The sequence below is a fragment of the Anas acuta genome, chromosome 3, assembly GCF_963932015.1.
Source record: "Anas acuta chromosome 3, bAnaAcu1.1, whole genome shotgun sequence".
Classification (NCBI taxonomy): Eukaryota; Metazoa; Chordata; class Aves; order Anseriformes; family Anatidae; genus Anas; species Anas acuta.
In genome coordinates, this window is record NC_088981.1 from 65,035,347 (window position 1) to 65,107,435 (window position 72,089).

At 40.0% G+C, this 72,089-nt stretch overlaps 2 protein-coding genes across 3 annotated transcripts; one reads left to right on the top strand and one right to left on the bottom strand.

Annotated features, from left to right (window-relative positions):
• Positions 1–7,856: 7,856 nt before the first annotated feature.
• On the top strand, positions 7,857–24,284 carry SERINC1 (serine incorporator 1). The gene is made up of 10 exons (XM_068677579.1): positions 7,857–8,017; positions 12,996–13,157; positions 13,949–14,142; positions 17,023–17,102; positions 17,281–17,418; positions 19,234–19,403; positions 19,531–19,621; positions 20,637–20,778; positions 20,920–21,150; positions 22,678–24,284. The coding sequence occupies exons 1-10, from the start codon at positions 7,979–7,981 to the stop codon at positions 22,814–22,816; spliced, it is 1,386 nt and encodes a 461-aa protein (XP_068533680.1). The 5' UTR covers positions 7,857–7,978; the 3' UTR covers positions 22,817–24,284.
• A 1,082-nt stretch (positions 24,285–25,366) lies between these two features.
• HSF2 (heat shock transcription factor 2) lies at positions 25,367–40,087 on the bottom strand. 2 transcript variants are annotated; one of them, XM_068677577.1, is made up of 13 exons: positions 39,801–40,087; positions 36,954–37,062; positions 36,619–36,746; positions 35,740–35,864; positions 33,650–33,725; positions 32,430–32,491; positions 32,236–32,320; positions 31,040–31,206; positions 29,657–29,926; positions 28,998–29,103; positions 27,430–27,483; positions 26,731–26,815; positions 25,367–26,333 (listed from the first exon to the last, which is right to left on the bottom strand). In XM_068677577.1, exons 1-13 carry the CDS (start codon positions 39,939–39,941, stop codon positions 26,047–26,049), a joined length of 1,695 nt encoding a protein of 564 aa, XP_068533678.1. In that variant the 5' UTR covers positions 39,942–40,087; the 3' UTR covers positions 25,367–26,046. The 2 variants fall into 2 exon arrangements, with proteins under 2 accessions (XP_068533678.1, XP_068533679.1); XM_068677578.1 differs by lacking the exon at positions 27,430–27,483.
• Between the last annotated feature and the right edge of the window lie 32,002 nt (positions 40,088–72,089).

The window sequence follows — 72,089 nt, forward strand, 5'->3', positions numbered from 1 at the left end:
CTCCTTTTCTCCAGGCTGAACAAGCCCAGCTCCTTCAGCCGCTCCTCGTAGGACTTGTTCTCCAGGCCCCTCACCAGCTTCGTTGCCCTTCTCTGGACTCTCTCAAGCACCTCGATGTCCTTCTTGTAGTGAGGGGCCCAAAACTGAACACAGTACTCGAGGTGCGGCCTCACCAGAGCCGAGTACAGGGGGACAATCACCTCCCTAGCCCTGCTGGTCACACTGCTTCTTATGCAAGCCAGGATGCCGTTGGCCTTCTTGGCTACCTGAGCACACTGCTGGCTCATATTCAGCCGACTGTCCACCATCACTCCCAGGTCCTTCTCTGCCTGGCAGCTCTCCAACCACTCATTTCCCAGCCTGTAGCTCTGCTTGGGGTTATTGCACCCCAGGTGCAGGACCTGGCACTTGGCCTTGTTGAACTTCATGCAGTTGACCTCAGCCCATCGGTGCAGCCTATCCAGATCCTCCTGCAGAGTCTTCCTACCCTCGAGCAGATCGACACACGCACCTAACTTGGTGTCATCTAATAATAATGTGAGAAACACTCTGTAGCCAATAACTCAGGCTCAGGCAAGGATCTCAGTGAAGTAGTAATTTATTCACAATTGCAATGGCAGGCATCCCACAAGCAGGAGTGCACCTACTAGTCACACAGTACTGTTTATATACTTTATTTCTCGATGACTGGGACCCTCCCCTGTTTCCCCATTGACTGGGTAATCCAGGTTCACAACCTATCCGATGCTTCACAGACAATGCATGGCCTTCAGTTGCTGGCCTGTTAAATTTCAAATTTCTTTTGACTTTTTTACCGTTTGAAGTGGTAATGTTTCTTCACTTATCTGACTTGACTTGACACCATGATTTTCACCTGATTGTTCTAAGGAGTTTGGTTGTCTGCATTTTACAAGGTCTCCTGCTAAGTTTTCTTATCACTTCAAGCATATCTCAATACCACATTCCTTACCTTTAAACAGTGTAACTCTGCAAAAACAACATTTTTATTCCCATAATAATAATAATCTCTGAAAAAGTATCAGCTTTCTGTAACAGTTTGGCTTTTTATATTTAACTATGTATTTTATGGGTTACTGAAAAAAACTTACTGAAATAATTGACTGCTCCAGATACTGCTGTCCAGAAAAGAGATTAAGCAGATGTTGCCTAGACCACTATCCTCCTCTAGCCTAGGCCTAAACTATGAGGTATAAAAGTCTGAGGCCATTTCAAATTAAATTGTCTCATTTAAGTCTTGTCTATTAATCCTGAGCTAAAAATATCCAAATTTCTCGACTTATTTTTAGATGAGACAGTAGTTACTTGTATTTTTCAAAAGAGATGCAATTAACAAATGTTACTGCTTGAATAATTATATGTGCTGCTTACTATATATAGAAAAATAATCACCTTTTTAATTAAGATTGGGACACATATCTCCATTAAATTCAATGAAGACAGGTGACCCTGTGCCTGTTAAGGTTTTGGCCCAGATGTAGATTTCACTCACAATTTGAGAGCTATTTATAAAAAATCAGGAAAAGAATTTGCCTCCAAATTAGCCATTACTAACAGAAGAAAGTAAAAACCAAATGGATGTGTGCATATAATGTGGAAATGAAAAGTGAGGTGCCAAGAAATTCATCTGAAGTGCTGGTATGGCAGATCATTTCAGGTAATATCTTAATGCAAAAAGGTATATATGTGTATGTGTATATGTACATCGATGTGCAACATGCAGATATGTAAATGAACACATACATATATATATGCACATCTACATGGAAAATGAAAAACAACAAAAACTGCTTGTGTTCACACCTATTAGGATAATTTATACACACACACACATAGGTGGTGACAGCACAGCTTTAAGATCTTTGCTAAGATCTTATTAAATCTTCTTAGAGTAAAAGCTGAGGAAACCTAAAGGAAAAATAAAAAAGTTTCTCAGTGAAATCTCAGTGAAGAGAAACATGTTACCATCCACTCCCAAATTACTCCCCAGTTACTCAAGGATTCTGGAGACATCTACTGTTCTCCCAGTTGGCTGTAAGGTGTTTGAAGAGAACCATCAATTCTGGAACTTCACACACAGCTTCACAACAGAGGATGCACCAGTTCCTCAGCACTGTCACTACAGCTGGTGGTTGCTCACTTTCACTAAAAATCATAGACACTCAGTGTTATGGAGCATGGAGGAGCTGGTTTGGTTCCTAATTGAAAGGTCATATTTACTTTTCTGAGCCTAGGGGAAGGAGGAGGACTTGGGCAGAGTACCACTCACTGGCTGAGCACTTCCCAGCAGGGAGAGTGGACAGCATTATGGGGCAGATACAATCTGATGCTGGGGATTTGATGGGGGCAGAACAGTCTGATGCTCCACCAAAGGAGAAGCCATTGTTGCTACTCTGTGAGATATATTTCAAATAAAGCTTCCCGCTGACGGCATCTATTTGCCAAAAACAGCATCTCTTGTGATACATGAAAGATGTGAGTGGGAGCTTTCAGAGCATTTGCTCTCTCTGTTCCTGTTACGATGTTGATTAGTGTTCGTTCATAGGCGGGGAGCAGGGTACCAGAGAAACTGCAGCCTGCCAGTGTGGATTCAGGCAAGCCTAGATCCACTTTGTGCTGCAAGCTGCCTCCAGTGGATTCAGTGAGACCATGTCTCCAGTCACAGAGGCTTGAGAGCAGGGCCAGCCAAGTGTGATGCCCCTTATGTGTCCTTACATCCTCTCAGATAGTTGTTGGAGTTCTCTAGTAGACATGATAGGGTGATTTTGGACAACACAAATGGATACTGGTCTTCTGAAATCTCACTGACTGACAAAAAAATAATGGGAAAAAAATCATCGATGAATTCCACAGATTTCTTTAAATTTTTCCCCGGGATGAATAATACAAACACAAAGCTTCCCACCTTTGGACCAGCAAGAAAGATGGGAATAGACTAAGTTGTCAATATTGGGTTTTAAGGAAATTGTTATTGTCACACACTGATGAAAGGCACAATGCTAGCAGCAGTGTACAAGATGCCCATTATTTAAAAACATTGGATTGTATAAATTGAAGGTGTTTTATTACAAATGTTTCTGTCTTTTCCTGTTAAGAAGATAAAGCATTATGTCGAGATGTGGAACTGTCTTGTTATTTTACTTTTGGAGACATTTTTTTCCAAGCAGACAATAGCAGTGACAGAGGTAGAAATTAGCTTTACTCCCTCACTTACAATGTCTGTGATGAGGCTTAGCAGGAATGTTAATAACAGCCCTGACCCAACCTTCATTTTACCTTCTGTTGCCAAGAATGGACTGACAGCAGTTGCCACAATCTGATGATTTTTTTTGCTGTGTTCTTTGCTTCGTGGCAGTTAAAAAAAAAAGTCTTTTTTTATTTTTTATTTATTATTAAATTTTTACAGTACTGTAAAAAACATTTCAAATTATTCAATGTTTTCTAAGGATTGATTAAATCAATACATATTTATTTAAAAATTATGTTGCTTACCTGCTCAGCACTATATTTTTGAAGATGACAATGTAATTTTATAAAAATATATAGTAATGCTCCACCATTTGAATCCACTACATCATTTAACTTTACCAAAATAAAAGGGGTTTGTTAGAAAAAAAAACAACAAAAATCATAAGAAGGAAACCAAGAGAAATATTTATTTTGTAGTCCTATCTGTTTCTTGGAATTAGAATTAGATTTACATCTATTCAAATCCTTAAAAATCATGGCCTCTGAACTCCATTTCACTTCAGATCTCTTTCATATCAGTTTCTGTACAGTCCACCAGAAACAAGAGTTTTATGTTTTTGGATTATGTAAATTCTTTTGTGCTCGAAGTGTCTCTGACAACAGAGATGTAAGCCTTGATATCATAATCTGTTATCACAGAAATTATTGCGATATTAAATTTCATTTAAAGGATTAAGGGAAGAAAAAAAAAAAGGATTTTTATAATTTCACTTAAATATAGCTTAAAAAGAATGGCACGTAGCGGTGGACACAGATTTATTGTAGGAATAGATGCCTGTAGACTATTTTTCTGTTAACTGTTGAGACAAAAACACCCTCCACCCTTCCATTGCCGATTGCCGTGAGCCGTTTCCACTCTTGTGTTACGCTGCCCTCTAGGGGATGCTCGCCGCACGGGTGTTGCCGTGCCGTGGAACAAAAGGCTGCCCCGTTTTCCTCCTTCGGTTCTGGTCATAAGGCTTTTCCTTTCCTTTCCTTTTTTTTTTTTTTTTTTTTTTTTTTCCTTCTTAAGGTCTTGTTCTCTATACTCCCTTGGCAAAGAACAGGGGAGCAGAGGGGCAGATGCTGGATGCACTCACCACGTTCAGCATCATAAAGCTTCTGTCTGACCTGTCCTAGATTACACTTGTGCTATTATGCACCTGGGGTCCCTATATCTCCAACGCCTTTAACATAAAATTATGTATTTGTGAAAGCCTTTCCTAAAATACGCCTCTTGAGTGTATATTCTGTATAGCCTGCCCTTTCTGTCAGCAGTCTGAGGACAAGAACTCAGCAGACAAAATGGTAACCAAGACTTTCCTCCACAGGTTAAAGTGTGTGTGGTCATGGTTGTGATCCCCCCCCCCCATAAAGAAGCTCTGAACCCTTTACATAGCTGGTGCTCACTGAAACGGTAGATGGAAGTTACTTATCCAGACCATGGGATAGATTGGTGGTCTCTAGTTTGGAAAAGACAAACTCATTTTCCAATATGCACCTGACAGAAACACAGTTTCTAGCAATAAGCTCCCTAACAGAAATGAGAAAAGAGAAAAAAAAGTGACAAGCTACCTGGGTCCTGTTATTTTCTAAACATTTTCAGACAACTACTCAAATAATGGACATCTATGGTTCTCATATCTATACAAGCTCAAGAAGTTCACAGGGAAACAGCAGATCACTTTTGGAAAGCAATCTGAAGCAGATTTCTGAGCGTGAAGGGGTTCTATCCCTCTTCAAACGGAATAAAACTCAAGCACTGCAATGAGTTTTATAAAGTAACTCAATAAAGTGACTCAAATCTAGCAAAGCTACAAGAGGGTTTTCTAGTGGCAGGTGGACTGACAACAACTAGTTAAAAGAAACTCCAGTACAAAGGAAAGCATTTACCACCATTGCTGAAGGTAAACAAAGTCCTAAGTATTTCCATAGCAGAATATGAACAGCCAAAGCGGAACTTCAAATTCCTGAAGAATAATTTTGAGAAACTGTATCGACACAACCAACATTTCAGAGTATAATTAATAGTTGGCAGGCAAGCTGTATTTCACTTGAAAGTGAAATAAAATTTCAGCAGATAAATTCCTGTAGCAGATCTTCTCTCACGTAATTTCTTGGAAAATATGTGATGGAGGAGGAGGACTTGGTTCAGCGAAGTGTACATAATGCTTCAGTATCTTTCCACAGCAGATACTACAAATAAGACAGCAGAAATTATTACCTAATCAGAGAACAATGATGTGATTTAATGTGTTGAAATAAAAGAGATCAGGTTGCTCTGGGTAGAAACAGTCTGTCTTGGCTATCAGAGGTTTTTGTAACGAGAAAGAGTAGACTATGAGGATCACAAGAATACTGAAGCAGAAAATAAAACACATTAATTATTGATTCTGTGTTAGGCTTACATGGCAAGGACTTGGTAGCAGAGGTTCTGCAGGGGTGGCCTCTATGAACAGAGTCCAGAAGCTGCCCCATATCAGATCACAGCCGTCTCCAAAGGGACCTGTTGCTGGCCAGAGTTGAGCCAATAAGTGATGTTATTTGTACCACTGTGAAAGCAGATTTAAGAAAGGGGAAAACAAACAAACAAACAAACAAACAAACAACTGCTGCACAACAGCAGGTGAGAGTGAGGAGTGAGAACCAGCCCTGCAGACCCCAAGGTCAGTGCAGCAGGAGGTGCTCCAGGTACCAGAGCAGAAGTTCCCCTGTGGCCTGTGGAGAGGCCCCTGGTGGAGCAGGCTGTCCCACTGCTGCCCATGAGGGAGGATATAGAAGAGGGTGGATGGCAGGAAGGTGATTTTAGCTTGCTTTTAGTTTCTCACTGCTGTAGTCTGCTAGTGATAGGCAATAAATTATATTCATCTCCCTTTGCTGAGACTGGTTCATGACAGTAACTAATGAGTGATTTCCCTGTCCTTATCTCAACCCTTGAGCCTTTTTTCATTGTATTTTCTCCCCCTGTTCTGTTAAGGAAGGAAAGTAAACGAGCAATTGTGGAGCTGAGCTGCCCATTGTTGTGAAACCACTATAGACACACATTTGGGGACTCCAGAAAAAAAATTAAACCTTCCTGAAGGAAAGGGAAATAGTACTACCATTCTGAGAGATTAGAAGGGAAGTCAGTTCATTAGATGAAGCTAGCCACAGTGTTGTCTGTAAGGTGATGTTGGGCCTGCAGGATTGTGGTAGTACTATGTAGAAGATGAACAAAGCACACTTTACTGGCTCAAAATTGCACACAAACGAAAGTGATCATTAAGGATTACTATTGTGGCTTTACTGGCCTAGCTGAACAGGCTTTAATTTTTCTCCCCATCCCTACCCTTCCTGTGCCCCCCTGGGAGCAGATGTACGGAGGGTATAGCACCTACCTCACCTATAGGCCCCAGGCTTGGGCTCTAGTACGAGAAAAAGCAGTGCTTGCTGCCTTCGTCTCCCCATATCTTTTCTCTTCCTTGTTGCACACTACAATTTCACTTCCATTACGCTACTTAATTCAAATACAGGTCTCATTATATATATATATATATATATACACACATATATATATATATATAACAATATATCATCCCATTCTATTGTAGGGAAGATTGTTCAGGCCTCACATACACATCAGAGGTTATCTGCACCCAAATTCTTGTGTTTGTGCAGGACTAAGAGATACTTAATTGTAATAGGCTAAGGAGAGCCTGGTGGCCACTGGCAAGTAGACTTCAGTGAAGGAGCAGATGCATCCTAGCTAACAGTCCATTCTGTCCCCCACCATCAAGTGTCTCAATTTAGCAAAATTTTACTCTAGATAAATTTCAAAACCTCTTTTAACTGATTGCTTAGGACAGGAAGGTTGGATTTTATTTCAGTTCAGCATTCAGTGTCCACTAATTCTATGTGCTTACCTTTCAAATTAATAGGTATAACCACTAGGTTAATTATTCCCATTCCGTTTTTTTATTGCTGGACAACAATCACAGTCTTAAACCATCAGATCACAAAAGTTCCTTCTCAGCTTTTTCTTTTCACGTTTTATTTTGAAAATACAGCTACCTTTAAAATCAATTATAGATGATAGATTCAGCGATATTCATAGATAACATCAGGCTCAGCATGAAAGACCAGGCTGAGCAGTAGCTCAGCATGAAGCACCTGCCTTCATATGTTACGATGAAGGTAAATGTGTGAGCAGCATGAAAACATTCCTCATAAATCCTTTTCCTTAATCTGTAAGATGAAGCCATGTGTTGTCTACTCCACATGAGATGAACTGCCGTAGCGCTTAATTTTAAAATTAATTAATTATTTTTGTTACTTATTAAATAACAGCTCTTCAATATTAAAACACATGGGACAAAGGAGGTGGTCATGTTTTTGTAGGCGAAAACATATCTTTCACGCTGCCTAATTATTGAAGCGTGCATTTTCTATTCCTTGATCACCCCATTACTGTATAAGCCGCTTTTGTTTTGGGGCTGTGCAGCATTATTGTAGGAAACCGCTTTTGTTTTGGGGCTGTGAAGCATTATTGCAGGAAACCACTTTTGTTTTTGGGACCTCACCAGCAGCGGGCGGGGCGGACACCACCCCCTCCAGCCTCTCCCCGCCCCGCCCCCGGAGGTGACGGCGCCGCCGCCATCCCAGGAGCCGGAAGCTTTGGGCGAGCCGTAAACAGCCCCCGCCGGATCGCGCGGCGGCGCCGCGTCCATCTTGTGCAGCCCCTCCCGGCGCGGCCATGGGCAGCGTGCTGGGGCTCTGCTCCGTCGCCAGCTGGGTAAGGCGGCCCCCGGGCTCTCCCCTCCCCTCCCCTCGCAGGGCGTCGCCCCGCCGGGCGCCTCCGGGGCTGCGTTACCGGGTGGGAGGCGTCCAACCACCCCCCCCCCCCGTCCCCGTCCCCACCGGCCGTACCGGCTGTCGGCGCGGCTCGGTTCGGTGCCGGGCTCGGGGGAGCGGCGCTGCCGGTTCGGGGCTGCTCCTGCCTTGCCTTGCGGCTTTGTCCGGGCAGCTCCGCCATCTGTGGCAGCTTTGTCTTGCCGGTGTCTTCCTAAAGCTAGGCCCGGTGTGAATAACTCACAGTCACGCGGGTGGTGAATCCTCAGATATTTGGGATAAAAATGTTAGTGGGACTGTGGAAACCTGCATTTCCATGCCGAAAATACCGCATTCGTCGTGCTTAGATAAAATGAAGTTATATCCATTTAAGCAGGTGCTCATATAGCCTTTTATAAGGCTATATAGCCTTTTAGTAGGCACTTATAGTCTTCTAAAGCTTCATATAGATTCAAGCTCCTATCTCAATAGTATAATACACCAATAGATAAAAATTCATTTTTTCCTAGTAGAATGATATTATTGAGGGTGATGGTAACATAACTCCTCAATCTGCTGTGCAAAATTAATAGAAGGACCATAGAGACGGTAAACTACTGAGTATGAAGTAAGCTTCCAGGCTGATAGGCGCGTAAATAAGCTACCAGAGTGCTGGTGATATCCTGCTAAAGAGATACTGTCAGTGTTTGTTTTGCTTTAATCAACGTTTTAAACACCACTTAATGGATTAAGCTACTTAGGGTTTAATTGCCAGCTGAATATAGATACCTTAACATCTTTAATTGTTATCAAATACTGGGTGACAGTATAGCTAGTTGTAATGAAAATACTCAAGTTAATGCATGCTGCATTTTCGGGTGCATGAACAGCCTTTCTGGTGACTGACTGGTGTTTGCAGCACGTGAAGAATCCCCGTGTACTTGCTCCTGCTTTTGAGTGTTGTTTTCTCTAGAGACAGCTGCTTTCAAGTGCTGCTAATGGTCTTTTAAGTAAAATGACTTCTGTAGTCATGTAATCTTGGCTAAATCTGATTTACTGTGGGTAACTCCCATCCCTTCCTTTAAAGTGTCTAGGCAAAACATTTTTTTTTCTGATGGCTTTGAAGTGTTGACTTTCGTTTCACAGTTAAAACCACAGCTAATCAGCACTTACAGCCTGTGCAGCATAGGAATCGAAAGTGGCTGTGGGCCCTAAGGATGTGTCTGTGTAAATAACTCATGGCTCTGAAAGAGGAACCAGCTGTGAGGGGGAGCCAGATGTGGGGTTTGTGCTGGGGCAGGCTGTGCCACGGCCGGGATAACTGCTCCTCGTCTCTCTAGGAAGGTGCTGCTGGCATTGCTTTGTGGGGCTGTGCTTTGTGTCACACAGAGCTGTGCTGAGTAACCTTGGCATCCAACCTCGTGCCTTTATTTCTTCTCGATTTTTTTTTTTTTGTGTGTGTTTGGTGGTACTTCTGGTTATGACTGCACTCTGCAGGACGATGCTGATCTGGCAGTCTTTAAGAGCAAAGAAGAGCCTGTGAGAGACAGGGGGTGGGGAGAAGCCTTAAAGAGCATTGTCATCTCTCCAAAAGGTTTCTGATTCCAGTGGCCTGGATCAATCAGTCAGTCCTGATGGTTTTACTGGGGCTTGCTTGTATTGCAGTGCTCTCTGAAACAGCTTGTCTGCTGTTTCTAGTGCTTTAATACTCGCTGTCAAAACAAACATCTTGATTGAATTGGTTGCTTTAAGCATATGGGTAGGGATGATGTAGCTAAGACCTAACTAGGCCCAGTAGGGGCTTAGTGTTTGTGCAGACATTGAATGCAGTGCATAATCATTTAGACTTTATCCCAGTAAGAAGATTACATTTGATATCAAAAGCTTATTTGGTGCGCATCAGTAGTAGTAACGCTTGACTTTCAGTAGACTTACGGGGTTTTCTTTCTCCTGTGTCCTGCAACATTATCTTGTGTGATCCTCCTGTAATTTCCTAGAAAAGGAAGTGACAAGTTTGACAAGCATGAATTAGCTTGTCTGTCCGGCTGGCTACTCCTGGAATAGGTGTGTTCTTATTGTGCATCCGTGAACACCACTGAACTGCTTCTTTTCTAAAAGACGTGCAGGAACATATGTTGGTCAGTAGGTTCAAGAGTTGCTGAATGGCAATGGATTTTTGTTGTTATGATTTGTCCATTATTGCCCTAGCTTCCTTATGAAAATGAGCTAAAAGCTAATTGCAGAGTAGCTCTTTGTCTGCATCTGTGACTAAGCTGAATTTCACTTGAGTTGATTTTAAGCTTTGATGTGTGTAATAGTAGCTTGCTGTTTGTGCTGTGGAGTTCTCTGTAGGACCAGAGCTCTGATTTTGGGAGGAAAGAAATTGACAGAGACTGTCCTTATCTCCTATGAACTGCATTCCATGGGCAGGTTCCTTTTCGTTCCCCCTTCTATTTGAAGGCTACTACTCATTAGCAATGGTTTTGATGATAGTATACTATCAAATAATATTATTATACTAATATTGTTTTATAGGAGTGGTGTATATTTATGTATCTTGCTGGAAGAAAGAGGGACGGTAAGGTGGCTTCCCGTAGGAGCCAGCTTGTATGAATAGTATCAGTAGGTATCTCTTACTCAGAGGTGTACATGGTCACAGCCTGTAAGAATGAGCTGTTTGGGGCCACGTGATTTAAAACCTGATATTGCTCAGACTTGTAAAATCAAGCGAGGCACGTTGCCTCAGTTAGGGCACGTGTTTCCCAAAGAGGTGGATGCAGTGATCTTTCTTTCAGCTCCTGTGAGCCTCTAGAAACATCCAGGTTAGGTGCAGTCCTGTGCCTTCCTTTGGATACACTCAGAAGGAAGCTGCCTCGATTACATGGGCATTTAACAAGCAATTAAACATTGGGATAATCCAGAGGAGTTATTTTTATGCCCAAGAGTTCTTGCGCCAACTTCTCTGCAGCAGATAAACCCAGGCTCTGAACCTAGGCTTGTATCCTGCTCTGCTGAATTCAACCTTTTTTCAGCAATATCTTTAAAAATATGAATACCAACAGAATTAGTTGGATAAATTGATGTTTTGAGCAGAAAATAGGAATATCCTTCAGTAGAGAGGTTATTTATTCAGAAGGAGGAAATACCATAAATACATTAGCACTCTAAAAAGTCCTGATGCAGGACTGGGTCATATTTGCCACACATTTCCTGCTTACTAAGCACAGACACCCCTAATGTAGCTGCTGGTAATCAGCATCTTCCTACACTTTGTGTTGCAATGTTACTGAATAGAGGAGGAGGAGGAGGTCAAAAAGAGTGCACTGGAATAGTTACACTGAAAATCTACTTAAATTCACTTATTTTTTTTAGCAAAGTAATTTTAATTGTGATGTTTGTTAATTTAAAAATGATTGTGTACCATAGTGGAGTGAAAATTCCTGGCTCTTGTGTCCTTAAGAAAGACCACGGGGAGGAATATAAGGCCATCATTTAAAAGCCCCGGGCTGTGGGTGCAGCATGCGGGTCTGGTTGAACCTGTCAGAAGAGAAGATGGGTCCCTTTTCCCCAGGGCCTCTCAGGAGCCTGCCGGCAGCATCCTGGCAGCCTTCCTGCTGGCCCTAGGGCCTTGCTGGTGGTGCCAGGCTGCCAGTGTGCTGTTTGCCGAGTGACTCAACTTGTAGGAACTCTCTGGCACATGCCTGCACCCTGGATGGTTGACACGCACTAGTCATGAGGCCCTGTTGCTATTCCTGTTCTCCCGTGTTTGGGAGAACCAGACAGAGGTGTACCTGAGCTTGTGCTGGGAGAGCAGCGAGGTTTGCGGCAGTGTGGGAGCTGTGTGGGTTGCAGGTTCTCTTGTAGTTCATTCACATGGAGCAGCGGTCCCTTAATAGACTTGGTGACAACTGTAGCAGGAGATGCATTTGATTCTCACATTGGTAGATTTTACCAAAACTGAATAATATGTGGTCTCCAAAACCTTAGCTATTAACCAGTCAATGGAATTTCCCGTTTTTTTTACATAAAATTTCTTTATAAACAAGAAAAAAATGCATTTTGATTGAATCTTCCCTCTCCTGGCTTATGTGTAGTTGTGGGTACTTGCATTTCTTTTGCTCCCTCAGTTGTCATGCAGCAAGTGACAGAGAATTGGGAGGGGGTGAGGTACAGGTGCTTTCAGTGAATCTGCACCCTTCTTCCCACAGCCTTCTGATAAAGAAAAGATTTCACTGAATGCAAGTAATTTTTGTCCTCAGTTGACCCTCCTAGCACCTACAACTGTAGAACATTCCTATCCCAATCTTGGTGTTGATATTTGGTTGAGCTGATAATGCATGCTTTGCTTTATTTGTGCTCTTTGTAACTGTACATTGCCAGCTAACAGAGATTTACATGATACCTAAGTCTGAGTGGCTGTTAAAGCCAAGGCTGCAATTTATTGTGTTTTTAGGCTGTTTTACCTGCTGTCTGTGATGCATGACTCTGCCCCAGCAGGGACTGAAGCCCAGCTCCAGTAGGTGCTGAAGGCACACCTAGTCTTGCACTCAGACTCTTTTTTCTGAGGGATATGTTTCATCTCTGCAGCTGTGGATGGGAGGATGTAGTTGATAAACAAAAGTAATCCTTGAATCCTAATTAGATGAAATAAAATATAAAAACCAGAACAAACAAGCCAGAAGGCGGTCTTCCATTCCTTTGAATGGAGAAGTGATTACTTTTGATGTGGCAGTAACTGTACTGTACAGTGGTACACTAGGAACCGTTGCCAAGGCTGCTAGGAGGCTCTGTAACGTGTTGCAGCCACTCAGTCTACGCTGGAGATGAGATGCATAGCATGAGTCATTTTCCATCTAACTTCTGGGGATCCATACAGCCTGACTGTGACCAAGGAATGCAAAGCTTTCTAAAAAACATGTTTTTACCTTCTGTGTCCCTGTCAGATACCATGTTTGTGTGGAAGTGCCCCGTGTCTACTGTGCCGATGCTGCCCCAGTGGAAACAACTCCACCATCACAAGGCTGATTTATGCGTTCTTCTTGCTCCTCGGCGTGAGCGTTGCCTGCGTGATGTTAATACCAGGAATGGAAGAGCAGCTGAAAAAGGTCGGGTTACTTCTTTGCTAATGTGTTTGGTAAAACAAATGTCACAGATAATTGTAAATGATATCCCGAAAGAATGGGTTTAATTTGGGAATGCAACATTTTGCTGCCACCTGTGCTTCACAATCATTATTACTTTGATTATAGATCAAGTAAATTATGAACTATTGGGAGCATCACTGCATAGATGAAAAGCACTATTTAGAAATAAAATTGTATCTTTTCTTTAATAACTTGAATAAGAAAGAAAAGTCTTTCCTCAAACAGGAAATTGTAATTAATATTTGTAGAGGTTTACATTGTTTATTATTGAGATGCTTGTGTTTTTGGCACTTAACTGATTTTGTTTGATGTTAATAAGAATATAAAAGAGTAAAAGAACCACAGACTAACATTGTCTTCTAGTTTTCGTTGTGCTGTAATAGTAAAAATTTTAAGTCTGTAAACGTGTAGCAAAAATATTTTTCACTAAGGACAGTAGGATATTTTTCACACAGGGAAGTTGGAAGTGCTTAGACGGTTTTTACAGTTTTAGTTATACAAAGTTATATCTACTTTTGGTAGATAGCAACTTCTGTTAGGCAAGCTTTTGTTCTTCCTTTTAGTTCTTAATTCAGTGCATTTAATATTCTGGTTTAGACTTCAACTATACAACCCTGCAATATCACTTTCTGCAAAGTTTGTAGTTGTGTAAAGTTACAATATTAATGAAATGTATATTAACAAAATGATAATATATTTTTACTCACAGGATACCTTTTACAGATCACTGATGTATCTTGTGTTTATCACAGATTCCTGGATTTTGTGATGGAGGAATTGGAACAGCCATTCCTGGTGTGCATGGCCATGTGAATTGCGATGTGTTAGTTGGTTACAAAGCAGTGTACCGTGTGTGCTTTGGTATGGCCATGTTCTTTCTTCTCTTCTCCTTACTGATGATCAAAGTGAAGAGCAGCAATGACCCAAGAGCAGCTGTGCACAATGGGTAAGATACAGAAATGAGAAGTGAGGTGGGTGGTTGTGTGTGTGATGCAGCTATTGTGAAAACTAAGCCTGCATTAAAGCATACTGGTCAAGTGTGCTGTTCCACAAACAAAGAATTCTGGAAAGTGAGAGGAGTATTGTTGCAGTAGAGGGCAATCAAAGTTAGAGTTTCTAGAACAGGTTAATTTTTTGTAAAAGAAAAAGATACACATGGTGTTAAGGCTCTGAAAACCAACTATGATGGTGGGTAATCTGTCCAGATGTTTTCCAAAATTAGTTTCTGCTTTTCTTTTGTCAAAGAAAACAAAATTTAAAAATGAAAAATGGTAACGGGTTTGATTCTACTGAGTTTTTTTTGATAAGTAGTAAGTTTAAAAATCCTCATTTGTCCTCTAGGAGTTGCATTCTGTCGAACTTTGATGCTTATTGAGCTTCTCTGTATATGTAGATATGTAACATCTCGTATATTAGTGGAATTTCAGCTTGCAGGTTGACTCAAGTGATACTCTTCTTCCAAGGTCAACTACTGTAGTGTAACTTCTTAAATCTGTAGAGGGAAAGAAAATAATTAGGACTGAACATACTATTGCTTTAGTTCTTTTCTTTGTTTAGATCTGAAGAAAAAAATCTGGATATGGTATTGTTAACATGCATTAGCAATAGGGACTCAGTTCAGCTTCTTTTTTTCTCCCCTTACTTTGTTCATGAGAGTATCCCCTAAATATTTCCAGTACTACCATAGGTAACTGTCTGAAAACATACTTGTTAAAAGCAAAAAGGAAATGGATCAAGTATGTTCTGTTACAAACACTTTAAGTTTTGAGTGTTGAGTGTGTGAGGTGTTTTTTTAACAATAAAAGCATTTTACGTGGTATGAAATCTTCTTACCAAAGACCACTTCTCAAGTGTTTTGGATCTTCTTGTAACACTTATCTGGAGCTTCAGTGCAAATTTCAGTACTTGGTATACAACCTACAGCAATTTACTCTTAGCCAATCTAGTGTCAAGAGTAGGATAAAAGAAACAATGATACTTTTTGACAGTTACCAGTAAAATATTTAATGATGTTAACTTCTAACGCCTCTGTAACAGGTAGTTGCTTCAATGATATGCTTTACAGGTAGCCTTATGAAACTGTGGGTTTTGATTTTGAAATCGTATGCATCTTCGGTAATAGTTTGTAACGTAATCTTTGTGTCAGTCATTTGAAATATTCAGAGTATTAAGGTTTCCCATGCATTACATACTTCTTCACACTTGTAAGTCAAATGCAGTTAATTTGATCCAGTGCCAGTGTTCACTTCCTTTGTTTTTGTAACAGCAGTCAGGATGGCTTTTTACCTCAGGGTAGCAAAAATAATAGGGGGAAAAAAAAACAGTCAAAATAATTATAATGTATTCAGAGGATTATTGCTGACTTGTACAGAATGCATGGCAGCTGTAGGTGTTATTTCAGAGAAGTTGTCTTTTCAGCTGTCATGCAAGCTGTATGTGGATAAAGCATTAAAATCCTTTTAAAAGATCTGGAATTAGAGAATAATTACACAAAATTGAAACCGTTCTTATTTCTATACCTGATAATGACATTTGCTTAAAAAACCGCATGTGGTTTCAATAACTAGTTTTTGTGGGTAGTGGTTTGGGGTTAGGGTTTTGGTGGTGTTTTTTTTTGGTGGGTTTTGGGGGTAATTTTTTAAATGTATTATACAATATTTTTCCAATGTTAATTCAGCTTTAATATTGGGTTTGATCACTTTATATCACAGTGAATTCATTTTTCCCATATTCTGCACTTCTTTCATCTTACATAGTTCTTTTCCACACAATTGAAGTTCTCTCAAGAGAACTTATCTGAAGATGTTTAATCTCATCTTTGGGCTGTTATGATCAGGTGGTGGTGACTGAAGTATGGAAAAAGATGGGAAGGGTTAGAAAACTTGAAGACCATGCAGCTGTTTGACATTGTGAGGGTGTGGTACATGTCTTTGTGCTATATTGAGTTTTGAAGTACATGTAGTTGGTATTGTGCCTATATTTGGAGCTGTGTCATTCTGATCAGGAAGTCTTTGCCATTTTATAGTTATGTTGGGGGTAATTTTTCAATTTGGAGTTCCCTATGCAGGGTATTTGAACGGTCTTCATTTGGTATGTGTATGGCGAATCATTGGAAAATACTAAAAGACTTCCCTGTCTCCTATGAAAGAGACAACTGAACTGTTGTTTATCCAGGAGCACATGTGTTTTACTGGAAAAAGTGCAATGCTGCTGGTTTTGAACAAGGGCTTTCAATTTACTTGTTTGCTTTCTGTCAAGGATAAAGCCTTTGTTTTTGTTGCTGTGATAAATCCTCATCAGGTGTCAGCCTAAAGTCTAAAGTTACGTGGGAAGAATCTAGGTTTTTATATATCTGTGTAAGAATCGATTTGAGGCTGGTAGGGAATTCCAGCATAAACTTTTTCTCATTGTAGGCACCAACCAAATCCATTTCCCTTTTTAGTTTTAGTATTAAGAACAAGTAAAGGCTTTTCTATTGTTTTCTTTTGTGCCCATGACTTAGGTATACATGGAGTTCAATAACCTCATTACTCTATTTAAAAAACTTTGGGGATAAAAAAAAAGCTCACAACTATGTACCATCCTGGCTTTGTACATCAAGGAGATATTTATGGGAAATAAGTATTGAACACTGAGTCTAGCATGGTTTAAGCATCATTTTCTGGAGGGGGAAAAAGATTTTTATCTTGAAAAATCTGAGTTAAGGAATGAATTAAAAAACCAAGCCTGCTATGAATACATTTTGTGTTGTCTGAGTCTTTGTGAAGCAAATCATATTTCAGTAGTTGCCTGACTTCCTTTTTTTTTTTTTTTTTTTTCCTTTTAGATTCTGGTTCTTTAAATTCGCAACAGCACTTGCAATTAGTGTTGGAGCCTTCTTCATTCCAGAGGGACCTTTTACTACTGGTAAGAGAATATTGCCTTCTACTGGATCACGGTGGATCATGCTTGTTTTAAAAGTAAATTAAGTGCGTGCTGTTAGCTTTTTTTTTTCCAGTAGCTGCATAACTATAGACCTTTTCTGTGTTTGCCACAGGGCAGTGAATTATAAATGGCTCTAAACTGTTTTTATTTCTCTTTATAGTGTGGTTTTATGTAGGTATGGCTGGAGCATTCTGCTTTATTCTTATTCAGCTGGTATTGCTTATTGACTTTGCCCACTCCTGGAATGAATCTTGGGTTGAAAAAATGGAGGAAGGAAACTCAAGATGCTGGTATGCAGGTATTGTATTACAACTGAAAAATAAATTAACTTCACTGTAAACTGTTGAATACATCATTCACCACAACAGTGTATTTTACAAGAGTGTAGAAGATCTACTTTGAGCATAAATACCATTTTTTCAGAAGGTACAGTTCAGCTCAGTTGTCAAGCTGTCCTTTTGGTACCAAGTTAAAATTGGAGATAGAGGGTGGAGGGTAGGGAGTGGGAGAAGAGCATCTATGGCTGACTAATAAGATCTAATCTCTAGACACGTGGCATCAATTTATGATAGCAGAGAAGTGGCTATTGCTGTGTGTGTGTTTCTTACACCCAGCCATAGGCTTTGTTACCCCTTAGCACCGATTAAAAATAAACTAGCCTACTACTGTTCATATTAGGCGTAAGCTCAGTATGTTTGTCTGTCATTCCTCTAAGATACTGTGGTGGTTTCAACTTGATGGCCAGCTAAACTCCACCACAACCACTTTTTCATTCTGTTTCCTCAAAGGAACGGGGAGATCATTTGCCAATTACTGTCATGGACAAAACAGACTCAGCTTGGGGAGATGAATAGAATTTATTGCCTATCATTGACAGACAAGAGCAGTGAGAACTAAAAAGCACCTTTGCCTCTTCTGTGTCCTCCTCCCAAGCAGCGCAGGAGAATGGGGGCTGCAGTCAGTCCCTAACATTTTGTCTCTGCCACTCCTTCATGGTCACTCTCTGCCCCTGCTCCCCATGGGGTCCCTCCCACAGGATGCCGTCCTTCCCCAACTGGGCCTGCTGGGGCTTTCCACAGGCAGCAGCTCTTCAAGAACTACTCCAACATGGCTCTGTACCACGGAGTCCATCTCCCATGAGCAAACTGCTCCAGCATGGGTGCCCCACGGATGGGCGGCAGCTCCCCCCAGCCCCTCTGCTCCTGCGTGGGCTCCTCTCCATGGGCTGCAGCTCTGTCCCGGGGCCTGCTCCTGCGGGGGCTCTCCATGGGCCGCAGCATCCTCCAGGCCACATCCATCTGCTCCACATAGGCTCCTTCATGGGCTGCAGGGGGACAGCCTGCTCCACCAGGGGTCTCTCCTGCAGTTGTGCAGCAGTTTTGTTTTTTTTTCTCCCCCTTTCTTCAATCTCCTCTCCCAGAGGCCCACCCAGTGTTGCTCCATGGCTCAGCTGTGGCCAGCAGCAGGTCTCTTTTGAAGCTGTCTCTGCTCTGACATGGGGCAATTTCTGGACTCTGCTCACAGAGGCCACCCCTGCAGCCCCCCCAATACCAAAATCTTACTATGTAAACCCAATGTGGGCATACACTGAGTGAACAATTGAGATAGTGAAGGAAAGTACGGGTCATTTCACTGGAGAAGTATTTTAAATTTTTAATAAAGCAGTCTCAGGTGTGATGATTTAGTCCTTTCTAAAGAAAACTTAACCTGTCCTTGTGCAGAGGCTGCTTTGGTTCATTCTTTCTTATTCTTAATAAGATGGAATTTGGTAATAGGTTTTGTATTTCTTTCTATTTCTTCTATTGGAGTAGTAGTTCTTCATTTTTTTTTTAAGCCTTTTCCAAAGTATATGTAGTAGAACTAAATTCCTTCATTCTTTGTGGTCTTGTTTGCTCTTAGAGCACTGGGAAATGAAATATGGCTTTGGGCCTCGCTTTTTTTTTTTTAACAACTATTTCATATCAGGAATTTTATATATCATTTACATTTCAGAGCCCAGAGCTGCTCTCGAATTCTTTGTATAAAATACCCAAAACATGATCATCATTCAATATTATTTCAGTTTTACTAGTTTATTTTTAATCATTTTAACTCTTTTTGTTTCTCTTCACAGCTCTGCTGTCAGCTACAGCTGTCAATTATCTGCTGTCACTAGTAGCTATTGTCTTGTTTTACGTTTACTACACTCATCCTGAAGGCTGTTCTGAAAACAAGACATTCATCAGTGTCAATATGTTGCTGTGTATCGGTGCTTCTGTAATGTCAATTCTGCCAAAGATTCAGGTATGGCTTTAATTCTGTTATCTTTTATTTTTCTGTATTATTTTTGCAGTATTAGAAGCCTATTGTGCAATCATGTGTGAGACCTTTTAATTGCTTAACTTTGCTGTTTTGTGACTACTTCATACAGGAATCTCAGCCAAGGTCTGGTTTGCTGCAGTCTTCTGTGATCACAATTTATACCATGTATTTGACTTGGTCAGCCATGACCAATGAACCAGGTAAGTGTAGCAGCAGTACGTGGCTTTTGGGGTGCCAGGTTAGCAGTAAACTCTATTTTCACCTATTTGTGAAGCAGTATTGGAATGAGGTGTTATAATGTATGCAAGTTAGAGGCAGGCATAGTTTGCGGTTTCTCCCACAGCCCCAACTTTCTGTAATAAAACTGAAAAAACAGTTCTTCCAAAGATCATGTTTTTCACTTGCTTTTAAGTTTATTGTATAGAAGAATTTCTGCATGCTGTTGTCAAGGTTGCAGTAGACTAAATTGGGTACAAGGCTCATCTCAGTACCAAGTTTGAAACTTCTTGCCTGGTGACTGAGATGCTACTGATTGTATTTTTCCTAATGGAAGATTTCTTATCTTGTCTGAAAACAACTGAACATCTCTGTAAAAATAAATAAATCAGTAATTCTGTTGATGAACATAAACCCCCAAATACTGATTTTGGGGCTTTTAATTGCCTCTGGCATTGAAATGGCCCTTTAATCTTAATTGTGGACAATATCTTATGCTTCTGTGTAACAGCGTTCGCCTGAGTCAGTGTAACTACTGAAGTATTACAGGGAAATAAGATTATCTGACACTTTCTGCTGTTTCTTCCGTATTATCTGTGGATGCTGAGAGCTGTAGCATTCTTTTCTAACTCTTGAGATGATTCTGATACCCAATCTATAGACTATGTAGTTGTCAAACTTGGTTTCTAGCAGTGGAATTTCTTGCATTTAATATGCAGAGCACCTTTACTTTGTTGAATCTAATTGATATGCAACAGTGAAGCACTTGATACGTAGAGCAGATAAAGGATTTAAAACTTGAACACGAGTTTTATGTAGCATACTGTCATTTGTCTGCTTTAGAGATTCTATAGGCTACAATTAGATATGGAGCTTTTATCATCCAGGACTTTGGTCACAAAATTTCTTTGTATTACTCTGCATTCGCTGTAGAAATAAAACAAGAACAGAACAAATATTTAAACGTGTATGCAAGTTCTGAAGTAATTTCCTTCACAGATAGGCGCTGTAACCCAAGTTTGCTGAGCATCATTGGTTACAATACCACCACCATTCCAACCCAAGGTCAAGTAGTGCAGTGGTGGGATGCACAAGGAATTGTAGGACTGATTTTGTTTTTGCTGTGTGTCCTCTATTCAAGGTAAGTTTGCTTTTTTTTTTTTTTTTAAAAAAAAAAGCTATTAGCTTGTATTACTACTTTAGCTTGTATAATTTCTGTTTGTTAGATACTAAATTGTATTCACTTGGGTAACGGTATTGCATCCTTTCCTGTCAAATACAGCATCCGAACATCCAATAACAGCCAAGTTAACAAGCTGATGCTGACCAGCGATGAATCAACTCTGATCGAGGATGGAATGCCCAGGAATGATGGCTCCCTTGATGATGGAGAGGATGTGCACCGAGCCATAGATAATGAAAGGGATGGAGTTACTTACAGTTACTCCTTCTTTCATTTCATGCTTTTCCTCGCTTCACTGTATATCATGATGACACTTACCAACTGGTACAGGTATCTACGCTTGATAATACAGTATGCTAATACTCTGCATACAGGAAGCTACATTTAGATGGTCAATGACTCACAACTGGTGTGCTGTGAGGAATGTGGGCCCTGACTGGGACTTCTTGAGGGAAGTTTGCTGTTTGATTCATATTTAATGAATTGTATTTAAAAATTGCAGTAGTCACAAGCACCAATTGTCTTTTCTAAAGTAATTCTCATGATTCACTGGACTGCTGAAATATGTCCTGTTGAAGTGAAGACGATTAAGTCTTATAACAGCTAAAAATAACAAGGACAGACCAGGTGTTTACTGGCAGAACTAGAAAAAAGTGGTAGGACATGGTAATTGCCAGCAGGTTGAGGGAGGTGTTCCTTCCCACCTAGTCAGCACTGGTGAAACCATGCTTAGAATGTTGGATCCATCTCTGGTCTCCCCAGTACAAGAGAGACCTGGATGTAATGGATAGAGTCCTACAAAGATGATGAAGGTACTGGAGCGTCTCCTGTGAGGAGAGGCTGAGAGAGTTGGGACTGTTCATCTTGGAGAAGAACAGACTCAGGTGAAACTTCATCTATGTGTATAAATACTTCAAGGGAGGGTGCAAAGAGACTCTTCCACTGGTGTCTAGTGACAGGACAAAAGGCAGTGGACACAATCTAGAACACAAGAGCCTGTCTGAACATCAGTAAACGCTTTTTTCACTGTGAGGGTTATCAAGGACACTAGCACAGATTGCCCAAGAAAGGTTGTGAAGTGTCCCTCCTTGGTGATATGCAAAAGCCGCCTTGATATGGTACTGAGCAACCTGCTCTAGATGTCTCTGCTTGAGGAGGGAGGTTGGAGCATATGATCTCCAGAGGTCCCTTCTAACATCATCTATTCTAAGATGGGATCTGTAGTGGAAGCAAACTAAGTTGCCTGCTTGCTGAAAGATACACCCAATAAAAGCACTCCTAGATGTGAATTCAGTGAGTTATTTGGGTAGTCTTTCCGCTATGTACACTTGCTAATACACAAACAGATGTGTAACAGCTTGAGCAGATGTTACTCAGAATTCAAAACAAAAATTAAAGGTCTCTAATAATTTGTTAATGAACTCTTTGTACCAAAGTAACAGAACTATAAAGATTTTCTTTTAGAGTAACTCTTAATATAGTTATGTTCTGGATTTGATTTGTGGCCCTTCTTGGGCCAATATTATAAGAATATTATTAAGTCTCAGGGGTTGTCTTTGCACAAGGTAAATTGCATTACTGGTATATGTAAATACTGTCCAATTCCTCTTGCCACAGATTTGCATAATAATTATTTCTGCTTCTTGTCAGATTCTCTTAGTAAGTACATTCTTAGCATCTGTTGCTTTCCAGTCTCCTATGACATCAACTTACAAATGGCATTTTCATACAGATTGGTGTGAACTGACTGGAAGAAGGGTAGAAGAGGTGTTCTTTGAAAATGTTGAAGAGTAGCTTACTATACTACTATGACATATTAAAACAGAAAAGCAAACTTCTATTTTATTTCTTTCACAGTCCGGATTCTTCTTATGAGACAATGACCAGCAAATGGCCGTCCGTCTGGGTGAAGATATCTTCCAGCTGGATTGGCATCGTGTTGTACGTGTGGACTCTGGTTGCTCCGCTGGTTCTCACAAACCGTGACTTTGACTAAGCAAGCATTGCATTAGCTTCATCATGTCTTCGAAACAAACAGTATTCCAGGTTATAGTGTAGCTGTAAATATGTGTGCACATGTACTATCCATGTAGTATATCCCGCTTTATTCTGCATGATCACTTCGAATCGTGTATTTTTGTCATTTCACCAAATGACTTTTTCTAACTGAGCTTAGTGACAATTGCTACGATGATGGTTTTCTTAGGATTGCTCTAGTTCTAGTGTGTTGGAAGCATTAGATAGATCAAAGCCTTGGGGAAGTAGGTCTTTTTCCCCACTCCTCAATTGCGTTAAATAGTTTTAGAGAAAAAATGTGCAAGTGTTAATTAGATTAACAAAACTATTAGATCAGGCTTTGCAAGAAAAGGGGGGGGGGGGGGCTGCCTTTGATAATCCATGTTGCCTTGAATTCCAAATAAGTCTTGAGTAAGAATTGTTAAGACTCAAAATTGCAAGTTAGAGCTTATGGGACACGTTGCATCATGTTGGCAATAAAAGACTGACCTTTTCTTGTAAAGGCAGCAGTACCTTTAGCACAAATATTAATTGGGGAAACTTGCACCTAAAGGTTGTGGAGAGGCTAATATCTTCCTGGGAATGATTGGATCCATTGCAGACATAAGGATGGACAGACTGGGGGAAGGAAACATCCTGGTAGCAGATGCTCAGATGCATGTTTTTAAGGCACCTGTTTACAATATGCATCTACACATTTTTAAGAAGTAGTTTAAACTGAATAGCTGTGCTGTAATTTATTGCTGTTGTGTGTGCCATCTTCTTTCTTGGCTAAGTTACAATCAGAGGGTTTGCAGGGAGTCGAATGATGAAAACTGTAGGCCCTTCAGAGGAATTTCTGTGGTATAGTGATTAAAATAGAAGCAGAGGAAATGGAGCACTGCAATGGCAGTAACTAGCAGAGGCTTGCATTAAATGAGACTTCGACAGAAGTGTTTCTTAATACATTTGGGGCTCTAAATTTTGATCTCTTCTAATGTATTGTGTTTTTTTGTTTTGCTGTCCATTGCTGGAGATGGACATCCTACAAAGTAGTTCTAGACAAAAGGTAAAACATTAGATGTTCGATTAAAGTAATATTATTGTGCAGTTATGAAATCTTAAATGCTTTTGTGCTTGCTGCTTTGTAATTGAAGTACATAAGCTGCATTATTTATATATTTCTGTTACTAGCTACAAGCTGAGATTTGAGCAGTCTGATTGGGGGTTACCCTAAAGCCTTTAGCAGATGTCACAATTGCCTGTTACTGTGGTGTTCATACAGTTACTTCCTGTTGCTAATTCTTCTCTAAGCTTTTATTTTAAATTTACTCCCAGACACTGACACTTATTGCAGAAATGACATGTCAGTCAAGTTTGAGATGGTAATGAAAGGATTAGTAAGGCTTGTAGTAATTTGGAATATGTGGTTACCTTATTAATAAATAAATTTGGATGAAACTGTGTAATGACTTCTCATGTCTCATTGCTGAACATGTGGTTTTACATTATATTCTAATTTTATGTTCTGTGCACACTTTATTTACTTCTCTGACAAGAGTACACCTCTGACAGTTCCTGGCCCTTTAAATCATGTGTAGGTCTGTGTCAACTTTTCCCAGTTCTCTCTGCCCTTTGTAGTCATCTCTCACATGTGTAAATCTTGTTCGTGTTTTAGCTGCATGTCCTACTTCATCATGAAGTAGGGAATGAAACATAATTTGAGCTGCTTCATATTACACTTTTTTTTTTAAGCTTTAGCATTCACATTCAGGTGTTTCACCTATCTTAATAGGGTAGTTCCTGAGTCCTATGCCTTCCCTGAAAGGGGAAGGTGTGTAGTCTGCTACTTGTGGAAGTGGCTAGACAATACCTTTAAAATTAAACAAAAACCCCACTGTCAACAGTCACTTCTAATATGCTTACACTATTGTAGAAGATATTTTCCTCTTACATGCCTGAGAAATTAGTACTAAATTCCAGTTTCTCTACCTACAGGGCCATCCTACCCTGAAGTTACCCTGAAGTTTCTTACAAAGCGCTGTAGCTACAGCTTTGAGGACAAAGCTCTATGTTTATGGATTTAGCATACACTAAGTCAGGTGCTCAGAGTGAGTTGATCACAGATCTGTTGCTTGTCACTTACCACAGCCATCTAACTCCTCTGCTATTAAGCTGTTATAATGCAAATGTAATAACTTCACTTGAATGAGCACAGAAGACTGACTGACTGACAGTAAACACACACACACCTTTGGAGTAAGGATAGAACTTTTCCACTAAAAGGAAGTAGTGGACTCTGCAGCAGCTATCAGAAAGAAAAAGTAAAATTATTTTGTGTACTGCTGAAAGAAATTAATTTGCTGTATTAGCTTTTTTTTTTTTTAACTACTGTAGGGGTCTTATATATAAACCTCAAAACTTGCAGATAATGAAATTACTTTCCAAAAAATATGCATAGGAAGACAAATTTTGAATAAGGCATTAAATACCCAGTCCATTGAATTAATATTCATTTGGCACATGGAATAAGAGACCAACTCTCCCCAAGTATCACACTTAAGTAACATTTATTTTGTCAGAGTAGATGGTCCAAGTTAAAAGTACTCATGCAGTCAAGGGGCCTGGTGGCTGTAAAGGACTTTTCCCCAGTTTGTGCTATGTATAAGCACTTCCACTGAAGTGAAAGTAAGGCAGAACCAAGATTTAGCAAGGTACAGGCACTTTGTTCCCAGTTCAAGCAGGGAAAAAAAAAAGCCTACATCAGGTCCTGGTTCCCCCCCACCCCAAAAAAGCTTCATGTTTATTAAACAAAACGTTGTAAAAAATAGAAAAAAAAAACAAGATACAGAAAGTCAGTGCTCCCTAACCATACACTACTATTTTACGTTATCATATGTAAGACCAGAAGTGGAAGAAACCATAAATCAAAGCTTATTCTTAACAAGTGTTCAGTTACCTTGGATATTTAGAGATATGTGTAGTATACCAAGTGTTTGACAGCAGTATAGTAACAGTCTGACTTGGTATTGCCAATGGTGCCTAATAGTACGCTGTGTACACAGTACTACACAGCGTAGTTAAACAATTGCTTGAAGGAAGATAGGAAAGATAGTTTAAACTCCACATTATCTGGTTACATAAAACAGTGATTTACAAAAAACTCATATACCAAACAATATTCTAAATAAATAGTTCATCTTCATGACTATATACAGAGTCCCCATTGCATTAGTTATCCAAGAACGGCATGTCTGTGTCCATGGGTGCTGGGGCAAGTTCACATAAATAGAACAATGTGGCTTCACTTGCTTCTGCCTCTGTCAGCGGCTCCAGCCGCACCAGCTTGCTCTGAGTTGGTTCAGGATCCAGGCTGCTCTCCAGGAGCTCGTCCACTTCCAGCGGTTTGTCCACAGAGGGAGTTTCGGTGGTGGAGCTCCCACTCTCAACATTGGAACCTGGGTTCCCATCAAGGAATGCAAGCAGTGGAAATGCAGTATACTGTATGAGTTGCTTATCTAAAGGAAAAAAATTCCCAAAACAGTATCAGTTCACATGCCATCCTACACGTAGAAAGACAAAGAGAAAAAACAACAAAAAACACAACACCCCATATAACTTATTGTAAAAATGATTAATAATGAAAAGTTCTATGTGCTTGTTTTAAATGATTAAAGAGTTACTACATTCATTACATCCCTACATAAAGTTATTTATCCAGATTCTCCTGCAGAACATCAGATTCTCTATGGCTGGTACAGTGCCAAAAACCTAAAAAGCAAATATAATAAATGTTTTGGTTATATGCTTATCAGCATCATACAAACCTAGACAAGCAAATAATTGAGACAGTTTTTAAGTACAATGCTTGCTCAACTCTTAAAACATTTCAACAAAACACTTATTACAACTAACCTGATTTGGGCTTGAAAACTTGTGTTTCCTGTGAAGCAGCTGGACCAGCATTATTCTTCGTAGTTTCTATTCCCTTTGTCTCCATCTGGAAAACAAAGTAAAATCTAAAATACATGCTCCTCAAAGCTTCTTTCAATGCAATGGCAATGATACTAGAACTTAGCTTGACCAACCATTTAAAAAAATATTTGTGAAGGGATGCACTGGTATTAGTTATTCACGCTAACGGATCATGGCTGAGAAAATGTGAAATGGAAACACGGATTTATTCAAGCAAAACCAAAAACTAATGCTCACAAAAAGGACAAACTCAAAGAGCTAGTATGTTGCTCTACTGCTTATTCTAATGTTTCCTTGCCCACCAGACAGCACAGACGGAAACATTTTGACAAAGTATGTTTGTAAGTACTAAAACCTGGGACAGAAGATACAAAAGTCTTTACAAAAGAGGCTGGTAACAAAAGTTCTGGTTTCACAGTTTCAAATGACATTATATGTTGCTAATTAGTGTTTTCCCCCTACCTATTTAAAGCCTAACAGGATGAATTCAACTGCAGCCTTCCTATACTCATGGAAGACTTGAAAGCAAGAGCATGAAAAAAGTGCTATTATACCAGTAAAGAAAACAGGACAGGATGAAAAAAGTTCGAATCTCTCACTACTGTGTGTACATTGAGCAATGATGGGTTTGAAACTTACTTTGGTATTAGTGATATGATCTGTGGGATTCATCTGCACGGAGCTTGTAAAAAGCTGAATAAGACAAAACACATCAAGCTTTAAGTATCTCGATGTTCCTATTAAGAATACAAGAATGTCATATCTGCATGTGTGAAAATAATCCCTGCAGTGTTTTCGCCCTCAGTAATCCCTGCAGTGTTTTTGCCCTCAGTTAGGATTAGAGTTTATTTACAGATAGTTACCACTTCTGCAAAGAAAATCTTTGGAGCGTATTTTGGAATCGCATGAACTTCACTCACAAAGGAAACAACTGTAAGCATGTCTAACTCAGAGTAACATGGTTCACTGCAGTCTGAGAATTACCAATTCATTCTTACTTTGCTCCATGGAGAATTGTGTGTACAATAAGGAGGAACATACCCTGAAGAAGTTTTCAAGTGACACTGAACTTGAAGGAGTCAACAATATATAGGGAGCAGAGCTGTTAAGAGGGATCTTAGCAAGCTGGGGAAGAGGCCCAAAAAGTACTACATCGAGTTCAACAAACAAATGTATCTAGGACACAACCACTTCATGCACCAGCCTAGGTTAGTGACCGAACGGACAGGGAACAGCTCCTTGGAAACGGACCTGGGAGACAACACCCCATGTAAACCAGCAGTATGACTGTGCTGCAGGGAGCGATTGGTTTTAAGCTTCCCAGTATGAGAATTCTCAAACTACACAGAGTCCAAAGGGCCACAGATGGTTAGGGGGCGTGAGACATAAAATGGGCTGAGAAAACATGGCTTATCTTGTCTGCAGAGGGCAGACCAAGGGCACTAACTGCACCCTTCCACTACTGGTAGAGAGGTGATACAGAGAAGACAAACTCCACAGAGGTGGATAGAGGACAAGAAGCAAGAGTGACATGCTGTAGTAGGGAGAATTTGGACTGACATAAGGAAGTTCTTCACAGAGAGCAAAGCACTGAAGCAGACACTCAGGAAGGCCATGGAAACTCCCTTTGGAGACTGCAGAATTTGAGTGGACAAGGCCCAAGCAACATGATCTAACTTTCAAGTTGGCCCTTGAGCGAGGAGGTTGGACTAGATGGCCTGCATAGACCCTTCCAACCTAGATCATTCTGATAGACATGAACCTGAAGAGAAATTGAGAACATACACGTAACTCCCAAGAAATAACTTGAAACATCAGAAAACCTAAAATAAATGCCAAGAGCCTTTTTAACCCAAGTTCATTGAGATGACAACAGATTCCGTGCTGGGCCATTTCAAAGCAAAAGTATTAATCTAGTTGGTGTCTGAGTTCATGTAGCAACAAATAAAAACGTTATTTCACTAAAAGCCATTCTTTGATCAAAAATTTACATCACTGTCATCACCACAGCATGCGCTTGGGCAGTGGTGTAGTACAGTTATACCAGTGCCCCAGAAACACATATTCACAAATATTTATAACTGTCCTTTTTGAAAGGAAGAGCAAAATACAATCTTGAGCATTTTAAACAGTAACAGTCCACACAAATATTTTCTTGAGTGTATTACCAAATTGCTAGAAATATTGAAATAAACAGAGAAAATTACATCAACCAGTAGATCTGGATCTATGCTGAACTGTCGTCCTGATAACATGGCCTGGAAGTCCTCTAAACTGCAGTCAATACTGTCAAGATAATCCAGAAGTTCAACTCTAGAAGACAAAACCAGTATTGCATTACTGTATCCACTAACAGAAGAAAAAAAAAGACACGTAAGTTTTATACAGATGTACTATGTCATCTAAAAATCTTTACCAACACTATTTTGACTTTTTCATTAACTTCTCAAAAAGACTGACAACTTTCAACCCTACTTTTTAGAGAAGAAGCCAAGTAAAGCAGACAGGTGCTCCAAAAGAGAAATCACATCTCTTGACTATGATTATCATCAGCAGAGACAGAACTCCTGCCTCTTACTAGTCCTAATGAAGTCCAATCTGCCTGCAAGAATCCTGCATATAGACCTTGACAGCATCATCAGTTTAAACAGTGTTATTTACAACATTACACTGTCAGATTATGTACTCTAATTCACTCCCTTCATGATGAAAATCAGAGGGGGTCCCATGGTAAAATACTTAAAATGGAAGGATCTTTACAAACTAGAACATTACCAGCATAATATATATGCCTTAATATAATGTTACCAGTTCAGTCCTTTGAATTTCAATCAGTTCTAATATGTAAAAACATCAGGCTACTCACTTTCCAAGAAGATTTATATTCTGTGAAATTACTCCACTCTCATTGAGTATGGAATCCATCATTGAGACTGGATCTTCTGCAGTTAAAGTTGACTGGCTGTTCAGCTGTACAGCACTTGACATGAGCGGACTTGTACTGTCACTGACAGGGCTGAGGGGATCATTAGCTGGGACAGCAACTGATTCTGTGCTTTTATCCCCTTGAATTACAGGAGCGTATTCTTCCTCATTATCATCTTCCACAATTACTATATCAGGAGAATGACTGCAGCTGTAAAACAAGGCAAATGAATTAAAGTGTTCCATACACAAATTGGTACACTATTCCATACACCTAGTTACTTTTTTAATGAAGTTCAGCTAGTAGACACTGTTTTGCTAGACCACATTAGCAACTATTACAAACACAGAACAGTGGTGTTTTTGCGTTAGAACAAGAAAAGCTTTCATATAAATGTGAAGTAGCTATGAAGTAGGCCAAAGCATATGAGGCTGCCAAACAAGACAGACTATGTGTACTTTCCATCTTTCCGGTGGGACAAAATTCAGCTTTGGATTAGTCGTAACATGAAGGATCTCAGTCAACTGTGTTACAGTTAATTAAGCTTGCTTTGTACACCAGAAAGGCAACCAAAACAACCAGGAAAAAAAGTCTTAAATAGCTTGCTTTCCTCTGTATGCTGGCGGTTTTCTTAACCCTTAAGTAGTTGTGCTGTCTTACCTTCATTAAACTTTTCTATCAGAGAATGCATTTCCAGACATCAGTTCAACAAATGTAACAGTACTAGCATAAACTGCATAGTTCAAGCATAAACTACGAATCTCTAAATTGTATTCCTTGGGGCATAATACAGGTCCTATCAATACCATGCAAATGAGGAACTACTTCTATAATGCGAAGTAAAGACAGAAGAAATGTAGTCTCTAATCACTTCAGACTGCAAAAAAAAAACAAAACAACAAAAAACCACCAAAATTCCCCAGCATAGTAATGTTCAAAGACCACACCAACACTTGATAAACAGCACATGCAAGTTAATCTCCACAAAAAAAAAAAAAAAACTTTAAAAAGAAGGGATACCATTCCTGTCTGTATTCACAACCAGAAGTAAGAAGAACTTATTCTGTCTTTCGACAAGTAGCACACTTAACAAAGCACAGTAATACAGATTACTTCTCACTAGTTTCTATCTTCAATATATTGAAACTCTGACAGCCAGTTAACTGTTTGGAATTCAGAGGAAACCTAGCGCAAATTCACAGATGATGTTCCTATACATGGAGTTTTCTTACCACTTTAAACAGTATCTAAGACATCTGAATTATTTCATAATATACAGCATTGACAGCCAAATACCTATACAGAATTCTAGAGACCTCTTACTTGGAAGAATCTGAAGTGCTGTCTTCATTTGCCTCTGGTGTAACAGGAGGATTTTCATCAACCATGGTATTGTCCTCATCCGCCACATCCTCAGTAACATCATAAATAATGATGTCATCTGAAATTTGGTCCCTTTGTTTTAACCCTTCAGTTCTGTTGAGAGGTACCTGAGAATTATTTTAAAAAGAGTCAGGGGACAAACGGACAATTAGCTTCAGCATTCTGTCAGTTATCACTGCATCTTACAATGTTGCAATTCTAAAACAGTAGAAGAATTTCCCAACACCTTGGAGATTACAAGGGGTTTGTATGGATCTAAGATTAAGAGAAAAAAGACACGAATAAATAAATGAACAAGCTGGAGAAGAGCTGATACAGGAAACAAGTGCTTGGCAAGTAATACAGGCATAGAAATAAAAATATACTAGCAAAAGCAACAAAAAAGATACAAAGACAGGACTACATGAGAAGTATAAATACTAAAAAAGTGACTACTAGCCTTGACCTGCCATTTAAGTAGTACTTGCTAGAGCACTCATTCTGATGATTTCTCCATCCACAATTATTTGTGCAGGAGAAAGTAACTTTCAGAGCTGTGACACATTCAAGCAGCACAAAAACTTGACATGATTTTGCTGGGTTGGGTGCTGCCTTGCAGAACAAGGTGGATTCTTGTCCCTGCATGGGGCCCTCAGCTCCAGGAGACAACAGCAGAACATACACATAGAATCATAGAATCATAGAATCATAGAATATCCTGAGTTGGAAGGGACCCTTAAGGATCATCAAGTCCAACTCCTGACACCGCACAGGTCTACCCAAGTTCAGACCATGTGACTAAGTGCACAGTCCAATCTCTTCTTAAATTCAGTCAGGCTCGGTGCAGTGACCACTTCCCTGGGGAGCTTAAAGGCACTATTGTAAAAAGCAAACTGCTTTCAATAGTATCACATGTAGCCGTATTTAATACACAGGTAAGTGGTTTACATATGTTCATACTGAAAAATGAATGGTAATTATAAACTCACTTGGCTTCTGAAGGATACACATGGTATACTGCTTCCAGAAGCTGAAAGCTCTCAGGTACAGTTATGTTTCTACCCCCAATATGACTTGTTACTTGATCTGTCTCCTCCTCCTGCACTCCTTCCTTCATCAGAACAAATAGCACGCATAAAAAAAAAAAAACAACTTACATGATGGTTACTGTCAGCTGGTTCTTTCACAATTTGCTGAAATACATTTGACTTTGTAGGTCCGTTAGTGTTCAGAAGAAGAGGCCTAAATTACAGTAAAGGAAGAAAGCCATCTCAGAACTAATTCTTCCATTTTATTCAACAAAACATGTCAGTATACTTACTGGATAGCAAGTTTTCAAGACCATATTTACCTCTTGCGCTTTAGGCTCACTAGTTGGTTATTCTGCACCAAGGTAACAATAAATTGCACAATCTATGAGGAAAATAATACTATCATTAGTCAATCTACCCTGTAATTGCTTTTCTCTGACCACCAACATACCTCATAGCATAAGACTTTGTTAATCAAAACTATACCAAAATAGCACATCATGTATTTTGTGTGTAGTGTTTTCTATACAGAACTGTTCAGAAGAATTAAAAATCAAGGTAGATCAGAAAACATGGCTGGTAATATCTAAAAAGAAGAGAGTTAATCAGTTGTTTGAGAAAGGCTTTTTTTCCACATATCAAGTAATCATTTTTTACACATCACTCAGTATATATTAAGAAATCCAGTAACTCAGACTATCAGAAGAATTCTAATTCTAATGACAGAAGGCATGTAAGGGTGTTGACTATATATATAACCTGTATCTATAAATACTGGGCCTGATGAAAGGCTTTTTTGACAGTTTAAAAAAAAAAAACACATACAGTTGACAGTATCCATCAGCTGATTTTCCCTTTGAAATCTCAGCCTATTTTCACATATGTTTTAAATTTAAGGACTAAATGAAAGTCTCTGGCTTGAACAAACTGAAAAAAAGATAAGCAAAAGTCTCTGCTACAAGGTTGCTTATAGTATTACTATTTCTGATACATAAACAAAATAAGAATCTGTAAACTCTTTGCATCTACATTGGTTTTGGTAGATAATAAATCTAAAAAACTGCTAAGCTAAGCTAACATATTAGCAATGGGTTGCATTCAATAACCTACTTTTCTGATAACATTACAAATACACAGTTAGTATTAAGTGGAATTAATCTCCAATACTGAACTTCATAATTCTTGTAGTAAGATACAGTTTTTCCACAGATCTGTCAGTACAGTCCGTTAGTCATCTGATTCCTGAAGAAATCAAAAACCAATGGACCATTTTAAGGGCATCTTAATGAATGATTTACAATGCTACTGGAATTCTTTCTTTGAAAATGTCTACAAGAGTTTTGGCCTTAACTTTTGCTTTTGGGGTGAAATATACTTAATGTTTGTTTCACAAAGGTTTGCACACCATGCACCACCCAGTTGTTCTTTTGTTAAGAAGTTATTTCCCATGCTATGATAAAAGAGTGACGGCAAAGAAAGGTAACATGACAGGGTATCCTAGCTTAGTAGCACTCATACTGATGTTTGAACAAAGTCTTACCTTCCTAATAACTTGCTGTTGTTGCAAGTGTTTTGCTCTCAGTTCTGCAACTTCTCTCCAAAGAGATTCATTCTCTCTGTTTGAAAAGGATAATTTAAAAACCAAAATTAAAAAAAATCAAATGTTTGAAATATTCACAGGAATATTTTTTGTTAAAGATTAGTTAGTTTCATTAAACCTCTTTGAAATGTGTTTTTAGGTTTCAGGGGAAAAAAAATCACAAAGTCAACAAACTTCACAAGTAGCTAACTACAAAATGGAGAACCAAACACGACGAATAGCTTCAAGAGAACTTCCAGCCTCCTTAAAACATATTTCTTCCCAGAGAAATACTTATTACACACACATTCAGCATTTCAAAATTTACTATTTTGTTTCCTTTGTTTACCTTGTCTTCACTCTAATAAATAAATAAATAAATAAAAATTAAACAAACATACCACTAGTTTCTGGCAGCAGCAAAGGACTAAACAGCCAAGTAATATCCCTTGGGAACAGCCCTTTCACCAGTAAATACTGTGTTTTCTCATCAAGCCTGCATGCCCCTCCTTCACAGACCTCTTGCTAGATGCAAGACATCTATCAGAAACTACATCCACCTTGAAAGCACCTTTGTAGAACAAGCCTTACAAGCAGCTGTAGGTTATAACAGTTGCCTTTATTAGCTTCAGTAAAGTGGCATATATTAGGTGCTGAAAAATAGGAGCACAGCAGAGCTGGCAGCTTTCAGGGAACACTGCCATTTCACAAACCTTGGTTGTTCCAGTTCTCACAAGAGTCCAGAACAGAGATAGTATATGAAGTGCTGTAAAGTGACCCTTGCCATCGTATCCATGAACCTTATTGCTTCCAACAGCATTAAGCATATTAATCAGTAGATAATGAACATCAAAAGCTTCAGTGGATAAGACAACATACCGCCCTCCTCTGTTTCGTTGTTTAGTTTTCAACACAGATGAATGCCAAAATGGGAAGAAAATCTCTCCATTGGTGTTTCATGTTTTTAGGAAACCTTAAGCTTATTTTTCACAAACAGCTGCTGATAGGCAGTATGATGAAGATTAGCAGCAGTCTGAGGATTAATGTCTAACACACAATTTAAAGGCACAGTTTCATCACAAATTTAGTAACTGCAATCAGGGATTCTGAACTTTCTCAACCTTTCCACCAGCTTTATGAACATGTTTTTGTAGGACCAGGTCTTCTGATTTAGCTTGTTTCTACTTAAATCATTCTAAACTCGTGGAACAAGATGGATATCAAACACCGACCCCTCCATCTTCTTATCTCTACAAACTGTCAGGTTGTTAGCAACCAAATGTCATTTTAACCAGTCAGCCCTGCTCTGAGCAGGGCTTTGAACCTTATGGCCTCCTGAGCTGCCTTCCAACCTGAATTCATCTATGATTCAAAAGGATGAATGTGAGCGTTTTAATTTAGACTGCCCAGTTTCTAGTAAAGACCCTTCCTGGCCAAAATGTTCGCATTTGAATACTCTATCACACAAGTAATTAGAACTGAAAACACCAACTGAATGACACTACGTAATTCTTCTCTAAATTTCCAAATTAGATTTCTAACCAGATTTTTGTAAGTATTAATTGTTCTGCAATTTCAGCAGTGAGGGAATAAAGACAATACAAGTAAAATAAAAAAGTAATGAGCAAAACCATTAATTATAGTATGAAGGTATCACAAGCAATATGCACAAACCAAACTCTGCCTCAGACTAAACACAGTAACTATTTCATACTTGAAGTCACTCATTCTCAGCATACTTTACTCTAAGAACTTACTTAATATTCAGCCTCGGCACCATTATGGAACTAAAATTAAACATAGTGTTTAATTGCCTACTACTAGACAGTTCTTCAAACACCAACTTTGCCTATTATACTTTAAGTCATATCAAAACATTCCATTTTAAATGCAATTTTTTCACTGAAATTTCTCTTCCCAAAGCAATAGTCACAGTTGGACACTCAGAAATCCTTAAAACTGTGTCTCACATTTAAGCGTCAGATTTGTTCTCCGATATCTATTGTCAGAATTACTCAATTTCAGAGCTGAGTTGCTGATGGGACATTTACCTTTTCAGAGCAGACAATCGAGATTCAATAGTCTCTTGTTTAATTTGCACCTTTTGAGCACTACTTATTATTTTGGAGAGATCCTCCTGGCGTATCTTGTTTTCTTCAGGTCTTGAAGAAGAAACCTTTAAAAGATGAGAATACAGAAGCAACACTTTCCTTTACTTATTTTTATTATTTTATTTTGTAGATCAAGTATATTTTGTCTAGTGTTGATACTATGAGTTAGTAATAAAACAAACATCAAATACTATAATACAGAAACTCCTTACAACAGACACAATGTTAGTTTTAGTTATCACATTTGTATTCATTCAGATTTTCCAGGCATTGTACTCAGTGCTCTGTATCATAACTGCTTCAAACTAACCCATGCTAAAAAGTGTCTCCCACCACAGTTTAACGCGTATTTGTTTCATAACAATGTTCTTATTCACTCTATTTAGAATAACAACAGAGCAAATTTCAGAAATATGTGTGTTTTTATGTTTTTCCTCCTCCTTGGTGGAAACTTTACTACTTGCGGTAGCTGCGCTCTGAAACAAGCTACATAAACAGACTGTTTAGTGACGGTACAGTCTAAGCATGTGCTGCACTCCTAGTAGATGTTCGCTAAATGTTCTATTAACACACCTAATTTTTGCTGCCTGTCAAACTATGACAGGGAAATACTTAGAGGAGCCTAGTCAAATAGTCAAAACCCCCAAATACCTTTAAATAGATCTTATATATATGAATGAGAGCAGCACAGTTTATTTACTTCCCCAGACTCCACCATGCTCATTTGTACTCACAATCTTGCAATTAAACATAACATATAATTTGCTATTCATTTATACTTACTGGTATAGCTTTTTTACATATTGAGTTTTCACTAACCTTCCTTTTAATGTGTTCCAACAAGTCCTCCCGACCCTGCTTAAAATAGGGGTGCTGAAACTCTACTGGACCATCTCGCTCCAGTTTGACAATCCCCGAATCAACATGGACAACTTTACGGAAACCATCTTTAATAAAAAAAGAAAAAAAATCTCTCAAAGCCCACGTTAAGGAAAACAAACTATATTGCTCCGACTATCCTTTTATCAGTTTTAAGAATGCAACAACAACCTAGTAGCAGAGAACGCAGCAGAAATGCTCAAAGGAAATAATCTATAACTAAAAACATGCAGGATCGTGAACTATGCCAGAAACCCAAAAAACCAAGAACTTACACATGTTTAACTGTCTGACAAAGCTTGCCATGTTGTTGTGCTTGAAGTATTTGGGAAGAATCTCTTTTGCGAATCTCTGTTCATCCAACACCAAGAAACTCTGGCCATTCTAAAACGAGAGAGACATTAAGCTTCTTAAAGACTATTGTAGAAAACACTCTGGGCTTTTAGAATTAATCACCGCATAGGAATGCTTCCTTTGTGCATGCAGCACAAAACTGATCTGCTTGCCTACAGTTTTCCACAACAAAAGTGTACAAACCCTGCAGCTGCAAAGCAACAGAGAATTCCTAATTTACATTGCTATCCATATCTAAAGGGAAACATTTCTATTGTTACTCTTCACTTCCTCAAGAGAAATGAATTAACGACCAGTTTACCAACAAGTATCAGTGCCGCTAAAGCAGAATACTATCGATGTTGTATGTAGCTTCACGGTCTTGGGAAGGAACAAAGCAAAGAGACTGTGCAAGGTAAAAAACAAAAAAGCCACCAGAAAACAACAAAACACAGTTTAAGTCCCTTCTGCTTCTCATCATAAAAGCATGACTAGTTTGGTAAAACCTGTAGAGAAGGTGAAACTGTGAAAAGCTGAGGGTGTCCACTGGATTTCAGTTACCAAACAGCACTCAAGACAATACCTCTCTCCCTGTGATGCCAACTGTGAGGGAGGACTGATCTTTTCCCCACTGAACTGGTCCTCAAATTTCATCCACGGGCTGAGATTAAAATAGAAAGAAGGCTCTGCTCTTTGTTCTTCAATGATATTGCTCCATTCACTAAAGAACAAGTAATTGGCAGGATGCAAATCAGCTGCTTCAAAATGGTACAGGTTTCTCTGTGGTCTACCCACAGTACTCTCACTTTGCCCCTACGGAGAAGCCTACCATCTTTGACAAATGCCATCACTGATACTCCATCTGCTCAGAAGCCCTTTAGTTCACAGGGCTCCCCACTTGTTTCTTACCCTCCCCCCCCCGCAATGTCAGCAGCTGTACATTCCCCAACCAGCTTGAAAAACCAGCCATGAGACCATGTGAAGACCTTTGCCTAAGAGCTTGTTTCTGACAAGCAAGCAAGGATCACCAGAAGCACGATTTATAAATGGAATGCCATTAGATGTGTTACGAGCACAGATCTGAGAACAGTAGGAAGATGAAAGCTTCCCAACTTCCCAGTAATGTATACCTATCTCCTGCTGAGAATCAGCCAGCATAAAGAAAATGGGAAGCAAAACAGCATGAACAGATGACTTTAGCTAATGCATTAACATAAGTCATCAGCTGAAGGTACTCAACTGGTGCTAGTGACCTGTAACACCAAAAGACAGCTTTTACACAGCACCTGACTTCACTGGTACTTGGAAAATTTTCAGGCCTACAGCAGAACAATTTGGGAGACAGTTCTACTAGTCCTTGTTGCCCTGACAGTCATCTACACTGATGTAAACAGACGTTAGGTTAAGGCCCGACTTTAACACAGGGAAGCCTTACTACATAGCTGAATACAGTTTTCAAGTCTTATTCTTACTAATAGCAGCATACAGCAATCGTCCAAGTATTGAATCTGTTATTCCCTGTATGTGTTTCAATGTCACCCCAGCCTCCACTAAGATAGGTGTATGGAGAGACAACATGGTTGTTCTTCAGTGTCTATCCTCCCAGTGTAGAGACACTGACTTGTAGAGAAAGAAGTGAAATGTTACAGTTATAGCACTTTTCCTCCACTATTACACCTGACATAGTGTATTTTTAAAACAGGCAAACACTTGCATACCAAGGGCTGCCAATATCCTCTTCCATCCAAGAACTGCTAAATGCTGCTAACACGAACCACGATCAGTAGATCTTCCTTCCACAAATCGCCTTGCAGAATCTCTAACCATTTGGCCTTAATTTTTAATTAAGAAAATAATACAAAGATACCTAGTAACAGCCTTGGTACGTTTACTTAAGATAAATACATAAATACATTTGTGAAGTGTCCATAAGGTGGCAAAAATGGCAGGTAAGGTAAGCAGCCCTCAGCATCTCTCTTCCAAAGGAAACACGCAGATGGAAAGCTGCTGTGGTCCAGGCAGAATCCACGAGTTTCCCTCTCCAAAACGTTCAGGTTGAAGTTACCGGTAACCCGCTATCCGTGCAGCGATGGCAAGTGCAGGCAACCCTTGACGGTTGCCTGAATATTTAAAATAAACCGAGCTGAGAGCTGCCATCTCAGCACCAGCCGGAGATGCCAAGGCGGTTTGAGAAGAGGCCCTTTTAGCCACGCCGCCGGGACACCGTTTGAGGCAGAGGGCGGCACTGACGTGATGGCGGAACAACCCGCGCGGCGCTGCGGGAGAGCCCCCGGCGCCCAGCCCCGCGCAGGACGGCCCCGGCCCCCGCCCCGCAGCGCCCCGCAGCGCCCCGCCGGCTGCAGGGAGGCGGGCACGGCCGGCATTACGGCACGTTCAGGCACTCGCGGATTTCGCAGCCTGGCACTTGCCCACAAAGGATCCGCGCGGAAGGCCACCCGGGGCCCGTTTCCCTTTTTATTTTCCACATTTATTTCTGAGGGACCAAGCCCAGCCAGGCACGACCGATAGGCTCACGGCACACCTTCCCCCCCCCCCCCCATCCCCAGGGGGGCCCCTCCGCACCCCCCGCGGCGAACAAAGGGGTGGCGGCGTTGTGGGGGGGCTCCCGCCCCGCCATCCCCACGTGGCCGCCGCCTGCGGCCCGGCCTCGCTCCCCCCCCCTCCCGCCTTCCCTTCCAGCCGTTAAACGGCTCCGAGCCCCCCCCCCTCAGCGCGGGCACCCCCCCTCCCTCCCCTCCCCTCGGCGGGCCCAGCGGCCGGCGCCGCACCTGGCTCCAGGTGATGAGCTGGTTGCTGGGCGCCTCGCCCACCAGCGCCCACAGCTTGCTGAGGAAGGCCGGCACGCCCGCGCCGGCCGACGGCGGTTGCTGCTGCTGCTGGGCGGGCTGCTGCGGGTGCTGCTGCTTCATCGTGCTCGGGAGCCGCGGCGCTGCGGCGCGGCGCGGTGCGGCCGGGGGAGGGGCGGCAGCAGCAGCAGCAGGGGGAGGAGGAGCAGGAGAAGCGGCGCGGTGCAGCCCCGCTGCCAGCCCCGCCCCTCCCGGCCGCCGCCCGCGCATGCGCGCGCCTGCGCGCCGCTTTTATGTAACGGGCCCACGTGCGCCACCCTCACGTGCCACAACAGCTCCGCCCGCACGTGCAAGTGGCAGGCGGCGGGAGCCAATGGGGGGCGCGCCTGCTCGCAGGGGGCGGGACCAGGTGCGCTGAGGGGGCGGGGCTCGGTGTGTGGTGGGCAACTGCCGCCAGGCCCTGCCCTGAACCTCCTCAAGATGGCCACGGCCGTTGCCATCTGAGAAAAATGATGATCTGAGAAAACACGTAATAAGCATATGCACAACACACCCAAGCTAACTCTCTAGAGGAGATGTCTATCATTTCCTAAGGATACCTCCTTCCAAGCATTTAAACTTCAGATGTACTGACTACATAGCCTCTGAAAAGAAATTGATTTAAATCAAAAACATAGTTGAAGGAAAATAGCCTAGTGAATAGCAAAAATGCAGTAAAATTTATTTACTTCCAAACTTCAATCATTCTGATAAAAAAAAATATTTGCAGTGAAGTCTGATTAAGCAGCTCCTCTACAGCACTAAAGCGACTATCTTTATAACAAATTGTCAGTCACTGACAGTGTTACTGATGTTTCAGTTTGTTAAGTACCATCATAAAACAGCAAATCAAATCTGAAACGTCTCAGAAAAACAACAAAACAAGGTCAACCTGATCTGCTTCAATCTGTAGTGGGAACAGCACAATGTAATAGAAAAGAAAAACACCTTAAGAACTTTTAGCTTAATAGCTCGCAGGAACATGAATTCAAGAATTTTATATTCAAGCTACATATCACCTAACTTCTTTCTCATAGCATTAGCTGGCTACAATAACCTTTAACAAGCTAATTCACTCATGTTCACTAGGTCATGACTGAGAGAAATCAGAACTACTGAGTTTATTCCAAATACTGATCCTGAAAAGCTAAAAATAAATGCCTTAAAACCTATTAAAAAACAAATTTATAATAATTGTCCGAGCAATTTTTTCATCCTAACACGTATGCAAATTCCTACTAGTTTCCATTTATGTAGCTAGAAATGCCAGATAAGCAGAGCAAATATAATTATGATTTAATCTGGACACAGTGTTGTTCTCCATCTTATGTTTTCTGTTTACATCATCATCTTGTGACAAAGACTTTTATATAATTTGGTTCCTAACCTCTCATGGTTGAGGGAAGTCAAACTTGTTGGAAAACTTGTTGGAAAAAAATAAAGAGGAATTTTCTTCTGAGGCCTTAAGGCATAAGAACTCAAAGTTATTAATTTAATACTTAACATACTGCTCAAGTAACCCTTCAATTAGTTTGTCTTAGAAGGTCCGAACAAGATAATTTCTTACCTATGTTCATGAAACTTCCTGTTACCTTATGAGTCAGTGACTGTAGAACTCTCCAGCTTAACCCATAGCTATTTTACTTCCCAGTATCTTCATAAGCAGTGCTATCAATCTTCTTTTTCCACCTTGAAGTAAAATTTTCCTCCATTCATCTTGCAGAAATATGGTAATTATCCGTTCTGAGACAGCTCAAGCTAATTAAATCTTCCACAATACTATTCCCACCTTCGCTTCACCAGAAAAAACATTTGAACACTTTAAAACTCTACACGTATTGTGAAATTTTGGGAGTTCTGAAAAAATTCCTCCCATTAGCCTTTAATTTTTCCCATATCCCTCAGGTATCAGCAGATGGGATATTTTGCTATTCCTCCCCAACCTCATGTCCCCTCCCTAGGGCCCAAAGTCCCCACACATGGAAGTTCCAACCTAAGACCTTGTGCTTTGGGGACTGAGAGTGCACTGCCAACAGGGAACACCTACTTTCCAGATACCTCTCTTACATCTTTCACAGAGGCTATGTAAGTAGCAGTATTGCAAATCTGGGCAGGAAGCCAACAGAACAAAGCTAGGCATCTCTTCATGTCATTACCTATTTACTTTGACATCACATATGCTTAGAATCACAACACCACTGATCTCTCCCACTCGTGGCAGAGCAGCATGCTAGCCACATAGCAGTCCCATTCTCCCTTACATGAGCTTCAGCCACAGACAGCCCTGTTTTGATGTGGTTTAAGGTACGTTATTTGAAATGGACTCTGTGCTATAGCTTACTTACAGATACTCTTACAAAGAGAGGTCACAAGGAACAGCCCTCATGTAACAATGCTTTTCTATTATGAACTTCATCTATCTTCTCTTAATTCTGTTCTTTCACTGCAGTGGAATACACAGCGAGGGTTAACAGCCAAGCTTTTCTCACAGGCTGTTGTTATGGCTCTTTTGAGTCTGAAGTGCAGTCTTTATAAATTCCTGTTATGTCAGAACCCAAGTAAAGCCTAAGTCAACTCCCCAAGGGACACCAGCCTACGGATTTTCCTTAAGACAAACAGCATGATGCAAAACAAGCAACTGAAAATGACAAGGGAGTCAAAGGTAAGGTGACAGATTTCAAGGTACTGCTCTCTTCTTTTTGTGACCGTTATTTATCCTGACTGCAGTACAAAGCATTTGAAGGTTGTTGCTATGATAAGGTAATAGAGACAGACGCAGTGGTCCTGTAACTCTCAGGCATACTATGACACGTTTCAGATCCACTTATCTTTATTGATTTGCCTATATTGATCACTGTGAAGGCAAAAGACAAAGCAGTCACTGAGCTTGCACGTATGTTGCCCCTGGAACAAATACGTAAGGGCACAAGTTAACTGTCCTGGAATGCCTGTAGTATCAAATGCTGTGCATACCACTTCACAGCCAAATTTGATCCAAGTCTTCCCCCTTAAAAAAAAAAGAAGTGTATTATGCCATTTAATTAACTAAAGAGTGTTCTCCTTGGAGTCCAAACACTGCACATACTAGTATCTCCTTAGAGGAGTCCCTGAGAGGCCTAGCTTAGAGTTAATCCTCCTTGAACTTGGGGCAGCCTTTGAAATTTGTCTTCATAGTGCAACTGGTTAGAGTAGACAAGGTAGACAAAATTTCAGAGAGCTTCTGAAGCAGTTATTCTTCTAAAATGAATATCCTTTTTCATGCTGGCCATCTGATTCAAGTAGTTTTCTTTTTTTTTTTTTTTTTTGGATAACTTACCAATTCATTTTCCTTCTCTTCTCCACAAAATCTGCAAGAAAAACAGATGGCACCATCAGCACACAGGGTACCTTGTGGTCAATGTTTTTTTTATTTGCTTAGGTATAAGGAATACTTGTTTCAGGCCTTTCCCAATTAGACACAATCTTCTAAACTCTATGATAATGTTCAATGCACCTTAAAAGACTATTTTGATTTTATTACAAGGAAATGTTGCACACTGGGAAAAGATGTTTTAAACGAGCTAAGACAGCAACCAATTAAATGCAATCAGTTTCTTTAAAAAACAACATCCAGTCTTAAAATGCTTGAAGCCATTAAAGAAATTTTGAAAATGAGACCAAAAATATGAATCTAAAGCCAGTTCTTAAGCCACTGTAAGAACAAGTTCCAATATCAGGCCAGATTATCAGATCTTCAGGGCTTTCTGCAAAATTCATCTTTATTGAAGCTTTTGGAAGCTTTCAAAGAACATCCCTTCCATTTGATTTTTACTCTTACCAAAAGCACAAAGCAAATAGAAACTCTTCATGAAGTATCAACAAGCAATTTTAACCACATATTTGACATGTAAAAATATGTGTTCTAATTAAGTTATAAAATTAAATTTATTCTCAGGAATAAGTGATATTAAATTAGTCCACCTCTTAAACGTCATTCAGAGATGATCTGAACGCACAACACCCACCTGTTCTGTGATTGTGGAGCCTGTTGTTTATCATTCCCACCTCACCCTGCTGATGGCTATCAAACAACCCTCTTCAGCCTGTTTAAACTGAGAAACCCCCCAGACTGAAAATATAACAAACCAAACTGGTTAATCTCAGTCTGATTTACCTGAATCTGAACAGGTAGAACAGTAATCTTCTGCATCTGTGTCTAATCCACTGTTTTTCGTTGTTCAAGTTCCTGTAATTTTAAGGGAAAAAAATCACTTGATGTCCAAGAACATGACCCAAATACTAGTACTGTAAGAGACACTAGAGAACGTAATGACTTGCTGCAGTTTCCACAGGATTCTACTATTTCCTTTCCAGTTTGGTTAAAACTACAGCTGTAGCAACCACACAGCACTGTTCAAATGAAACTGAAATGCCAGCTATGCTGCAACTGCAGCTGTAATCATCTTTGTTTAGTTAGTAAAATATAATCAAGTTATTTTGAATTTGCTATCAAAGTGTTTTCTTGCTAGGCAGTATATTCTTCTTGCTCCCAAACTGGCTATCATATTGCGATTATATGTTAAAAAACAGGACAAAGCCAGCAACCGTTAGTTTTCTATATTTTGCAGATATAAGAACTAAATACACACAGAGTATCTGGACTTCACAGTTCTGGCAGATGCTGTCTGTGGTTTGCACATTTGGTGCCTTATCCTGAAACTTTAATGGAGTCTCAGCAACACATCACTTCCTCCTCTCCCTGCCTCTAGATAGGAGATGCAATCAGGTCTCAGTCACCTACCTTCTTTAGGGACTTTAGAAACAGATTGAGATTTCATTAATTTCCCAATTGATTATTACGGTTCTCCACTCAGTGCTGAGGAACAAATCTCAGGATGTAGTGCTCTGTATTTGTGACAAATATTATGAATGAAAAATCTGTACTTTAAAAAAAAGAACACAAACAAGCCAGTCACATACACACAGATGACAAGGGCATTCCACTTGCAAATTTACTAGTTATATTACTAAAGAGGCTCATAAACATAGTCATCTTCCCCCATACCTCTAGGGAAAAGAAAAAAAAAAAAGCATTTCCCCATGTTCCTGTTCAGAAACAGCTGTTTTCTAGTTCTCTTGAGCTAGGTGCTGCTCCTTCAAAAATATATGAAGATTATACTGAACCACCTCAGGACACAAAAGACTGTAGGTCAGATTAGGTCTGATAAGCATTTTGTCCTCTCTATCCCTTCAACAACGCCATGGCATTCAATCCCTTCCACCATCTCCAGTGTACCATCTCCTGCAGTATGCTGTGATAACTACTAGATCAAGACAAACTGGAATACAAAATATAAACAATCAATTCCTTAAACACCTTGGGGAAGGGAATAAATTTTTAACCTGTATCAGTTCTGTAACACAGTTCAGATAATTCAGATGCAAAAGCAGTTTCATCATCCCAACCAAGAGAAAGGTCCAGGAGTGAAAGTAAGCAGCTACAGAAGCATGAGGTAAGGCAAATTATACCTTGTCAGACTACAAAAAAGCTAGACTTATTTTTTCCCCTCTTAGTTTATACTTTAAGTCATAGGATGAAGGCTAGGTTAAGTGATTTTCCAGGTGCTTAATATTTTTCTGATCAATGAAGATAAGCATGAAAACAATCTGTCAACAAGAGACAGAGGTGTTAGAAACAATGTAGGCTTAGGTTAGAAGAAATCTCTTAATGTAAATAAATAACAGGCAGAAGTTCAGTTTCTTACTAGATGTTCTCTATTATGTCTGATGATACACTCCGTATTGGATGTTGGATGTATATATTCTAGAAAAAGAATGTAAACCTGATAACACAGGTTTATGTGCGATAACACAATGCATAGGTTCAGTCATAGAGAAAACACTTTTTTGACCATTTTAGACAGATTTTTTCCAACGTTAAAAAACAAACAATAATTAAATGCAAACACACAGCAACTCTGCCACACCAGTGTTAGAAAACACCTTAAGTTGCAGAAAACATCCAGACTACTTTCTATAGCATATACCTTTGCCCAATCTTAAAATGCCACTGGTGTGCTGCCTTACTCAATTTCTTACATGCCTATCTGGTGAAGAGAGGCATGCCTCTCCTCTGAGCATTTCCAGTGAAGTTGAATCTGTTTTGAGGCCAGAAAAGGAGATTAGTTTAAGAGATTCACGCAATTCCATAAATCAACTCTTTAGAGAGCATTTACACTCTAAGATTTTCTACTCTTTTAGCTTGCTAACTTCCCTTAACTCTCCAAAAGCTTGGTTTGTCAAGATACACTTTCTTAGTTAATGAGCCTGCACATTTTTATTGCAGTTTGTTTTATTCTCACCCTCATAACTTGATTATACAGACCAATTTCTTTTTACAACTATTCAGTGCCGTACTTCAAATCCTGCTAGCTTCAGAAATCTTCTGAAACAGTTGAAAACCTCCTGGCTACTATTGTAAAAGCTGTAGGTTTAAAAGGACAATTAAGAATGTTGTAAAGCTAGGACTAAATCCTGCTTCTTGTATGCATTTCTATTGAAGCCTGTAGGAGTTAGCGTGGAAGTAAAATGAAAACATTGTTTGTGTAATAGTTTTAACACTACGCAATGCTTAAAACCAAACCAAAACACAAATGCTCTCAAATGCAGCCAAGGTAACCAGCAATGAAATAGAGAAATGCTTTCCCCCCCTGTGCCTACAGATGTAAAATTGCAAGAGGTCAAGTCTATTGATATTTTGTTTTAAATTTATCAAAGCTTGCTGTTAGATCTGTGGATTTTCTCCAGGAAAAGGAAAAAGTTAATCTAACCTGACACTTAATAGCTGTTTATAACTATAACTAAACCAAGTTGTCACAGCTTGAAATTCAAGAGAAAAATCACTCCCTTGTATTGTGTACACTGTCTCTAGGTGACCACTAAGTGCAGAGCTCTCCTTTCAAACATTCAAAGGCAGGAAAGGCCACAAAAAAATAAAAATCAGACATAGAGGCTCTAACTGCAGTTTGTACAGGAGGACTAGTTCTGCAAAGTCTTTTTTAACCTCATTGTGACAAGAGGTGTTCTACCTATCTACTGGACAGCAGTACCAAAACCAGCATCTCGTGTGGAAACATCAGGATTGAACACATGAATGCAGTTTATGTATATGCTGTATACATCTTCACTGAACTGTAAGGATCCCCAGGCCTCAATGGAGCGGGTCAAACATGACCCAGAAGATCCTCCCCACCCCTGTTCCATATTGTGAAACCTGTTTTAATAATCTATAGGTGGAGTTGTGCTTCACTCTAAACATTCTGTGAAAGCATTGAAGAGCATAAGGAGATTTCTTTAAATCTAAAGGATAATCTCTACCTCCCTCAGGGAAAGATCTGTTTCATTGTGACACATCTGGAAGTACCTATTTCAGTTATAGCAAAGATCAGGAACTGTCTTAAACAGAAAAGTCCAAGTACAACTTAGAAAGGTTGACAAGGGATGAAACAAGAAGCTGACCATAGGTTCAATGGGGAAAAAAAAAAACAAACAAATCCAAGGACAAATATGAGGTCCCTGGTAAAGACATGTTCTGTTACATTAAAAAAAACAGTATTCCAATATGAAACACTATAGAACAGCCCTGAACCAGAGAGAGAGCTGGTCAAATGGCTGCAATCCCATAGTAGTTTGGTTTTGGAAGTGAAGCTGGCAGAACGGGGGCCTGTCCCATCAGCTCCTTCAAGGCAAGAGTTCTCAAGAGCTATTACAGCAGATTTGGCAAAGTCTGCTAAAACGTTCTGTAGGTGGGCACCACGATCATCTATCAAATAAACACTACCCCTTCACAGAATAGGAACAATTTCATTTATATACATCTGACCTTCCTGACTGGACCAGCCACCTACCTTCTAACAGACTCAGGGAGACTGTAGACTAATTACCCTCCTCCTGTGTCAGGTGCTATAAGCTCCGTCATTTAGGGAAAGGTGCTCATTTATTGTTTTTGCATAGGAAGCGTACAAAAATGTTCACACAAAGAACCAGCCTGAGAAATTCCCATGAACTTTTTTTAAAACACTATCAGGCAACAGTCAGCTCAGTTCTCCCAGAAAACATTGCTTTCACAGTCTGTGTAGAGAAAAAACAAAGGACGAGACTCTCCCTTCTCTGAGAAATGAGGCAGTATTGCAGAAAGGCTGCTGTCACCTCAGTAATGCACTAGTCCACATCCTACCCCTAAGTTGCTAAATCAGTTACCCTACCAGTTTAACCTTCCAGATTTAGTGACTGATAGTGGTAGAACTCCAGCTTGTGACTCATGGTCACTAACAGGACAGCTGGAGAGGTTAAAGACATATGACACAGGCATTTTGAGTCACCCTGCTCCCTATAGCATAGAACTGGTGGGATTTTAATCTGACCCTAATCTTTTAAATGGCTATTTGAGATAACTCACATAAGCTTGGCAGTGCTGTGTTTACTGACTACCACGAAGATTTGAAGAAAAGGCTGCATTACAGAGGAAAAGTGTATAAAAGGGAGTAAGACACACATGTTTTTACAAAACAAAAGTTGGTGGATTAACCAGACTTCAATATGGATGCGCCAGAATGACATGTTATTCACAGATATTTAAGACTTACTTATCTGAGCATTCTACCAAAGAAGATCTAAACCTGTATACAGTGCTCATTTGAGCATGGAAGGGTTCTGACTAATGCCTGCTGTGGTGAGGCAGGTGTGATGCCATTTAGAAGCAGTGTTGGTACTGCCTATTCCTTCTTTCTTGATGGCATTTAAGTTTGTGCTAGTGATAAGGTAGTTTCTGTTCATCCTTCAGCAGGTGTTGATGAGAACAAAATACCCATTTACAAGTTTAAGGCTGTCAATACTGACAAATGCAGCACAGAATTCTAACCTCAAAAACTTTTCTACCCTGAGAAGAATACTGACTTAGAAAACACAGATTAACTGCAGAAGTATTGCCACATAAAAGATTATGGGTGTATGCTGGTCTACTATTTAGATAGTAATCTGGAACTGGTAAAGACTACATAGATATCACTATGAGTCAATTGTTTACACAAGATTTTTTTTTTTAAATTATATGTATAAGTGTTGTCTGCCAAGTTAACAACAGTATTATTAAATGAAGCATGCTACATACTGACAACAGAAAAGCTTTTTTTTTTTTTTAAGAAATAAATTGTTGCTGCATACATGAATGAAGGATCAGTTAGGCACAAGGATCTACACTACAAGCTCCAGAGGTCATCTGTTCTGCACCCCCTCCTCAGCTTTCAAGCAAGGTTGAGCAGGTTGCCTGGGATCATGTCCTGCCAACTTCTGAAGACCTCCAAAGGATGGAGGTTCCACAACCTCTCTGGACAGCCTGTGCCAGTGCTCTGTCCCTTGCACAGCAAAGAAGTGCTTCCTGATGTTCAGCTGGAACCTCGCGTGTTCCAGTTTGTGCCCGTCGCTTCTTGTCCTGGCACTGGGCACCACTGAAAATAGCATGGCTCTGTCCTCTTTGCACCCTCCCTTGAGGTATTTATAGACATTAATAATGTCGAGGCTGAACAGTCCCAGCTTTCACAGCCTCTTCTCATAGGAGAGGTGCTCCAGGCCCTTCATTATCTTGGTGGCCCTACACTAGACTCTCTCCAGTACATCCACATCTCTCAAGGACTGGGGGGCCCAGATCTGGACAGAGTCCTCCAGGTGTGGCCTCAGCAATGATGGATATAGACAGAACTACAGATACCTCTACATTTGTTAATATTTTTAGATCAGTAACCACCGAGGTAAAGCAAGAAAAGCCTCCGCTGCTTCCTGAACATGAACTGCTTTATTCCACGACCTCCCACAATAATAGCTTCATTTTGGTCCAGGATTATACACAAAGCCACCTACCTCTCAAAATATAGACATAATTCAGATAGTAAGTTAAAACAGGCATACATCATTTTCTAGGCTCTGTCATTTCACAGTGACTTGTAAAAACAAAACAGAACACAAACTCAGATTCTCCCTAAATTGGAGAGGACTTCTGCACTTCCTGCCCTAATCTCAAAAAATCTTTTGGTATTTTCTCTCCACAAAACATTAGGCATTCCACAGGAGAAAATTTCAAATTTGCTCTTAGAAATGCTTTCAATGTATACGACAAATGCTCACTTTACATTAAAAGCTTCCATTAAGATTTTATCTAAAAACTGAAAGTTACTTATTTTGGACACGGTGGTGGAATGCACTTGGGCTAAAAACACCACAAAACGTTTGTTTTTTATTGTTAATGACTTAACACATCAGTATCATAACATCATCATTCTACGTACTCCTGAAAACATTTATAGGCAGATGGACTGCAAGGAATGTGAACGAGGAAAGCCAGCTGATGTTGTAAGGAGGAACGCGTAGTTCTGGCAAACTAAAAATAAAAAGAAAGCATTAACACACCATATGCTGTACAACAGCTAATAGTATTATTTAGAAATGTTCCAATAAAACAAAGTTAAAGATGGCAAAAGTTCAGATCTACTAAAAAAAGGGGACTTTTAGTTTTCATTTTACACAAACCTTAGGATAACATATCTAGCTAATGAATTTTCCTTGTGACCAAAGTTACTAGGCATGCCAGAAAACAGTTGAAATACCACTGGTAAAACAAATTTTGGCTTGTACACAGACCATGACTTAAAAGACTGACTTGTCTTGCACCATAATCTTAGTATCTTCCTATTCAGTGAGTTCTGTTTTAGCCTCTGTGCATCTGCATAGTAGTGTTAATATGTTCTCTTTAAAGCAGCGTGAGAAAAGCAGCAAAAGAAAGGGAGCTCTTCCATGAAGTATTTTCTTGTAAGTGAAATCCTATCACAAAAAACAATTTCAACTTGGGAAATGCTCAAGTAACTTCGACATTTTGGAAACTACAAATGACACTCGTGTAAGAGAGTAGCGTGCACACACAGTGAATATTCAACAATCTTTTTTTCATGCTTTCAAACTGAAGATAGCAATCACAACTGGATTATTTCTTAGAATGTGTCAGTTAATAATTTGACCAGCAAGAAGGTTAAAGTGACTTAGAGGGAGTAAATCTTTTTGGCAAAAGAAAACACTTCGAACTGCCACAGAGTAGACAGTAACACAGCACTGGGTGAAGGACTCATCATCTAATGACACCACACCCTTGGGCAAATCTTAACCTGTTCTAATTTTTACTTCCAGTTTACAAAATGGTCGTAGCTTCTCATACCTGCAGCAGAGATGTAAAATCACGTAATTGCTCAGAGTCTGAAATTTTCAGGACTAACAGCAGACTTCTCAGTCTCAGCCTTGCTGAAGTGCTCACTCATATTATTAGGGTAACCAACTCCAATTACAGAAGTACATACGTGAAGGTAAGAACTATGTTTTCCAAAGCTTTTCCTTCTGTTTTCTTGGTGTCAAAACAAAGAGTTTAGACTTCTCCTTTGTAGCAAAGAAGTTCTAGCACGGAATAAAAACAGGACACATTTGCTCAACAGCTCTCCCTCTAGCCCAACAGAAAACAGTGAAGGAAATGCAATGGATTTAACCCGTATTAAAAAGCTTCAGTAAATCACCATTCTGCAGCTTAGCCTGTGAGGTGACCTGACATCAGCAAAAACATTCTTAAGAATGTCTTCATTTGTGACTTATATTATGGAAAGGTAAACTTAAAACAGAAAAGCCTGTGGTTTAGGTTGGTTAAATTTTACCTGACAGGTCTCAAATTCTAATGGACTATTTGGACATTGATTCAAAGCAGCAAATGACGACTGAGTGCCTGCCTTTGTTCCAGAAGATAAATTCCATGAGCATCTCAAACAGAAGTTTCAGAGTCCACAGAGTATGTTCATTCTGGTACACCCATGTGCTATGTACTATTTAAATTCCATTTTAAAAACATAACTAGCCATGAAACACTTGTTCCTAATGCAACAGAGGAGATGCACTAAGAATTAGCATTTTCCCTCCAGCCAGAAAAGATGCTGAAATGGAAAGAACATTTCCACCTCAGACCAACACTGAACCCAAGCTATGACTCCTTTTACACATGGCAGAACTCCACTTATATTCAACAGCAAAAAGTTGAATGTGTGTCTCTGTGTTTGTACTGGGTTTATGTGGCAATGTTTTGGTAGCAGGGTAGAGGCTGCAGGGGTGGCCTCTGTGAGCAGAACCCAACAGCTGCCCTATGTCAGATCAGAGCCAGCTCCACCTGCTGATCAGAGCCAGGTTCAGGGTGGATGGTAGGGCAAATGCATTTTTAATTAGCTTTAAATATCACTGCTCTAGTCTGCTAGCAATAGGCAATAAATTGTATTCATCTCCCTTACGTTGGTTTTGTTTAGCCCGTGACAGTAATTGGTGAGTGATCTCCCTGTCCTTATCTCAACCTTTGAGCTTCCTTCTCCCCCCCCCAAAAGAAAATTTCCCCCTTCCTTCTGAGCAGGGAAGTTACAGTCACTAATGGTGCTGAGCCACCTACCACCTCGAATCTCAACTCCTAACTTGCCAAGCGAAAGGAATACCCTGAGAAGCATCAGGTCCATAAGGAAGAAGTCTCCATAGAAAGAAAAGGGATTCCATTTCTCATCTTTATTCCCCTCAAAAAGTTTCCCAGCCCTCTCATGTATCCCTTTTTCCTAGAAGCTCTACTTATTTTCTTATCTTGAGCAGAGTAGGCCACACAAGGAAGGGCATGGATGCCCTTCTCTCTTTTTGACACTTTTTCAAGACTTCATATCCCTGTTTTACCACATTCAAACATACTAACCCTTCCCAACACATACTTCTACCCACATGTTTTTTAGTTCAAAAACAGCTACTGAGAACTAGTTATGACCATGAGATAGAACATGCTGAGCCAGCTGCCATGAACCAGAACTACTTCAGTCACGAGAGAAAGCAAACAGGTAAAAAAATGAAGGATGTTAGTTTGATTTGCTTGCAGCAAAGGTGTCTTGTGACAGACACCAACAATGCTCAACTCCCACAGATCAGTCTTTCTTTGCTTAGACAGATCTAAAAGTTTTGGTACTGTTCTCCCCATAAAGTTGGGCCCACTGTTCTTACTCTTTGGCCATCCTCTCCCATGTCTGAAACGTGTCTGCTCAAAGTCTTCGTGATCTCCTTCAAGGTCCCTGCCTCCAGCTTTACATTTGTTTCTGCTTCCTGTCCCATCACAGTGATTATTCCAAAGCCTGGAAAAAAAAAACATAACATGAAGCAACTCCACAACTTGTTCAACATTATTTGATTTATTACACAAGAAACATCCAAGTTCTTTTCAGTTATTCAAATAATGTGAGGAAGAGACCGCTACAGGTACAATCAGGGAAATGAGGATACTTAATGGCAATAAATAATAAGCTTAATGGCAATAAATAATAAGCTCTAACATGCCCTTGCCTCTACATTGCTAACATGACAGCATAATGGATGGATCTGTAGTTTGCTTGCTCTCATTGTAAATATTACACAGTACATGAGGATTTTGTACTTCAGTCATTGATAAAAAATTGTTGGTCAACATCGAAAATGATTAGCATTAATAAGGATTAAGAATAGGCCTTCAAATACTGTATTTTCAGATTCAGAAATTCAATACATGTGATTTATGAGAATTCCAATTCAAAAGAAAACATTTTTTTGACTTTTGATCATAATCCCTACAATTAAATCATTTTTTGTCCTGAACTGTTTAGCGATTTTTGCATGCAAACTATCAATAGCTTGAGCAGAAGACAATAGCTTAGTTTCTGTCACTGAAAAGAATGTGGTCCTCTGATGACTACAGCTACGACCACCAAGGTATTTTTCTACTCTTACATCCAGACACTATTTTTCTACAGCCCCTCAGAAACTCCTTTCATCAACCTTTCACTGAAAGCTCCAAACCTCATTTTCATCAATACATTTTAATTGTGCTATGAGTTTTCAATAAGTAAAACTATACAAATTAATCCAAAAAACAGATCTAACACTTTAAAATTCAGTAAACAACTGAATGATTCCAGGTAGAAATCCCAAGAATATCAAAAATCAAGTTTTCTTTTAAGTACATTCTATCCTTGATTGCTAAATTATTGCCCCATGCAACTATTACATAAAAGATTAAACCCCATTTATGCAGCATTCTTCCTCAATGTCAGGTAAAGCATTAAATAGTAGCATTAAATACTTAATGTAACTTTGTATTTCAGGAAGTGAATATTCTCCAAAGAACTCTTTAAAAAAAAAGCCAACTGCACCATCTCTACATGTTGACATTACTGTGCTAATAGTGTAGTGTGACTACTATTTTTCTAATACTTAGAAGTTTTGTCTCGAGAAATGCCATTTCAATGCTAAATGATAAAGGAGTCATAAAATAGCCCAGGTCAGAATGGACCTTGAATGATCATTTAGACCAACTTTTCAGGCTAAATAGGAACTTAGATGGTATTATCCAGAACCCTGTCCAGTCCTGTCTTGAAAGCCTCTGGTGACAGGGATTCTATCACATCCCTGGGGAAGTCACTCCTCTGATTAATTGCTTTCACTGTAAAAAATAGAAATAAAAATTGTTTCTTGTGATACTAACTTGAATGCTTAAAAATAAACAGACTTCTTAGGACCATCAATTTAAAGTGACTATGTAGGTAGTAACAGTTACTGTCAAACAAGACAATTTGAGAATGCCATGAAAAACATTTTTTTCAGTTTATTTGACCCAAAAAATACAACAGAACATGACAAATACGATCCATTTAATCAATTATTATTATTTTTTTAAATGTTAAGAATACCTCAAAACTGCAACTCGGTACTATGCACAACAGGACAAGAGCACTCTTACGGTGAAGTCCCAGAAGTTATTACAGACTTGTCAGCTGCATATATTCCTTGCTGTTTGTATGTAAGATTGATATCTCACATTGGTAATACGAAAAACAAACACACTAGGAGTTTCATTATCTACAGCAGTATTGTTTTAAGACTATGACAAGTGGTGATGACTACCAAGGTAAAAACTAGTGAGAATGAGAGCTCAAGGGAAAATGAAAAGTCTAAGCGCATAGAGAGAGTTCCCTTGGGAAGTGCTGAGCAGTACTGACTAATTAACTACTATGCTCATTATCATGCTACATAACATCTTACCTAAGCTATGATTTCAAGTGTAGACTGATTGCATCTCCAGCCAAAACAGTATGTGCTGAACTACACCAGTTGCTCTAGAGAAGAGCTATGCGTAAAAGTTAATGGTTTACCCCGGCTCACTGCAAGTAGCTCTTGAGCATACTGGTGACTGCAACCTCTCCTAGGCTATCTGGAAGCCAGAATAGATCACTGAAAGCATCTACAATGCCAGCTTTTCTCACAAGTCAGGCAACAAAGCATTACAAGGAGTGATAAATATTAATATTCAAAAATGCAATAAATGTCAGGTTTAGAAGAACCACAGCTACTTGTAGCAGCTTAATTTTTCTACAGATCAATTTTCTACTAAAATTGATATTTTAGCTTACCAAGATCTGCCTTTTCTTTCTGATGGTAAAAAAAACACAACACCATTGGACTACAGCACATGCACACAAGAGATCAGCCCAAAGCTATGTATTATAACAAAGAATAATAGCAACCTCCTTTTCCTTTGAGTGCAAGGATTTCACAGCAGAACTCCTAATTTTACTATCTTCTTCCCTTTCTTGGTACACATACCTAGACTTCATTAGAGAGGATATGTTATTTGCTTGCACTGGCATAATTTAAAGTTTATAGCTATCATACCCATTTCATTTTCTTTATTTTTCCTCTTTGATACCCATTTTGCCCAAACCCAAACAGTTAGTTCAGGTCCAAACTAAAAATAAAACATCAGGTGTTTAAAGATTTTTATTTATTTTATTCTATTTTTTAAAAAAGCATATTCCAGTACTGGTGAACAACATCCTCTTTATTAGAAGTGAAAACAGGAGTAACAATAGTTTTTTGCTCCCAGAGAGAGTTTATAGCATCCTTTCAGTGCCTAAAGGGGGCCTACAGGAAAGCTAGGGAGGGACTTTGTCAGTGGGGTGTAGTGATAGGACAAGAGGGAATGTCTTTAAACTAAAAGAGGTGAGATTAGATTAGATATTAGGAAGAAATAGTGAGACATGGGCACAGGTTTCCCAGAGAAACTGTGGATGCACCATCCCTGGAAGCATTCAAGCCTAGGCTGGATAGGACTTTGGGTAACCTGGTCTGGTGGCAGGAGGTCTGGAACTGGACGGTCTTTAAGGTCCCTTCCAACCCAAACCATTCTGTGATTCTATGATCCTTCCTACATCTCCTTTCACAATGAAGACCAGCAACATGCTAGAGTTATTGTCAGTAATTATAGAACAAAAATCTCACAAATTATAGAACAAAATCTCAGAACCCTGATGTGGCACCAACTGTGTTAAATTCTTCTTTTATAAGATTAAAGATGTTCTAGCTTTCAAAAACAGAAATTATCTTGAAAATGTTATGAAGAAGAAGAGTATTAGTACTGATGTCCAGTGAAGGTAAGAATAACCTATCAAGTCCGACCAAAATCTATTTTTGATGTGCCATAAGAAGTGATACATAAGTAATACAGAAAAATAATTTGAAGGCCACAGCTAAAGGAATTTGAAATACTTTCCCCAATCTTCTATTAGTCACTTTAGTAACTTCAGTAATGTTGAAAGCATACAGAAATCTGACTATTTCTTCAGACAAATCATTAGAAGACTTGGGTAATGCTTGTATTTTTTATTAGAAAACAGTAAGTGCACAAAGCTTGGGAGAATTTACACATTTTGGGACACTATGGCTATGTTTTCCATTCTTAAGATAAGCAGCATTTTTCTCAGTCATTTCTCACTAATTAGATTACAGTCAATATAAAAATCAAGTTATGTACTGGAAAGCCATTAGCCATTACATTGCCAGCACAAAACTTTCTATTGCTAATGGAACAGATGTACTGTAGGGAATAACAGTATAAAAACCATCATGGCAAACAAGTCCTGCTGGCTTCAACTTGATCATTTTAGCTGCCTAGACAGATGTCATACTGATACAAGATGCACACACTCATTTATGAGAAGAGGAAAGACATTAAGGGTATAAGCAAGGAACTCCATATAAGAATTGATGTTCTTATTCTTTTAAACCAGAATATTTCTTATAAAAACATACAGTACGCAACTGCAAGCTGATACCAATGTCAAAGAAGTTGGACATAATCACACCCATTTTAAATTAGTTTTCCTTTAGCATTGCTCAGCAGCTCCAGCTAGTCACTGCCTCAGACCTGTTGATGCCTCATTTGTTTCTGTTCAGTATCAAGAACTTCCTTCCAAAGTTTTTTTTTTTCCCCTGACAGCTTAAAGGAAATATTTCAGTAGCTCTTATAACAGCCTAACATTGACAGAAAGTGTTTTGTAAATAATACCAAGGTCCTCAAAATGATAATTTAAAACTTCACTTCCATGAAGAAAAATATATTTTCCTCAAAACAGAAAAGATCTAGAGAGAACACTGAAAGCTAAGGGATCATTATTTTGACACATCCTAACACTGTACCAGTTAAGCTGCTCTTAGTTACACATCTCAAGCAGGAAATACATCCTGCACAAAATAGCCATCATGAACAAGTTTCTAGTATCCCTCACTTAGTAAATGAAGGGCAACAATAAAGGTGATCCCATGAAGCATTCTGCTGCTTGTGAACACCAGTAAGTTAAAGCAAAGCAAAACTAGTGTGACAAGTATACTGATAAATTATACATGCTTATACATAAAGCATGAGTGACCTTTAGGCTCCCAGAGTTATTAACCTGGGTCTCATTTATTAAAACATCCACCAAAGCGATGATGAAACATAGCAGAGGTATTCCAAAGTGAGAGTCCCCATTTCAATGCAGTCAAATTAAATTTGGTTTCCAAATTTACTTAATGAAAAGATCACAATGATTAAAGCAGACTTCATCACATCTTGAATATAAAAAACCCTAGAACTGAAAAAAGTGCAAATGACAAGCAAGAGGAAGGGAACTGCAAACAGTACACAGAATAACACGTTGGTCAGCTTTGATGACAGTTGCCATGTTGCTGCAGCCTTATACCACAAAGACTGCGAGTCTGGCAATGTTCCTATAGAGATGTAATACCTTTTATTAGACTAACTGATATAGCTGGAAAAAAGACATGATGTGCATCTAGGCACATAAGCTCTTGAGGTCACTGTGTGACCTAAAGCTTGCCTGGCACCTTATCCCATTATAAGATAGTCTAATAAAAGAAGATTACCTCCCTTCACAGACCTTGTCTAATACATACTATATCACGTGCAGTCTCTGGAAAGAGATGATAGTGAAGATCAGGGTGCTGGTTTAGTAAGTCACGTACAGTGAACACTTTTCATCATAATATCCAATCTCTCAAAACAGTTGCAGTGCTCCCTCAAAATATTACGAGCAGCAGCAAAGCTATGCCAAACAAACAAAAAGTCCTCTCATATAGTGCAAGAATACTTTCAGGGAGTTACCTAGATCTAAGAAACAGTATACTACCTGCTTGTTTAAAGTCTGCAATGCAATGCTAAGGAAAAGGGTGGCAGGAAGAAATTCAATCCACGAGAACAGGGAAAACAAAACAAAATTATCACAGTAGTATTCATTAAAAGAGGTTCCTGTATTACAAGAGCTGTGTTTCGCTTAGAGACAAAGAGCCAACATAAATGAATTAGCAGCCCATTCTGAGAAGATGGAAAGAGATGATACTTCACTTGGAGAAACAGATTACGCAAGTTCAGGGTAGTCATCTTGTCAGCACCCTGAGTTAACTTAGCTTTAAAGGTCATCTCTTTGAGGAATTACTCAAATGCCCTAAACATAGAATCATAGAATCATAGAATATCCCAAGTTGGAAGGGACCCATAAGGATCATCAAGTCCAACTCCTGGCACCGCACAGGTCTACCCAAAAGTTTAGACCATGTGACTAAGTGCACAGTCCAAACACTTCTTAAATTCAGACAGGCTTGGTGCAGTGACTGCTTCACTGGGGAGCCTGTTCCAGTGTGCAACCACCCTCTCGGTGAAGAACTTCTTCCTGATGTCCAGCCCTGATCTTGAGTGGTCAGGTTTCATAGCCTGCTTAACTTAGCAACACCACCTTGAAGAAAGGAGTAAAAACATCCTTGACCCCTTTATCCTGGTCCCTCTGCATCCATCCCAGCTCTCTTCAACCACACTGTCATGCTCCCAAGGCAGCAGGGCTGCAGGGATGGTCTCAGGTGTCCTCCCTGTGGGTCAGTCAGGTCTCAGAAGCCTCAACTCAATCCTTCTCCCACAAACAGGAACCCTGGGAGCAGAGGCACAGATCTGTGAGGATGTTCAAAAAAAAAAAAAAAACACAACCCAAAACATTGTTTCTTTGGCTTTCACTACCAAGACCTCTCTCAGAAAAGCCTCAAGTCATACTAGAACATGTTAGGCATTTTAAGTTTCCCAGATTTCTTTTACATTAAAGGGTTTAAGCCTCTGCTTAAGTCACATTCTTATAATACAAGTGCACATCAGACAATTTTCCAACAAGCATTAGACACTCCGGGCATGCTACATTGCAGCCATCTAAAAACACGAAGGCTAAGATACTTGCTCCAGATTCGGAATGCAAAGCATATCTAAACAGGAAATTTATTCTGTCCTAGAAAAAAGTGATTAGATTTAATAAATCCAACTTTCAAAGTAGCATTCCTCAGTTTAGCAGATAGATTATTTCTTCAATTGTCTACCCTGCCAGAGCGATGTTTCCAGGAAATAGCAAAGCACAGCAAACTACAAAACTCTCCCAGCTGGACGCTAGTATAGCAGATACATGACCATAAGTAATATACAAAGAACACTTTACCATAAGAGAGACAGATCACTGGCACAGGTTGCCCAGAGAGGCTGTGGAGTCTCCTCTGGAGATATTCAAAACCTACCTGGATACCATCCTGTGCAATATGCTTTAGGTGACCCTGCACAGTATGGGGGTGTGGATTACATGATCTTCAGAGGTCCGTTCCAACCCAATTTGTGATTCTGTGAATACAGAGGCAATTATTACTAATTCGGTGAGTACTGGGATCCCAAAGACATCGTTTGGGAACGTCAACACTTTAAAGTTCAACACTTTAAAAAGTGACAATGCTTTATGTAACATGGATGCAGTGGAACAACATAGGGGAGGCAATATGTAGGCAGTTCCTTCCACATTTTATTATCAGATAAATCCAATCCCTTGGAGCAGAACCCTGAAGCAATGGACAGATGTATGGTTTAATTACAGAACAATTTTTCATAATCAAAAGAAAAACTGGAATTTACCAACTGTACCTAAACAAGCAAAGATATTGATTGTTAGAGATGGTGGTACAGGAAACAAAACAAGAAACCTCCTACCACAAACTGAGAGGAAAAAAAAAGAGTGTCTTGATAAATACCAGCTTTAGAAGGATTCAGCACACCTATTTAATGATTCAAGTGCAGAGTCCATTACATCCCATCTTCCTTGCACTGGATGAAGAACTGCTAACACCTTGTCAATCTTCTATGGATCAAGGTTACATTTCCTATACAAGGTAAAGGCACCTAAAACAAACAAAACAGAATACTGAATAAAAGTAAGAATACTGAATAAAAGTGAGAATTAGAAAGAAAAAACGTCTGCTTAAGTCCTTTCACTTAGCATCCTCCTCACATTCTCAAAAGGTTCATGAAAAGGAGAGAAGCATATATAGAAAAAAGAAAAGGAGGTTGAACAACCAGAACAATCCCACACACTTCTAAAACATTAATAGGGACACATCCTAAATTCCAAAATGAGAATGTTGTTTATACAACTCTTTAGACACAGATGCTATATTTGCAAGAATTGTCAGTATTTCAGGATCATGTGCAACTGTGTCTTTTGAGGCAGTACAATGTGTGCTTTTTTAGTACAAAATGTCAAAAGACTTATGATATTGTATTAAGCTGTTCTTGTACTACATTGCAAATACTTAGGAACACAGAAGCTGCGAGACAATGTTTGCAACCAGAATAACTTAACAGTAACAGTACTAAATGGTGCTCTCAATCAATAAATACTAATAGATGCTGTCAGTCTTGGTCAGTTCTATGAACTTATACAAAGAGTGTAGGCAGCTTAAGAAATGGAAGATTTATCTTTTAAACTTAATCACTAATGAAACCAGGAGTCATGATGAATGTACTTTAAGAGCAAATCATGTCAGTAAAACCTACCAGTCAAGGCTTCTGTATGAACTTCAGTACAAAAAAATCTTGACTTTAATTCAGTTACAAACCTTCACAAATACATTTACTGCAATTGGTATTAAAAAAACAAAACAAAACAAAACAAAAAAACAAACAAGCAAAAAAAAACAACTGTTATGTGTTTAAGTGCATTCTTACAGCAGAATATTTATTTCAAGAAAGATAACTCAACCAAAGAGTGAGTGTCAACCCAGATCTCTTCCCTGCAAAGCTGGGACACCCTGGGAGGCAGTGCAGGGGCAGGAAAATAGACATCAATTCAGCTCACCTACCTGCCTGCTTCTCATTAACAGCAACTGCTGCAGGTCAGTGTGCTCTCAGACACTCGTACCGCCACTAGGCGGAGCCAAGCAGGTTAGGTTAGGAGACAAGGCTTTAGCAGCAGGTTAAGAGACAAAGCTTAAACTGATCCTCGTCACAAACATAAGAGGAAAGTTAACTCTGGTACCTGACGGTCATTTAGGGGAGACACTGTTATTCAAGGAAAGAAAAAGAAATAAAGGAAAACCATAAAAAAACAAACAAACAAAAAAACAACAATCCACACATGAAAGAGAAAAAGGGAGCGAATGAAGATTGCGATAGATGTCAATACAACAAGGGCATTGTAGGCAAGTTCACCATGTTCTCTTTAAAGAGAAGATTCACATTTATCCAGTGTATCTGTTATGGATCATAATGTTCAATACTTGTCATATTAGCTGCATATTTACATGTTGCACTGAGACTACCACACCACCACATCAGACAAGAGCCTGTAAACACCACTAATTCGTAACAGACATCTTATTTAAAAGACACATTGAGGAACACAAATACATTTCAGTTATAGAATAAGCCACAAAAATAACATTTTAGAAGCTTAAAATCTTTTAATGACTTTCAGGATTTCACAACCCTAGCATTTTAGTAATGAATGACAAATTGTTTTTCACAACTTTTTTGGAATTGAAATGTCTGGTTTCACTTGATTTAATTGAACATTTGATATTATTCAAACCTACACAATATTTTTGCCATCAGTGCTGTGGTTTCTGGAATCTGACTAACTCTACAGAAGCATTCAGTGAAGTGTTCTTTGGTCAGAAAAGACTCCATCACGGGAAAAGAAGGAACAGGGAAGGATTTAACTCCTTCCCCCCAACTAGCATACAAAATCCTATAAACAAAAATGAGAAAGGAAGTAAATAATTAAAGAACAAGGGCTAAAGTTAGCCAGCCTGACTTGCTAGTTCATTGAAAATCCTGAAAATTACCAAATAAAATAAAAGCCACACAGTCGAACTGTATACACCAAGATCCTCTCCTCACTCTGTCTCTGAGACATCCAAATTAACACCTGTCAGTATGATTCTTTATGATTCTTTTTTTCCGCTAAATAGAAGAAAAAAGTCTCAAACCACAATGTCTAAAGTATGAAAAAAAAAAGCCTCATGAGCAGCCAGAAAGCTCCTTAGAGTTTAAGCAGTGAGTCCTCTGTGTGAAGTCTTGCTCAGTGAGCCCTAAATTCAATATTATCCTGAAATAATAATGCATATACTCAATGTAATGCATTAACAAAACAGTGATAAATCACTGTGATATCTATCTATTGATATATTTGTCAAATTCCCACCAGGCATGGATTAATAAGCTGCTCTCGGCCACAGCTGTCAGCTGATCACTCAACAGCCTGACCATAAGGCTGTAAGTCACAGGCGTCAAGTAAATAAGACTCCTGCATGAGTCCTGCATTCCCAAATGGACCCTCGGCCAGGGTGCCCCATTCTATCACACTGCTCAAGTCCCATGAGCTGCAGGAACTGTGCCTGACAAGCATACGATGCCACTTTGTCTCTCAGGTGACCTAAACCACACGCTTAATGGATCGAACAGAACCCATTTTTCTTGACAAGGATTCTTACAAGGAACTTCTCTGCCACTTCCTACTCTTCCTCCATCCCCTTTCCTTTGCCAAAATTCCTCCCCCTGTTCCTCTTACCTACTCACCTGGGCTACAGTCAAGGTGTGTTGCTCCTGACTGGTGGTGCTCTGATGCTGGAGACGTGGCCAGGGGGCTTGCCATGACCCAACTGAGTACTGCCTGCAGCAATGCCTAAGAAGTTGAATTCTTTCCTGGAGTGCTACAAGTAATCTGTGCCACTCTCCTCCACCAGGAGCCCTTGTTTTACAAGATGTGAAGGATCTCATCCCTTGCCAGGTGACCTTGGAGTGAAAACATGCGTTAAGAAGACTTCATGAAGGCAGAGGACCATTACACACCAGCTGTGATCCACGAATACCAGCAAAACCGACAAGCCATAACAGCTGTCCATACTGCTGGTCAAACGGGACACTGGTAGCTAAACTGGCATCTCACCCAAAGCTGAGCAGCGGCTCCACGCCTCTACAGAGGCTGACAGTCTAACAGAAGACTTGTTTCTGTATCAGATTTATATACTGATATATAGAAGAACAGTAGTCATTTCTTTCCTTTAATACTCTTTTAAGAGCGGAGGAAGCTCACGGAGAGCTGGCAGCACACGCCCTGCCTCAGGGGGGCTCTGTGAGGCTGTGCCAGGCACACGGGGCCCCAGCGGGCGCGCTGTTACCTGAAGGCAGCCGTTACCAGCACCGCACCGCGGCACCCTCGCGCAGCCTTCTCCCAAACCGACTCCTCCTTGGCTTGGAAACACGCTCCGGCACCGGCCCCTCGGGGGCACACACACCCGTCCCCGAAGCCCGGCCGCCTGCACGACCCCCATCGGGGACCCACCAAGGGCAGGGCGCCGCCATCCCCGCCCCGCCCCGCACTCGCGGAGGGAGGTGGAATGGGGGGGGAGTGGCAGACATCTTGGGCTGGGGCGGAAATGCCCGTCACCGGCCTCCTCCCGCAGGCTCGAGCGAAGGTCTTGCCCTTAACCAAGATGGCGGGGGGGGCGGAGAGAGGGTCTGCAGTGTTGTCCATGAGTGGTTATTAGGCCTTCGCTGCGTGCCCCCAGCTGCGTGCAATTGCTCAAATATCCTCAGTATCCCATTTCTTTACAGAAGTCCTTAGTGTTTTGCTCCCACTGGCCATTTATTTTAAATTGATACCGTGCTCTTCCTATGTGTCTCTTGTGATCATGGCCTCACTGCCTTACTATCCTCTTAGCATATGCCCTGCTTTCTGCCTGTCTGTACACACAACCTGCGTGGCTCACGCCACCCCGGCATCTCAGAGAGCATAAACATCCCTGCATTTGCTCTGGCAAATCATAGAATCATAGAATATCCCGAGTTGGAAGGGACCCACAGGGTTCATTGAGTCCAACTCCTAGCACCACACAGGTCAACCGAAAAATTCAGGCCATGTGACTAAGCACACAGTCCAAATGCTTCTTAAACTCCAACAGGCTTGGTGCTGTGACTACTTCCCTGGGGAGATTGTTCCAGTGTGCGACATCCCTCTCAGTGAAGAACCTCTTCCTGATGTCTAGCCTGAACCCCTCCTGCCGCAGCTTGACACCATTCCTGCGGGTCCTAGTACTGGTCACTTTCTGACTGACACAGGGAAACCCACTGCAGGACATAGACAGTGCTTCCCCATGCATTTTCAGCTGGAGGCTGCACCCCAGCCTTGACTGATGAAGGGACACATGAATATGGGGTGACCTGAGGCACGCGAACATGTTGAGGGAGTCCTCAGCCAGCCGGGCACACTGGGAGAAGGTCTCCACTGCTCACCCACTGGGACACACATCGCTGATGGGGCCAGTGAGGCTTCTGATGAGCCTCAGCTTCCAGTGCTCAGGGTACTGTGTATGCTAGGAGAGGTGTGGGGAAGTGCATTGTCTTTCCTTCATCTTGTGCTGTGCCCAGCAGTGGACAAATGGTCTTGGTGCTGTCACCTTTCCGCATCCTGCCATGTGGTGACACTAATAGTCACCTGTTGAGGCTGTGTTTAGAATTAAACATGGTGAGTGATGGTGTCATAACCTCTGTGCTAAGAAAAGGACTACCCAATCGAGCCAATGAGAAAACTGTATATCCCAAATGACACAATTTTCATAAATTTAAACATTTCTAGATTGCAGAATAAGTCACCTGTATGTAGCAATCAGGACTTAAAATCCTTAAGCTTTATCTAGAAATAGGGATGCACCCCATTGTCTTTATACGGAGCTGAGCCAGCAGATGTGGTGGTGATGATGGTGATGGTGAAGGAGAGGTTAGAGGTGCGACTGGATGACCTCCATTCTGCTATGAATTAGTTTTCTCAGGATCAGGAACTCAGCTATCACATTCCCATATTTATTTAAGTAATATATATATCTATTTCCAGGATCCTGCAACAAATATTTATCTATCAAATGTGTGTTTACCTGCCTCAGCCAGTTCAGAAAAACACTAATGCATGTAGGCAGAAACAGAGGGGTTTGAGTAATACCTGTCTTATGTGACTATGTGAAGCATTCATGTGTCAAAAAAGATACATGGTAGACTTAAGCTACATAGAATCATAGAATCATTAAGGATGGAAGAGCCCTTAAGATCATCTGGTTCAACTATCACCCTACTACTACTATCATCCACTAGACCATGTCCCTAAGCATCAAGTCCAACCTTTCCTTGAACAACCCCAGGGACAGTGATGCCACCACTTCCCTGGGCAATCCGTTCCATTGCCCGACTACTATTTCTGAGAAGAAATGTCTCCTAATTTCTAACCTAAACCTCCCCTGGCGCAACTCGAGTCCATTCCCTCTAGTCCTATCACTAGTTATCTATATGCTTGTAAGTATCTATTAGAAAGAGCAAGGTAACATGGAAAAAGAAAATAACACTGATAGCTGTTGGAGTATGTGTAGAAAATGAATTTATACCTAATCTAATATGAGGATGTTGGATGAGATTAGAAAAAAATACCAAAAGGGTTTTGATCCTAATGCAAAGGATGGCATTGCTAGTCAGTCAAGGGAAGTGATTGTCCCGCTCTACTGGTGCAGACTCACCTCAAGTACTGTGTGCAGTTCTGGGCACCACAGTACAAAAAAGACGTGAAACTGTTGGAGAGTGTTGAGAGGAGGGCGACGAAGATGGTGAAGAGCCTAGAGGGGAAGATCTATGAAGAGTGGCTGAGGTCACTTGACCTGTGCAGCCTGGAGATGAGGAGGCTGAATCACAGTCATTGCGGTCTGCATGTTCCTCATGAGGTGGAGTGGAGGGGCAGGCACTGACCTATTCTCTTTAGTGATCAGTGATAGGACCCAAGGGAATGGTGTCAAGCTGCAACAGGGGAGGTTCAGGCTGGATATCAGGAAGAGGTTCTTTACCAAGAGGTTGGTTGTGCACTGGAACAGGCTCTCCAGTCATGGCACCAGTAGTCATGGCACCAAGCCTGTCAGAGTTTAAGAAGTGTTTGGCTTGTGCTCTTAGTCCTATGGTATGAATATTTGGGTAGACCTGTGTGGAGCCAGGAGTTGGACTCTATGATCCTTGTGGGTCCCTTACAACTCGGGATATTCTGTGATTCTGTGACTAGAAATAATTGCAGTAAGATACAAACCTTAAAAGAACTGAGTAGGTTTGATTTGTCTTTGTAGAAAAATCTCAAAGGTTTATTATAGCATGGTAGGTACCTATGGAAAGCTTTGAGTCTCATTTTGTTTGGTTAGGGGTGATCTGACTACCTAATATTAGAAAGATAAATTCTGTGAAGTGGTTTGTCATGATGACTGGATTTAATTTCCCAGTATGGGTTGAAGAGCAAATTATACTGGTAGCAGTGGGACAGTGTTCCTAGTGAAAGCTGCAGTATGAAATTTAACAATTTTTTTTCATGAAATAGTCTCTGAGCTGAGAAGAATAATATATTTTGTGAAAAAGGTTTTAATAAACAGTTACAACACTATAGAAAAGCTGAATACATGTATGGTAACTAAGAATTTAGTTGGCTAGCATAAGGTATAATTAGAAACTGCCAAGTATTTAAGGTCTTATCTTCAAATGGGTACATTTTGAGAAAGGTAGCAAACTGTTTGGAGAGGAAGATGTAAACCTGTTAGTCATCTGTTAGTGACATTTTTGACAAAATAAATTTCAAAACTTTTTAAAGAGGGTGAAGAGTTGAAGTACTGTGCTAGAAAGATTAGATAGGTTTGACAATGGAGGAAAGAAATGAGGGAAAATACAATAGCATGAAACAGAAGGTTATGTATTGGGCATCAGCTGCAAAACATTTTTGAAAAATTGAAAGTCATTTGTACGAAATAAAGGACCTAAATATACTAGACAAACACAGGATGACTGGGAGTCACTGGCATGATTTAGGGCAAGAAAAAGGCAGAGACAATCAGGCTAAGTATTTCTAAGCCTCAAAGAGATCCTGATACTGGTTATTTGTGGGAATGTTCTCAAGAGAAAGAGTTCACAGAGAGATCTGATTAACTGTGTTCCAACTGAGGAATACTAAGATAACAGTTTTAATAGGAATTCATTAATTCTTTTTAAATAGTAAATGGTAAAACAGCAAATGGTGCTGTTGGTCTGTTCTTTCACTGAAGAGGAAATCTTGTCCATTTTAATTGAACAAAAATTTGGACAATTTTTTTTTGAGACCGCCCCCCTCCCCCATTGTTTTTTTTCTTCTTAGGTTTTGTTTGAGGCTGCTTATAAGCAAATAAAACATTTTTATTTTGCATTAAAAATCTCATGTTGAATGAAGACATTGGAGTGCAACTTTCTATTCGAAATAACTCTCAAAACCATAGGCTAAAGGGAACTTTCTGAAACTAAAGAGGTATAAACCAGACATTTTCAATTTCATTCTGGATAAGCGTCGTTTTAATGTATGCCTCTAGGTGGTGCTAACGTTATTCCGGTGTTCGAAATCGCAGTTTTTAGAAACGCTTCAGATAGCAGTGAAAACATTTTGTGCACAGCTTTTAAGTAGAGGGAGTCATATTTATTCAACATATTGATAATTTGCAACTTAGAAAAATTCACACAATTTCTGGTAAATGAATCACCCATAAATCTATGTTCAAATAACATTTAAAGGTCTTGTTTGCACCTGCAGAAGCTAATCATTTCAGAAATGGGCTTGACAAAACATCTTTAAGTAAATGCTGAATCAAAGAATTGTGGCATGTTGGATATTAGTTTGCTCACTGTTTGGAGAACTGTCTTACACAATCACTAATCTAATGACTGAATTTATTTTTAAAAGATACTATGGCTTGCAAGTTTTGTTTTACATGTGTCTAGCATATAGTAATTTTCATGTAGGCTCCATAGCACTGGAGTCATAGCTCTGCCTGCCAACAGTTCTCTGGGCCTTTGTGAAAGCAAGCACTTTCGAGCCTTTAACTGATATATATAAATATGAAAAAGAAAACCAAAGCTTTCTACTAATAGAGATGTGTGCACAGTTTGCAGAGAATAGGAGCTGGCATTATTTGATGCTTATTTTAAAACAATATACATTCTTTCATAATAAAAGCTTCATCCAGCCATTTTTCCTTTGAGCTGTAATTCAGGATACTTTTTCTTCCTCCTGCCTCATTTGTACAGACTGACTTGACAGCCTAGGTTGTTCAGCATTCTGATACTCACTAATAGGTTTTGGATATAAAAAATGGAAAACACTTCTGAGTCATTGCTACTGCCTTTCTTTTTCACATTTTAATTTCCAGTTGAGACAAAGCCCAGAGATAGGTTGTCCTGTAGCTCACCTCAGTGCTTTATTAAAGTAGAAGGAAATATATACGTAACAGTGGCTCATGTACATGTATGGCATGATAGGTGGGCTGCACAGCCTGCTGAGATAGGAGGCAGCTGAATGATAAGAATGGGCCTTGAGCTTACCACATCTAGCATCCCAGGAGGCACTTTGTCCTCTGTACTCTGCCTGGTCAAGGGCAGCAGGGGCAAGGCTGAGCACCCGTTCCCTTCCAGGCATGCATAACAACAGATATTAATTTTGCTCTGGTGGGGCTCAATTGCTTTTTGTTTGTTTGTTTGTTTGTTTTTTTCTCTTTCTTTGCCTTTTTTTTTTTTTTTTTTATTATTTTCTAAAGTACATTGTCCTAATTTATCCATCAAACATTTATCATCCCTTAGAAATATCTTTTGGATTAGATGTTGTGCACTGTTGGAGCAATGGTAGGATTTGAGGACAGACAGTGCCTTGCAGAGCCAATTGTTTAATTTGTAAGGCAACACAGACATGCGATCAGCATGGGTTTCAGTGTGGCAAACTAACCACATAGGTAATACAAATTAGTCACTGCTTATGGGTAATTAACCTGCTAATTATTCATAAAACATTTTGCTCTGTGGTGGTTTCATAAATTGACAAGAATCACCCAAGCTGAAAGAAACCTTTAAAAATTCTTTTTACTGTTGCCTCACATTATGTCAAGTCACATCATATCCCAGAACAACGTTTCTGTGTATACCATGAGGTAATAGTGAAAAATGAAACTCCTTCCTTCCACATGAATGCCAGCTGTCATTTCACGTAACCAGAGATACCCACCTACACAAGGAATAAAGACTGCAAAGAGATTGTGTCTGGTACCTGTTCCTGATTCAAGTTTTAGTATTGGGATAAGTTTTAGACAAGATCTAAAACTTAGATTCAGACTCTACAGTTTCGTACCTCAACGTTTCTTTTTCAAACATAAAAAAGTTTCTTAACCCATGTGTTTCCACCAGTCCTCTGATTCCCTATTTTGGTCTTAGTATTCTACAAAGGGTAACCTCCCACATAGGAATGTGTTGGCATGCTCTTGGTACATAATGGATGCAAAAAAAAAAAACAAACAACAATGGACAGTATGATTTTAATCTTCTAAATGATCAAGAAAGCTATATAGCTATACCAAGAGCTACGCCATGTCCCTGGGTGCTAGGATCCTGGAGGCTGTTTGGGCAGTTGGGTCCTGTTTTCTTAGGACTTCACATTACGGTGGAGACAGCAGCTTACAGTGGTTCTGGTCTTTCTTGGACTTTTTCTCCTTTACCCTGAGTGAAGGTAGGTTTCTCTGCATTGTAACAATCTTTCTTGTTTCTGCTGGGATATACACAGCTGCAACGAGCCTCCCAATAGATTTTTATGATGAAGGATGCCATAACTCAGCAGACCTTTTCCCTTGCTTTCTGAGAATTGCCACCTTTTCTCCTTGACTGATTCTATACAAAACACTCTCTAGTCCAGTTTTATCGCATTTTAGTAGAAAGAAGGAGGAGCCAGCAAAAGGCATGAGGGACCACCTCCAATCATCAAGACCATTCTTCCTCAAGATGTGTGGCATACATCTGTGTCATACCTGATGGACTTTGAATGATGGAAATGCATTGGCTCCCCTGGCAAAATATTTCAGTGTTTCACTGTGTTGTGACTTTTTTTATTTCTCCTTAATGTCTAACATGAATCTTCTGTTACGTAAACACTTTGCTACTTGCTATAAACACTGAGAACATCCATAAGCTTATGTCTATAAGCCTGTTCATAAACTCATTTTCTGTAGTTGACTGCTACAGTTGAGTATTGTCTCTCCTCTCCTCTCCTCTCCTCTCCTCTCCTCTCCTCTCCTCTCCTCTCCTCTCCTCTCCTCTCCTCTCCTCTCCTCTCCTCTCCTCTCCTCTCCTCTCCTCTCCTCTCCTCTCCTCTCCTCTCCTCTCCTCTCCTCTCCTCTCCTCTCCTCTCCTCTCCTCTCCTCTCCTCTCCTCTCCTCTCCTCTCCTCTCCTCTCCTCTCCTCTCCTCTCCTCTCCTCTCCTCTCCTCTCCTCTCCTCTCCTCTCCTCATTTCAGCCCACTGAAATTCAGTAAGAGTTGGTTTGAACCCTCCACTTTTGGGCTTATGAAATAGGTGGCATAATTATCTCAGACATGTCACTGCTTGAAAATAGTTGTTTTTTGAAAAAAAAAACACAAACAAAACAAACAACAAAAACCGTCAAACATTATTTCCCTTAAATCACAGACTGTAAAGGTTTTTAGACTCTGGAATGATACATGTACTGTAACTAATAACTAATAACACAAATGCTCATTTCAGAAAGGGTAAATGGACTAAAGGGCAAAGCCTCAAAGCCTCATAAGATTTATTAGTTTATAGTAGACCATTTGTTCATTGTTGGTTTGCTGTCTTTGAAAATGGCTATTGATCTGACGTGTAGGAGTAGGGAAATTCATATAATCCACTTTGCCAGTTGTAAGACAGGCTAAGAACAGACTAAAATAAAGGACAGGCTACATGCAGAAAGGGAGTCAAGAGAACAGTGAGGAAATCAGCTGTGTTACCTGACAACTTACAGAGGTGTTAAGGGTGGGAAAAACAAAGTACCACCATTCTTGTCAAGTCCTAAAAGGTACAAAAGACACAGCAAAAAAAACAGCACATGGTTGGCAATCTAAGAAAAGTGATGTGACGAATACTCAGTAGGCAGTGCCCCTTGTCCTCCTTGCCACTGAAGTGACCTAGGCCAGACTACTTGGAGACATGAACATGTGAGTGTAAGAATCCATGTGAGTGAAATCAGCTCAGTTTAAATCACCATTTTCTATTGTACAGTTTCACACTGAGTTGTGTGCAGCCTGAATATCGCAAAAAGTACCTAGTTCGAAGCTGTGCTCAGATCCATAGGTAGCCAGGAGATATAAATAAAGGGCAGAAACTAGAATGCACAGTTATTTGTGTGTGAAATTTTCCATCATATGACACAAGCTTTGTAAACAATAGTGTGAATATTTCAGCTATTTTCTGGTTTAGACACAGTTATCTTTGAATCCCACATTGCATAAAGGATGGTGCTGAAGCAGTTCAGGTATAGAGTGGAAGTACAAAATACAAGTTACGTTCTGAAGACCTAGAGAATCCTAAATCTTTTTACTACACACTTGGTAGGGGATTGCACGCATAATCCTTTCAGTTTCACTG

Coding starts and splice junctions, on each gene's coding strand:
- HSF2 (XM_068677577.1), bottom strand. CDS start 39,941: ATGAAGCAGCAGCACCCGCAGCAGCCCGCCCAGCAGCAGCAGCAACCG. Junction 32,492..33,649: donor AACAGCAAGTTATTAGGAAG/GTAAGACTTTGT, acceptor TTTTCCTCATAG/ATTGTGCAATTTATTGTTAC. Junction 29,927..31,039: donor AGCACTTCAGATTCTTCCAA/GTAAGAGGTCTC, acceptor CTTGTTTTACAG/CTGCAGTCATTCTCCTGATA.
- SERINC1 (XM_068677579.1), top strand. CDS start 7,979: ATGGGCAGCGTGCTGGGGCTCTGCTCCGTCGCCAGCTGG. Junction 13,158..13,948: donor TGGAAGAGCAGCTGAAAAAG/GTCGGGTTACTT, acceptor TGTTTATCACAG/ATTCCTGGATTTTGTGATGG. Junction 19,622..20,636: donor AGCCATGACCAATGAACCAG/GTAAGTGTAGCA, acceptor TTTCCTTCACAG/ATAGGCGCTGTAACCCAAGT.